Source organism: Notolepis coatsorum (assembly GCF_963971535.1).
Source record: "Notolepis coatsorum genome assembly, chromosome: 2".
NCBI lineage: Eukaryota > Metazoa > Chordata > Actinopteri > Aulopiformes > Paralepididae > Notolepis > Notolepis coatsorum.
In genome coordinates this window covers 185,877,421-185,938,368 of record NC_140166.1, presented here as the reverse complement: position 1 = coordinate 185,938,368, position 60,948 = coordinate 185,877,421, and the positions used below count along the sequence as shown (strand labels likewise).

The following is a 60,948-nucleotide window of genomic DNA, read 5'->3' as shown; positions in this document are numbered from 1 at the left end:
AGAATGGGTACTGTGGAATAATATAATGATTCATTCCCCAACTATCTCATTTAGACATTCCCCTCCCCCCTCTCTCCATCCTGTATCCCCCCCCTGTGAACTATATGACTCTAAGACTCCTCCCAACAACATTCCAGTTCACAGGGGGGGGGGGGGGGGGGGGGTACAGGATTGGGGAGAGGGGGAGGGGTCACAGGATTTGGGAGAAGGGGGAGGGGAATGTCTAAATGAGATAGTTGGGTAATCATTATATTATTCCACAGTACAGTACAGTACAGCTCAACAATACATACAATTGTTAAGGGGATGCAGGCCCCTACAAATGTCCTAACCCAGTTGTACAATAAAGACCAAGCATGGCTTTGTCAGTATTCCAATGTACAGTGCCCCCCTACCCAACCCCCCCCCCCACCTCCAATGTACAGCCCCACCCAACCCCACCTCCTCCAATGTACAGTTTCTATGTCAAATGTATGTCAGTATTCCAATGTACAGCCCCACCCCACCTACCCAACCTCCTCCAATGCACAGTTTCTATGTCAAATGTATATACACTCTTGTATGTCTGTATGTCTCTGTATGTCATGTATGTCATATATGTTATGATTAATTGAAAATGGGGGACCCTGATGGAAACAAGATGAAAGTCTTTCTCTGGTCTGCATCCCCTTAACAATTGTGTGTATTGAGCTGTACTGTACTGTACCCATTCTGCAATCTGTTAATAAACAAATGTAACAGTACTGCATGGTCTGCATCCCCTTAACAATTGTGTGTATTGAGCTGTACTGCATTCTGCAATCTGTTAATAAAGTTTTCAATCAATCAATCAATAAATCAATAAATCAATCAATCAATCAATCAATCAATCGGTCACTGTACCCATTCTGCAATCTGTTAATAAAGTTTTCAATCAATCAATCAATCAATCAATCAATCAATCGGTCAGGTCACATGTACCCATTCTACAATCTGTTAATAAAGTTTTCAATCAATCAATCAGGGCCTGTGGTCACGTGTACCCATTCGGCAATCTGTTAATAAAGTTTTCAATCAATCAATCAATCTGTTAATAAAGTTTTCAATCAATCAATCAATCAATCAATCAATCAATGAATCAATCAATCCCGCAGTGCAACGTGACCCAAATCATACGGCAATATGTTAATAAAGTTTTCAATCAATCAATCAATCAATCCCGCAGTGCAACGTGCAACGTGACCCAAAATCACGTGACCAAAATCAGCCAATGGAAGCGAGGGGTTGCTATGTGCGGGGCTTGTATGTGCGGGGCTTGTAAGCGCTGGTCTGAACGGCTGCAGCTGGAGCGTTTACCCCGCGCAGTGACGTAGAGTAATATAAGCCCCTCCCGTCCTGGGGCAGGGATGAGAGGCGTGGCCCCGGCTGCACGGTGCCACGTCAAATGTGACGAACCAGGAGGTGTCCTTGGGTGGGCGGAGGCACCGTAATACCGTGTCCTGTAGTACAAGAATATCCACATTCTCTGAATAAACGATAGACTTAATGTTCAGACACGCACACAAGACTGTAGAAGAAGGTGAGCTCTCATTTATTTTGAAGACATATTACATTTTAAATAAATATTTAGCGAACTACATGCAGGAGAATAAATGTAATTTGGCCATGTACCGTTACTGTTGACACTCGTGTGCTACTGCACTGCTGTACTACTAGACCGCAGCTATATCTGCATTGGATTGATAGACTGGGACGTAAGTAACGTAACTTAATTTAGATGATAAGCAAATGTATTCCGAATCGATACGACAGTTTAGTAATAGCAGAGTAGCTAGCCTATATTTTGCAACTTGTGGATGTTAATGGCTTACGTCTTATAGCAGGCATCTCTTGACATGAGGATGACAACACTTGTCAAGAGACTTCAAACAAACCAGGGCTCAGCCAGTGGTTATAGGAATTTATCGTTTGCTAAGTGGTTGGTCTTTATTAGCTACGGATCAGATATAGAATGACAGCTTGACAGCCATCTGATGTTGCTAAATCTAGGTTGATGGGCGTAGGTTACAGCAGCTATGTGTGTAGAGACCGACTACTAAAGCATCCCATTCAAATGCTATGAGGTCACCCATGATTTCCTTGTTAAGTTGCTCAACCTTCAGGGTGTAACAAAGACATTATCCAGCCAAGCATTTACATTTCAATGGACTCTGCCTGCCAATAATTTGCCTGATATTTCCAGTGTCGTTGGGAGTTTCATCATGTGAAACTCTTACAGAAACCAGTTGCGCTGCTACCAGTCCTACTGTTTTTTCTCATCTGTGTGTCTTTGTGGATTTATATTTCATTTGGACAGAGGTAACCGAATGCCTAGCACTGTGACCATGGACGCAAGCAACAGTAGTCTTACCCAACGGTTGGCTGAAGCAGGCCAGTCTCACCTCCTGCAGTACTGGAATGAGCTGAACCCAGAGGGGCAAGCCGACATGACCCTTGACCTGGAACCAATGAACTTCCTGGAGATCAATGGATTCTTCAAGAACGCCATGGAGACGTCTGACAGCAGCAAGCAGGAGAAGATGGATGCCCGCATGGAGCCTGTGCCCAGGGAGGTGCTGGGCAGCGTGACGCGGGACAGAGATTGTCTGAAAGACTGGGAGGCAGAAGGTGAGTTCTGTCTGTGGTTCTGCTCAGGACAGGACACTACTGTCTCGCTGCCAATACACATTCTGACTCCTCAAATTCTTTGAATCTGTACTGATCTAATCCATTCCTCTTACTGAGACTTTATAGATTTAGACCATTCGTTTGGGATCACGGTATACAATCTAATGAGAGAGCTCTGTTTCTGGGTAAAAAAATGCCAAAAAAGACAAGTTGCTTTTGAATTCTAGGACAGTGTTACATATGGCTCTCCTAACCCTAACCCAGTGTTACATGACTCCTGTCTTGGTATCATATTTTAGTATTGGGGGGGGGGGGGGGGGGGGGGTCCGACATGATGCCCTTTTCTTCCTGGTTGTTATTGGCCCCAAGCTACTGTAAAAGCAATTTCCTCCAGACGTGCTGAAACTAAACCCAAGTAACCCTTATGCCTGTTAGTTGATCCACTGAAAACATGTTAGCGATGGCCTACAGCTGGGGTGAGAGAGATTTACTGGGATCAGATAAGAGGCAACTGGTGGCAACCCATGGTCAGCAGCCCAGAGGTTGAGAGTCCAAAACTATTATTGTTATTATAGTATATAATTTTTCTTTTCTTTTTAGATACATTACAATCAGTTGACCCATACCAACATGGTTTAGCTTGCAGCCTGAAGAGAATGCTTAGCATACACAGACTAAATGATGGCTTATTTAGAGTTGCCTATTTGCCTGTACATGCCAAATAATTCTTTCCAGGCCTTGCATGGATCCATTATTTGAGCAGCTTAACAACAGGCATTTCTCATTATACTTTGCAAAATCCCCCTTGCAGCGGACGCTCTGTCCATTTGGCGGGTGTGTTTATGAAGTTCCTCCCCGAGGGAAGATGTCAGGGGAGGGGGGGGGGGGGGGGGGGGGCAGAGAGCATCTGGTTTTAGTTTGGGCCTGACGCAAATAGTGGTACTGCTTCACCCTCATCGATGAGGTCACTTGGCTGTGTGTGTGTGTGGGGAAATGAGTAAATGTGTATGCGTGTGTGGAAATGACAAATGTGTGTGTGTGTGTGTGGTGGGGACAGTCAAAGTCTAGCAGCGCCACCCAATCCTGTGACGCATAGGCTACATTGCATCCCCTGTCTGAACGAATATTATGTTCACATGGCAACCGTTTATCTCAGATAAACTACAGCGAGACTTCATTCAGCTTTAATGAAGTAATCAAACTAAACAAAGGGTCAGTGGGTTGGGGCTATTTGATGTACATCTAAGTAGATCACTCGTACTTCTACTAACTGTGTTGTGTCATGTTGCCAAAGTCCTGTGGGTCTTAAGCAATAAAAGGTTCAGCAAGGGCTTAATAATTTTCAGCAATGTGGAGATTTTGTTGTTGTTTATCATAGGCTACTTTGCAAGGGCAATCAGAATGCACTATGCCCATCCTAACCGATTAGATAACATGCTACCACCATGTCTACATAATTGTGCCATCATTTAGAATGTAAGCTCACGTTAGCTACAGTTTGTTAGATCATGTATTATAAACCATCTAATTCTACCCTCCTACTCTTTGTGACGATTCAGACTCTGTTGCTGCTGTGTTCCCCCCCTAGGTCTGCTCTGCATTGCCCAGAATAAAGTGGCAGTGCTGCTGCTGGCAGGAGGCCAGGGAACCAGGCTGGGGGTCTCCTACCCCAAAGGCATGTACAACGTGGGCCTGCCTTCCCACAAAACCCTCTTTCACATCCAGGCCGAACGGATTCTGAAGCTGCAACAGCTGGCAGAGCAGCAGCACAAGACCAAGTGCTGTATTCCCTGGTAAGGTTTTCCTTGACAAAGAAAATATTGCACCATGGAGGTTATTTAGCAAGCGTACACTAATGTTAGTGTCCATTTACAACACCAGTTTTGTATTACTTGAAGGAAGTAAATACATCTAAGTCACCAAAACTATTCATTTTTATTTGATTTTATTAACAACATGAACTGAACGATAAAAAACATATGCCTCAGTTCTGATGATTAACTAGATTTAAAATCACTGTCATTACAAAATAACTTCAGAGAAGGAAGTTGTTTTCATGGAAGGAGATTAAGGTTCCCTGTGGGGCAGATCCAAGGGGGCTATTATGAACATTTTAGATTGCAGATGCCAGGAAGGCAGTGAAGTGAGCAGGTATTGAGGGCAAGGACCTTACAGCTGTCATTTGCCATGTCACATTGGCATATGAAGACCGGTAACAAGGACATCCTTGTGTTTTTATTGGCTGTCATATACATTTTACTTTCTGTTTCTTGGTTGAGGCTTAGGTAAGAGGCTAAAGGTATGTTATGTTGTCAGTTTAGTTCTTGTCTCTAATTATGAGGTAGGCACTTTGACACAAATGCATATTTGCTGAGAAGACAAACCTAGTATGTAGTGAAACAACGCTATAACAACACTATCTCTCTCTGTGACTTAATGGGGACTTTGAACTATATCTTGTCTTATGAATACTGAAAACTCATCGTGCCCTTGAAACATACTTATCTGTGTTTCAATGATAGCATGGTGTTCAGTGGCATTCAGTGGTACCCAGGAATACTGGGTGTTTAATCTACAATTCTTCCTGCCGTTTAAACTGTCTGCATGTCATGTGAATATTATTGTGATGCCAGAGATGTGTTTATTATTTTCCAATGAAGAAGTTGTTCAGTGTGAAAACCTCCTGATTTAAAAACAAACAAACAAAAAGGAACTAGACCACTGCGTTGTCAGTGACCAACAGTGGATATATGCCTGAATTACTTGAATTCTCAATCCACCTTTTCACCATGCCCCTAATCCGAGCTGTTTATTTTTGTTCAAGATTCAAGATTGTTTATTGTCATGTGCACAGTTAAACAGACAGTTTGCCATACAATGAAAATCTTACTTTGCGAGTCCGCCCTTCACACAAAATCACACAGTACTTAACTTAAACATATTTAAAGGAGTAGTTTATGTTTTTAGTTTTATGAGATTAGCGCCACCATGAGGCAAGATGACTCCGAAGTTCACAGGCCTCCTTGCTATTGAAAGGCAATCACATTTGTCAAGTTTGGTGGAACTCGACAGGAATTCGACAATGCATTCACAAGTAACAAATAATTTCCTGTTTATAATGCGGTTTTCTGAAATTTGATTGGATGTGGCAGTCATATGATTTGACCTATCAATTATCTAAATGAGATATTTGAAAATGTTAGTCCCCAGATTCCATACAGCCAGGTTGGTGAGAATCAGGTGAACAGGCTAAGGGGAGTAGGGGAAAAAGTGTTTTTCCAATATTTCAAGATGGCTGAAATACCAATATGGTGGACTTCATAGGTCGTTATGGCAAAGTTGTTGTGCATGAGTAGACACATCTCTGGATACCAGCTTTATGACTGTAGGACTAGCGGATCAGGAGATAAACCTATTTGAAAACTGAAAGTTCTGCCTGATAGTGGTGCTAGAGGAAAGGTCATGGGGTAACCAAAATCAATAGAGTTCATCATCTAGGGGTCATAAATCGCAAATTTGAAAAGATTAGAATGAAAGCTATTTGAGCATTGACATAAAATCTGTGGTGGCAGTTCAGGGTAAATCCACAAATGATCCCCGGCGATGGCATTTGGGGATATCATTTTCGGCAGGTTATCATCCATTCACACTGATAATAGCTGATGGGTGAAACATCTGTCAAATAAATAAGACTTTGTTATTAACACTTTGTAAGAATGTAATGTTCTCTGGCACCACAAACCAAGATAAGACTTCATTCAAATGAAAATGAATTTAATAACGACATGCAAACAAATGATAAATGAGACAAATGAAGTAACAAACTACCCCTGAACTCTCCATAGGTACATCATGACGAGTGGCAGGACGATGGACTCTACCAAGGAGTTCTTCTCGTGCAATGACTACTTTGGCTTGAACAAGAACAACGTCATCTTCTTTCAGCAGGGAATGCTACCAGCCATGGACTACAATGGCAAGATCATCCTGGAGAGTAAAGGCAAGCTCGCCATGGCACCAGGTAAACTTGCTCCCAGTTTGTGAGTTTTGTATTACACTCTGCTTACAGGGTTTAGCAGGTGGAATAACTGGAAAGTTAAGACTAGATTGAATTATTATGGAAAACAGAACTGGCTACATTCTGGAGGTTATAGGGAGGTGTAGTCTGACGTCACTTTAATACCCTGAAGACTCTGGCAGGAGCACTCATTCAAGGGTACTACGACTATGCTTGCACCTCATGGTACAAAAGCACCTCAAATGCGCTAAAAACAAGATTACAAACATCACAAAACAAACTAGTCAGACTACTACTTGACCTTACCCCTAGAACCCACCTCACCCCTGCACACTCTGACAACCTAGGATGGCTTAGAGTAGACGACAGAATACAGCAACTTGCAATGGGCCTGGTCTACAAGATACACTATACGACTAAGGTACCCATGTACATGTCAAAATACTTCCCAAAGGTCAGTGAATACCACGACCACAACACCAGAGGAAGCTCAACAAATCATGTCAAACCCAGATTCGGCTCAAACAAGGGACTAAACACGTTTCGCAATTATGCCACATCAATGTGGAACGCCCTACCCAAAGCTGTAAAGGAATGTGAATCCCTACCCACATTCAAAACCGCTCTTAAAGAGCACCTACGGGAGGCTGCAATTCGAAACTGGACACCGTAAATGTCCAAACCCCCCACCCCCTCCTAATAGACAGTCTCCTCCCCACCGCATGTATATATTCTCTCCCCGCCGTATATGTATATTTCTCTCCCACCCACCCACCCCCTCCTAATGTACAGTCCCCTCCCCATCATATGTATATACTCTGTCAGGATCTATGAGTAACAGTACTGTATATTTGAATACCGTATATGTCACAAATGTATCAGTACTAAATACCTATATGTCCCTATGCCATAAATGTCATGTATGTTGAGTATGTCTTAAATGTCAATATGAAATGAAAATCGGGGACCCTGATGTAAACAAGACAAACGTCTTTCTCTGGTCTGCATCCCCTTAACAATTGTGTGTATTGAGCCGTACTGTATTGTACCCATTCTGCAATCTGTTAAATAAAGTTTTCATTCATTCATTCATTCATTCCTGCACGGTCCATCCGTATAGGGATTCATCATTGGGAAAATTTATTATTGGCTATTGTAATAATTCTGCCTCATGGACATTGGCAAGCTTTCCATTTTTGCACAAAATGAGTTCCCTGCTATCACTAACATTATTGTTTAAGCATTTTTGGTTGAAATAAAGTTAGTTATACGGTTTTAAATTTGTTGTTAAAAAAGAACTACACTTACCACACTTACTACACGTCACGGCCATCGTGTAGTTCCTCAGTGAACGAAAACATAAACGTTATTTTGCTACCTTTACGAATTGTGAATTTTTTCATGTTGAGCTATAGATTGTGGATGAATACACACAGAAAGGTACACCATGCCAATGTGCATGCTTTATTTCATCCCATTTCTGCTTTGCACTATATAGTACTGTACATTAGTACACTGCATAGTATTGTATATTATATGGTAACTCAGAACATTGTACATATGTCTATACCGAACACTGTGACCTCATTTTCTTCTTCTAAATTACATGCTATACTATGTTATTTGATACTATCTTGTCTAGCACAGTCTCTGGAGCGTAACAGTAAGAAGCATTTTGTATGAAAGTATTCTGTACTTCTGTATGACAACTATTAAAGAAACTTAAACTTTATATCATGCTTTATTTATTTATTTAGAAATGGGTCCATTGGAAATACATTGCGATTTCAAGAGGGGTGGACCGCGCGCGAAACAGCAATGACATAACCACTACGCCTCCCTATAGGCCCTTCTCTCAAAAAACGATAGAAATTAACAGTTCTGGGCGGCTAGGTGGTGCAGTGGGCAAGGCGCTCACCACCAATGCAGGAGACGCTGGGTTCGAGCCCAGCTCTCCGCATTGCTATCAGCTTGGCTGGTCGTTCATACTAATACAATTGGCAGTATTGGGGGGTGGGAAGCTGATGGGTGGGGATCGGACATTGTGGACAGCGACTCCTACAGGTCGGTTGGTGCGCCTGCGCAGCAGAATCAGGAAGCGACGGGGGCGGCGTGTCCCTCCCATGCAGACCCCCGACGCTGAGAGATCGCGCTGTGCAGGTGAAAAGATGCGACGGCTGCTTCCTCGAGTACCGGAGGGGACACGTGATGTAAGGCTTCGTCCACATTGCAGCCGGCTTGTGGGAGGCATGGCCTAACAACGTTCGAGACAGGGGAGGGTAGAATTGGACGATACGAAATTGGGATGGGAGAAAAATAGAAAATGGGAGAAAAAGTAGATAAAAAAAATTAACAGCTCCCCAAGGGAGAATACTACTTCACTTCTCCACATTGATCTGTGGTTGTAAAATGAAAACACAGCTCTCCACCCACATTTAAAAATAATATTAGAACAATAATAGCCCCATATGGAAGCCTTGATTTAGCCTTTTGTGCTATGGGGTTTATGTATCTCAAGTGTGTGTGTGTGTGTGTGTGTGCATGCTCAAAAGCATATTGAACCTCTGTAATATTCTATCCTATGTATGTGTGATGTGATCTGCGGATTCTAATAAAGCATTGACTGTGTGTGTCTTTCTCAGACGGTAATGGGGGTCTTTACAGATCACTGGGGAACCAGGGTATTGTGGATGACATGGAGCGGAGGGGCATCGGGTGCATCCATGTGTACTGCGTGGACAACATCCTGGTCAAGGTGGCCGACCCAGCCTTCGTTGGTTTCTGTGTGCTGAAGGGTGCGGAATGTGGGGCTAAGGTCAGTCAAGCCTCTCAGCTTTACTTTCTATGTCTCTCTCCATTCCTCTGTCCTCTTTCTATGTCTCTCCATTCCTCTGTCCTCTTTCTATGTCTCTCCTTTCCTCTGTCCTCTTTCTATGTCTCTCTCCATTCCTCTGTCCTCTTTCTACGTCTCTCTCCATTCCTCTGTCCTCTTTCTATGTCTCTCCTTTCCTCTGTCCTCTTTCTATGTCTCTCCTTTCCTCTGTCCTCTTTCTATGTCTCTCTCCATTCCTCTGTCCTCTTTCTACGTCTCTCCATTCCTCTGTCCTCTTTCTAAGTCTCCATTCCTCTGTCCTCTTTCTATGTCTCTCCATTCTTCTGTCCTCTTTCTACATCTCTCCATTCCTCTGTCCTCTTTCTATGTCTCTCCATTCTTCTGTCCTCTTTCTACGTCTCTCCATTCTTCTGTCCTCTTTCTACATCTCTCCATTCCTCTGTCCTCTTTCTATGTCTCTCCATTCCTCTGTCCTCTTTCTAAGTCTCTCCATTCCTCTGTCCTCTCTCTCCATTCCTCTGTCCTCTTTCTATGTCTCTCCATTCCTCTGTCCTCTTTCTACATCTCTCCATTCCTCTGTCCTCTTTCTATGTCTCCATTCCTCTGTCCTCTTTCTGTCTCTCCATTCCTCTGTCCTCTTTCTATGTCTCTCCATTCCTCTGTCCTCTTTCTGTCTCTCCATTCCTCTGTCCTCTTTCTACGTCTCTCCATTCCTCTGTCCTCTTTCTATGTCTCTCCATTCCTCTGTCCTCTTTCTATGTCTCTCTCCATTCCTCTGTCCTCTTTCTATGTCTCTCCATTCTTCTGTCCTCTTTCTATGTCTCTCCATTCTTCTGTCCTCTTTCTACGTCTCTCCATTCCTCCGTCCTCTTTCTATGTCTCTCCATTCCTCTGTCCTCTTTCCACATCTCTCTCCATTCTTCTGTCCTCTTTCTATGTCTCTCCATTCCTCTGTCCTCTTTCTATGTCTCTCCATTCCTCTGTCCTCTTTCTATGTCTCTCTCCATTCCTCTGTCCTCTTTCTATGTATCTCTCCATTCCTCTGTCCTCTTTCTATGTCTCTCCATTCCTCTGTCCTCTTTCTACGTCTCTCCATTCCTCTGTCCTCTCTCCATTCCTCTGTCCTCTTTCTATGTCTCCATTCCTCTGTCCTCTTTCTATGTCTCTCCATTCCTCTCTCCTCTTTCTGTCTCTCCATTCCTCTGTCCTCTTTCTACGTCTCTCTCCATTCCTCTGTCCTCTTTCTACGTCTCTCCATTCCTCTGTCCTCTTTCTACGTCTCTCTCCATTCCTCTGTCCTCTTTCTATGTCTCTCCATTCCTCTGTCCTCTTTCTATGTCTCTCCATTCCTCTGTCCTCTTTCCACGTCTCTCTCCATTCTTCTGTCCTCTTTCTACGTCTCTCCATTCCTCTGTCCTCTTTCTATGTCTCCATTCCTCTGTCCTCTTTCCACGTCTCTCTCCATTCCTCTGTCCTCTTTCTATGTCTCTCCATTCCTCTGTCCTCTTTCTACGTGTCTCTCCATTCCTCTGTCCTCTTTCTATGTCTCTCCATTCCTCTGTCCTCTTTCTACGTCTCTCTCCATTCTTCTGTCCTCTTTCTATGTCTCTCCATTCTTCTGTTCTCTTTCTAAGTCTCTCCTTTCCTCTGTCCTCTTTCTACGCCTCTCCATTCCTCTGTCCTCTTTCTATGTCTCCATTCCTCTGTCCTCTTTCTGTCTCTCCATTCCTCTGTCCTCTTTCCACGTCTCTCCATTCCTCTGTCCTCTTTCTATGTCTCTCCATTCCTCTGTCCTCTTTCTACGTCTCTCTCCATTCCTCTGTCCTCTTTCTATGTCTCTCCATTCCTCTGTCCTCTTTCTACGTCTCTCTCCATTCTTCTGTCCTCTTTCTATGTCTCTCCATTCTTCTGTTCTCTTTCTAAGCCTCCTTTCCTCTGTCCTCTTTCTATGTCTCCATTAAATCAAATCAAATTTATTTATAGGGCCCGACAACACACGTTAATGTCCCCATGGGCCGTACAGGTCTTCTTTAAACAAGTCAAGAAGACAACATAACAATAAGTCAAGAACAGAACAAGAACACCATAGGGTCCAAACATTTTTTAGATGAATGCAAATAAATGAAAGAATGCAAGCACTCCCAGACATACCCCACGCGAAGGTAAGGAAAAACTCACTAAAACCTAACAATAGGGAAAAAAGCTCCACAGGCAATGTGGAGGAGAGAAACCTTAGAAGGGCCGTTCAAGGGGGGATCTCCCTTCTTAGATGTCGGTGATAGTAGTGTTGCAGACGGACAGTTGGTAAGCATGCACTCATGTGTGTGGTGAAACACAGATGAGTGCATGCAATAGCAACTGTACATTTTGAAAAATTAAAGATAGAGTTGATAGCGGATCTATTTGAAGCACAGGGGCGGCGCAAGAGGGTCACGTCCTCCCCGTCTTAGTCACGGGACATTCAACACTCCGGTCGTTGCTCAGGGACAGCCGGAGACAGGGGGAAGGGGGGTGGCACAGAGAGGGTCGCGAACTCCCCGACATCATCGCGGGACATCCGGCACTCCGGTCACCACTACGAAACCTCCGAAGACAGGGGGGCACGCAGAGGGGGTCGCAATCTCCCGGCCTTCGTCACGGGACGTCCAACACTCCGGTCAACACTCCAGGACAGCAAGTCATAGGAAGACAGGGAGACGGGACAGGCGTTAGACAGCTCATGAGATTGTAGTAGGCGGACATAGCAATAGATACAAGTGGTAGGCATATATGTGAATGGAGTAGATATATGAAGTAAGCGTATTATGTGAATAGAATAGAAGTACTTAACCCAGCAATGAAACCGCGTTGACTGTTAATCTGTTAACAGTCTGTTAATCAGTTGACAGGACCACGGACAGACGGCGGTGAATAACTGATCCAATGCCTCGGAGGTGCATGTAGAGCAGTCACTACAAGCTTGGCCAAGACCCCGAGGCATCCATCACCTTGGTCAGCGCCAGGAGACGGGTACTCAGAGAGAAGGGGGAGGGAGAGGGGGGGGGGGGGGGGGGGAAGAGTTAGAGAGTTCCCATGTTTGTGGTGCTGCAAAGGAGCAGACATGTAGTACCCTGTAGTGCCATGTAGTACCCCGTAGTGCCATGTAGTACCCTATAGTACCCCATAGTGCCATGTAGTACCCCGTAGTATCCTGTAGTACCCTGTAGTGCCATGTAGTACCCTGTGGTGCCATGTAGTACCCTGTAGTGCCATGTAGAGCTGTGTAAGCCATGTAGTACCCTGTAATGCCATGCAGTACCAAGTAGTACTCTGTGGTACCATGTAGTACCCTGTATTCTTCTGTTCTCTTTCTATGTCTCTCCTTTCCTCTGTCCTCTTTCTAAGTCTCTCCATTCCTCTGTCCTCTTTCTATGTCTCTCTCCATTCCTCTGTCCTCTTTCTATGTCTCTCCTTTCCTCTGTCCTCTTTCTAAGTCTCTCCATTCCTCTGTCCTCTTTCTATGTCTCTCCTTTCCTCTGTCCTCTTTCTAAGTCTCTCCATTCCTCTGTCCTCTTTCTATGTCTCTCTCCATTCCTCTGTCCTCTTTCTATGTCTCTCCTTTCCTCTGTCCTCTTTCTATGTCCCTCCATTCCTCTGTCCTCTTTCTACGTCTCTCCATTCTTCTGTCCTCTTTCTACGTCTCTCTCCATTCTTCCGTTCTCTTTCTACATCTCTCCATTCCTCTGTCCTCTTTCTATGTCTCTCTCCATTCTTCTGTCCTCTTTCTACGTCTCTCCATTCTTCTGTTCTCTTTCTACATCTCTCCATTCCTCGGTCCTCTTTCTACGTCTCTCTCCATTCCTCTGTCCTCTTTCTATGTCTCTCCATTCCTCTGTCATTTTTTTTTTTTTTTTAATCTTTCCCCTAGGGGTGGACGGTATAAACGGTATACGGTATAAACGGTATGAATTTGCTCTACGGTATGGATTTTGCCTATACCGTGTAACCGGTAGTGCAGCTCTAAAATAGCAATGACGTCATGTAACCACAGCGCGACTATTTCACTCGCATTTGCCCCTAAAAATAGATAGAATTAGTCATAGATAATAGATATGTGCGAACTGGAAAAAGTTATTTAGGAGGCTTCGCGCAGTGCCAGCCCCTCCTGCACGCATGTAAACACGGGTCTACTAGTAGTCTAGTGGGACGGGACGTCTCCCTGAGCTAACGTTAGCTTAGCTACCGTTACAAAATGACCCAGTCAACTATTCACTTTTAGTTTAATACATGATGAGGCATTGTCTAACCGAACGGTATCTAGTCGGCCAGCTACCGATAGCTCCTGACATCAACAAACGCTCCATCAAGTCTAGTAGAGAGTAGACGTGTATGATAGCTCCGTTAGCCGTTAGCTCACGTTAACGCAAGGTAGTTCACCGTTCAAAACGAAATGTCCCATTGAACTAAATAATTCACTGAGGCGTTGTATTAACGTTATATATCCGGCTAGCAGTAGCTACAGATAGCTCCTGATATCAATGTCTTATAACACTGATTCGATGCGTATTCGAGCTGAGGGCTTGCTGAGCACAGTTAAGTAACGTTATGCCAATAGGGTCCAGGTGCAGCGCCGGAGAATCCTGGCCGTAGCTCTGCTCGAGGCTACTCGAGTATAGGTCCAGATGCAGCTCTGGAGAATCCTGGCCGTAGCTGGAGGCTACTAGAGTACACACAGACAGTGGAGCTTGTTGCGTGGTGGCGATGTCTCGCAGATAATACAAGTACAAGTCTAATTATATAATATATATATTTTATAAAAAAAATAAAAAAAATTATATAAAATAAAAATTTTTTTTTATCAAAAACGATGATACCGTGATATATACCGTTACCGTCTATGCTTCAGATTATACCGTGATATAAATTTTAGACCATACCGTCCACCCCTACTTTCCCCCCCCCTCCTCTTTCCTCCGTTTTTCTCCCATCCCAATGCTAGTCGTTATGCCAATTCCCAATCCCCTTCCTGGTCGCTGCGCACTCTACCCCCTACAGTCGGTCTGGGAGAGTGGAGGCTATCACATGCTTCCTCCGACACACGTCTAGCCAATCAACCGCTTCTTTTCACCTGGCAGCGTGGACTCTCACTGAGAGGGTGTAACGTGTGGAAGGATCACACTACCCCCCCTTAGATCCTTTCCTCGCTGAGCAGGCGCCCCGACCGAACTGTAGGAGTCGCTGTTTACAACGACCAGGACCCACCCACCGGCTTTCCCACCCTCTAACACTGCCAATTGTGTTAGTACGACGGCCGGCCAAGCCGGAAGCAACGCAGAGAGCTGGGCTCGATACCAGTATCTCCTGCGTTGGTGGTGAGCGCCTTGCCCACTGCGCCACCCGGCCGCCCCCTCTGTCCTCTTTCTATGTCTCTCCATTCCTCTGTCCTCTTTCTACGTCTCTCCATTCCTCTGTCCTCTTTCTATGTCTCTCTCCATTCCTCTGTCCTCTTTCTACGTCTCTCCATTCCTCTGTCCTCTTTCTATGTCTCTCCATTCCTCTGTCCTCTTTCTATGTCTCTCTCCATTCCTCTGTCCTCTTTCTACGTCTCTCCTTTCCTCTGTCCTCTTTCTATGTCTCTCCATTCCTCTGTCCTCTTTCTGTCTCTCCATTCCTCTGTCCTCTTTCTACGTCTCTCCATTCCTCTGTCCTCTTTCTAAGTCTCTCCATTCCTCTGTCCTCTTTCTACGTCTCTCTCCATTCCTCTGTCCTCTTTCTACGTCTCTCTCCATTCCTCTGTCCTCTTTCTATGTCTCTCCATTCCTCTGTCCTCTTTCTATGTCTCTCTCCATTCCTCTGTCCTCTTTCTATGTCTCTCTCCATTCCTCTGTCCTCTTTCTACGTCTCTCCATTCCTCTGTCCTCTTTCTACGTCTCCATTCCTCTGTCCTCTTTCTATGTCTCTCTCCATTCCTCTGTCCTCTTTCTATGTCTCTCTCCATTCCTCTGTCCTCTTTCTACATCTCTCTCCATTCCTCTGTCCTCCTTCTAAGTCTCTCCATTCCTCTGTCCTCTTTCTATGTCTCTCTCCATTCCTCTGTCCTCTGTCTATGTCTCTCTCCATTTGTCTGTCCTCTTTCTAAGTCTCTCCATTCCTCTGTCCTCTTTCTATGTCTCTCTCCATGTGGTACAGTGATGCGTTATATAGTCAGAATGAAGGACTTCCTGTGCCGTCCAGTGTTGCATCTTGGGAGTCTTAGTCTAACACTGAACGTGCTCCTTCTATCAGCCAAGGCCGTGTATAGTGGGTGGGAGGGGTTGTCCATGATGGCGTGGAGCAGGGCTGGGCGATATAACGATAACGATAATTATCGCGATATGTAAGGGATAATGTATAGCTACAAGGTCATTGTCGCAAAATAATTGACCGACACAGAGTTTAGAATACCGAGGCGCCTCGCCGAGGTGTTCTAAACGTCAGTGAAGGTCAATTATTTTGCGACAATGACCGAGTATAGGCTATACATTATCCCGCTTATTACATGGCTAACTTACTAACAATATACCTAATTCATTTTACACCATCGACAAGACGAGATCAAATGCAGATGCAGTTCTGTTCTGTCGCTCCGCGCTGTCATCGCTGGTAGCCGGCAGGTGTGTCTGATTGGCTGCACTGATGCAGTGTGTGTCAGTGGGCTTGATTGCTACAGCTGCGAACAGCGGTCATTATTGCTCGGCAGAGGTCCGTTATCGAGTAATAACGGACCTCTGATGAGCGCTATTGACCAATCACAATTAAGCATTTCGGCGAATGTTAAAAACGCCATGTAATACATTTTAATAATCGATATAGCAAAAAAACGACAGAAAAAAATAAATATCTATTTTTTTATTTTTTTTTGTGACCTGCAAGTTCAAGTTCAAGTTTCAAGTTTCTTTAATAGTTGTCATACAGAAGTACAGAATACTTTTATACAAAATGCTTCTTACTGTTACGCTCCAGAGACTGTGCTAGACAAGATAAGTATGAAATAAAATAGTATAGCATGTAAATTAGAAGTAAAAAATGAGGTCACAGTGTTCAGTATAGACATATGTACAATGTTCGATGCAGAATAGAAGTAACTGAGTTACCATATAATATACAATATACTATGCAGTGTACTAATTAATATACAATACTATATATAGTGCAAAGCAGAAATGGGATGAGGTACAATTTAGGTACAATTTACAGTAAGGTGTACGAGTTGTAGTGCAAATCCTTTATCAATAAATATAAAGTGTGTTTAGGTGATCTAAAGTGTGGAGAGTGGGTGCTGCAGTGTGTTGTTTGTTTAAAGTGAGTGTGTGCGTGTGGATGTGTGTGCTGTGTGCATTTGATGGTTGTTGTATAGTGTTTATTGTTCGTTGAGCAGCCTGATGGCCTGGGGATAGAAGCTTCTTCTGAGTCTTTCTGTGCTCGCCTTGAGACTCCGGTATCGCTTGCCTGACCGCAGCAGTTCAAAGAGGCAGTTGTTCGGGTGGCTGGAGTCCTTGATGATTCTCTTAGCCTTACCCCTGCACCGCTTGTTGTAAATGTTCTGGAGGGTGGGGAGCCCCCCTCCAATTGTGCGTTCGGCTGAACGTGTCACTCTTTGTTGTCTGCTTCGGTCTTGTGCAGTGCTATTCCCAAACCAGGAGGTGATGTTGCCAGTCAGGATGCTCTCTATTGTACATGAGTAGAAGTTCTTAAGGATCTTCTGACTGACTTGGAACTTCCTTAGGCGCCTGAGGAAGTTGAGGCGTTGTCGTGCCTTCTTCACAACACTGTCAATGTGTGTGGTCCATGTCAAGTCCTCGGATATGTGGGCTTAAAACTGTTCACTCTCTCAACCGGTGCCCCGTCGATGCTGAGGGGGCTGTAGTCCTTGACCCCCGACCTCCTGAAGTCCACAATCATCTCCTTTGTTTTGCTGACGTTCAGGGAGAGGCTGTTCTCCTGGCACCATCCCGCCAGGACCTTGACCTCTTCCAGGTAGGCCCTCTCGTCGTTTGCAGAGATCAGGCCCACCACTACTGTGTCGTCAGCAAATTTGATGATTGTGTTGTTACTCCGCTGAGCCACACAGTTGTGTGTGTACAGGGAGTAGAGGAGGGGACTCAGAACACAGCCCTGGGGGGCCCCTATGTTGAGGGTGATGGATGAGGAGGTGCAGTTGCCTGCTCTCACCACCTGGGGTCTGCCCGTCAGGAAGTCCAAGACCCACTGGCAGAGGTCATAGTTCAAGCCCAGGTCCCTGAGCTTGGCTATGAGTTTGGAGGGGACTATGGTATTGAATGCAGAGCTGTAGTCGATGAATAGCATTCTCACATAGTTCCCCTTCCTCTTGCCCAGGTGTGATGCTGCTGTGTGCAGCACATGGGCTATGGCGTCCTCCGTGGACCTGTTGGGGCGGTATGCAAATTGCAGGGGGTCCAGGTTGATGGGGAGGGAGGAGCAGATGTAGCCCTTTACTAGCTTCTCAAAGCACTTCATGGCTATAGAGGTGAGAGCTACAGGGCGGTAGTCGTTGAGGCAAGCAGGCTTGGATTTTTTAGGTACAGGGATGATAGTGGACTTCTTCAGGCAGGTGGGGATGTTTTAAAACCAGAGACGGTGGACAGACTTGTCTTTCTTGCCTGCAACTTAAAGTAATGGCTTTGCTTGTCCAAATGACAATACTGACCAAATTGAGATATATTTTTCTCTTGTCCATTTATTTTGTTTGCGTTCTAATTTAAAATACAGTTTGAAACCATCTGTACACAGTAGGCTATGTGTGCTAGCAGAGCTAGTCTCCAGTCACGAGTCACGGTGCACATGTGTGGTGGTTTGTCCACCAAAAAAGCGCCAAAAGATAGAAAAGAAACTAGCAGAGCCAGTCAGCCAGAACTGTTCAACTCCCCTGGAGCCACAGCCAGCAGAGATGCCGGTTTACTTTCGTTTTCAAACCAGCTGCAGCCTGAGAACTGGAGTGTGAGGGGATGTAACACTAAAGATGGCGGCAACGACAAAGAATTGCTGCAAAATAAACATACATCTGTTGTTGAAAAAAAATATATATATACTTATAATAATATCGAGTGATATGATATTGTTATCGATATCATTTTTGGCCATATCGCCCAGCCCTAGCGTGGAGCTTAGCAAGGCTCCTCCTCTCTGACACCATCGCCAGAGGGGGATGGGACGACGACGACGACAACAGAGACTAGCGGGGGGCGGGGGCCGATGTGTTTTGATTGATTGATTGAAAACTTTATTAACAGATTGCAGAATGGGTACAATACAGTACAGCTCAAAACACACAATTGTTAAGGGGATGCAGACCAGAGAAAGACTTTCGTCTTGTTTACATCAGGGTCCCCCATTTTCAATTCATCAGGACATATATGACATACATGACATACAGATAGACGGTACTGCTACATCTATACATTTATGACATACCAGATTTGCAAATACAGTACTGTTTGTGATACAAAAAGAGTCCAGAAAAGGGAGTATATACATTTGACGTCAAAACTGTACATTGGAGGAGGTTGGGTGGGGGGGGGGGGGGTTGGGTAGGAGGGGTTGGGGGGGGGGGGGGGGGACACTGTACATCTGTACAAGTAAGACTGTACATTGGAATATTGACAACCATACTAGGTAATTTACTGTACATTAGAGGGGGTTGGGGGTGGGGGGGAAACACTGTACAAACAAGCATAACTGTACATTGGAATATTGACAACCATACTAGGTAAATTACTGTACATTGGAGGGGGTTGGGTTAGGATATTTACAGGGGCCAGTTTCGAATTGCAGTCTCCCGTAGGTGTTCTTTGAGAGTGGTTTTGAAAGTGGGTAGTGATTCACATTCCTTTACAGCTTTAGGTAGGGCATTCCACATTGATGTGGCATAATTGCGAAACGTGTCAAACCTGTTGTAAATACATACAATGTCAGCTTAGTATTCATACAAATTCCAGGATGTCCTCAAGAGTGACGGATCTTACTCTATGTTTAGGTATCTTGTGTACTGTGAATAGAGTGCTTGAATAAATAGGTGTGGCTGTAAGGCCCCCACTCCCACAACTACACTTCCTATAACTCACCACTAGATGGGGATGCAGACCATTTAGTTTCCTACCTATGTTCAGTTCCACAATGGGCATTTTTACATCTGACAGTGTAGAGTTGTGGTCTGAGTTTCCAAAATGGCTTTTTAAGGAAAAATGTGTTTATTTTTCCTACTAGCAGGCTAAGCGCTCAGTCATTTATGCCTAAATGTATCTGGATCCACGTTGATGGTGTTGAGAGACAAAGACATGGCTCTTTTATGATGGACGATCTCTAGGTTTGGTGTGTCTGTTCCCAGCCCAGAATATCTCCTCAGGCTGAGAACCACACATCCACCAGAGAATGTTGGCCCACTCTCCCTGGTGGTGTCAGATAGCAGTATGATGTATGGATCTCACCATTTCGCCCCCAAACAATTGCTTTGGACAGAGTGTACTATTTTTCAGGGAGTACAAAAATAAATAAATGCCAAAACACTTTACAGGGCACAGTGGTTAAATAGGAAACTTAACTGGTTTCTTCTCAGCAAATAAACTGGCTTTATGGTGCATCTTAAAACTACTGTGGCAGCTCAAGGCAGTTATTTGTTCAAAATAATAAAACTGTCCATAACCCCTCCCGTAAAACCTCTAATTTCACATTAATACAACACAAATGTCATTGAATTGATTTTCATCAGCACAGTAAAGTACTGATTCTTTAAAGTTTAGAAGGATGTTTGAAGGATTTGTTTTTTCAAGACCATATATATATACTATATATATACATTGTTTTAATAGATTAGCCTATTTATTTAGAGATTGACTGAAGATTGATATTGGAGGATGTTTTGCCATCCAGTGAGGCTATGTTTTTAAATATGAGGCTTTTTGACAATGAAACACTGTTCTTAACTTTATATAAGCTTACATATCTATTTAAGTCAATCGAATAATGGATTTGGAAAGTGAATCCTAACAGTTTCATGAGGTTGAGACTGTGTTTAGACTAGAGAAGACTGGAGGTGGACTGAACAATAGTTTTAAAGTGTAATTTCACAATCAATCATAATTCACATTTAGTTCCCCTGCTCTTACATTTTGTCCATATTTGCATACATGAGCAACTCTCTCCCAAAGCTGGAAACAAGCCAGTGAAGATTGTATTCTATTAGGTTATCAAGTGATGGTTTTTGGAGCAACACCATCAACAGTAAATAGCAGATGAGTTTAAAGGGGAATACCACCCAAATGAAGAATTCATGATGTTCTATCCGTAGCAAAGGAAAGTTACCATTATTTGTGAACGTGTGCTACTCTCTCCCAAAGCCAGAGACCCAGAGAAGTAAGATGCAAACTGTCATCAGGTATAAAGTCTAGAGATGAGATGCTCAATTTACAATGAATGTGCGACTGGTAGTTAGTTTGAGATTTATACCCAAATGAGCTTAATTCTTTTGTAGTATTCTATATAGGGGGTGACAGTGGCTCAGGAGGTAGACTTTTTAGACTATAACTTTTTTATATTTTATATTTGTTTCCACTACTGCACCTTAAGTTTGAGTCTCAAATCTTGTTGTATGTCTGAAACAGAACATGCACCTGTATACTGGGAACATTCCCCTGGTCAGTGTCACCTTTACCATCTCTCTCAATGCATTGTCTATGGAGCAGATTCTGGCTTTTTACCTGATGACATCACAAGGTTGGGTTTTAGCACTCATTTATTGTTTGGACAGTCTTAGACCATAGTAATCACATGTATGACTTCTTAAATTGGGTGGCATTCCACTTTTAATAGATGCTGTGACAGCAGTACCCAAGTAAACTTTTCCAGGGATATGGATACCATCTTATGGTTCAAAACGGTGAGCATTGCTATGAAATAAACGTTATTCGTGTGTAAAAGACAAAAAAAAACAAAGTGCACTAGAGTCGGCTTCCATTACATTGTTAACGATCTCGCTCCAGGAAGTATTGATTGATAACATTACATGGTTCTCTCTGGATTCTAGCTTTCTGAGAGTTGCTCTCGATCACAAATAACTGCTTTAACTCTAGGCATTTGTGGGAATGTGAATTTCCTTCAAGGGTGGACTTTTTCCTTTTTTAAATATGGTAACTATGAGCCACAACAGTCCGCACTCTATATCAGTGACTTTTGGCAGGGACAGGGCAGTGGATGAAAATGCTGGTTTTCTCGGCTCTGAAGCTTAACATTCATTTCCTTGCTCTGATAACAACTCTTTGTACTTTCAAAACACCCTTTGACCACAGCCTTAAAGCCTGAGTCTCTGCTGTGTTTAGGCATGTGCACACACACACAGACACCCTTGCACACACACACACACACACACACACACACACACACACACACACACACTGTACTCGCATGTCTTGGGGTCAGTGATTTTGTATGACTATCTAAGAGATAGTTGTGTAACTGTTTGGGTGTGGGAATGGAAAGGTGTTTGTTTGTCTTCACCAGACAAGATAAGAGGACGTGTCTGTGTTCTTTTATCATCTCCAGGAGGTTGAACTCATTCTTGGTATCAGGGAAGGCCACAGTTGCCAAAACTGAATTACTATAGTTATTGATGATATAATGTTTGTTTGCAATGTTTGCTGGAGCCACTTCATCCAGAACGGCACACCCCGGTCAGAGAGCGGACACAGACACAGAGAACAGTCCTTTGTAGTTTAATTAGGATCACATGATGGAAGGAGAGTGATATCTCAGAGTGCTTTCCATCCAGGTTGTAAGGTTATTTCATGAACGCACTCACTGGGAAAGCAGACAGCAATGGAACACATGGGCGGCAAGATGGCCGCTGTATTTAAACCCATTAGGACCCCTGGGCTCTCCAGAGAGATGCCCAACTATAAATAATAGGACCCCTGGGCCATCAAAGAAGTGCCTGAATGGAAATAACAATACACAGCATAACAAATAGTGGGGAATTTACAACAGCCGTCCCCAGAATAGCATAGCTATTATGTAAACAGTCAAATTCCCTAGGTGGCTATGGAGGTCTCTGGATTGTCATCGTCTGCGACAGTCGGGTCCGGAGTGTAGGACACTTGTGGCAGGGAGGCGTCCCGCCGCCCCATCAGTAACCTGTTGTCACAGGGTCCGGATCCGTGATGTCTGATGACACATAATGGCGGCTTAAGGGGCCCCAAACGGGCAGGAGGTATTTCTGCCATTGTTGGAACCACCGGCTTCCACCTCCACTTCCTACATCCTGTGCAGGTCCTCTGGTGATGCTTGATGGCCCGTCTTCCCCACAGGACCCAATACTGGTGCCTGATCTCTGCGAAGGCGCTATCGGGCCCTGGGTGAAGTAGGCGTGCATCCACATCCTTGATGAGGAGTTTTGTCACTGCATGGCCAGGATCGAGGACTATGGGGTGGATGTCAGTGGAACAGGAGGTGTCCAGGTGACGAGAGCGTTCACCAGCTCGGAGGCACTTAAGTTCCTCTGGGAAGCAATCCGCCTGGCTGGTCTTCAGCAGGACGACTTCGGTGTCATGCAGGTTAGGTTGAGGTAAAGAGGAGTCGGCCGCCGCCCCGTGATGGGTGAATCATGACTCAGACCTATTCACCTCTTCTTCACCCAGCTTGGGAACACATCCTCCATTGATGAGGTGTTGGATCTCTGCTCCATTGATTTTAACGATTGGCACCACCTTAAGGTACACATTTCCTCCTTGTCTGGAGTTGGAGAGCGAGGCACCATCCTTTGGTGTGATGAGGTAGGCGCGGGGACCCGGCTTGGCGATTGCATTGAAAACTCTGAGGTGGACCTCCTGGCACTCACTGCATGCTTTCCTCAAGGTGCAGGCATCTTGTTCGTGGCTGGTACGACCGCAATTACGACAACATTTGCTATCCACTTCTCAACCTTTCCCGGCGAGCATTGGACAATGTCTGGACACTGCGATAAGTAGTGCTCGGCACTCCTACAGAAGAGACCCATCCTCTTGAACTTCTGCTTCTTGGCTTCTGATCGAGATGTCTCAGCAGGCTGACGGCTGTCTTGTTTAGGCTTGACGGAGCCATAATAAACTGAGAAAGGCTGGTTGCAAGGTCTGGGTGGGGGAACTTGCTTGTGTCTGTTAGAGAACTGTATCCCTTCCATCCGATGGCGCTGTGCCATTCTCTCTGACAGTCTTTGAGCTTATGCCTTTACCCTGAGCCAGTCGGCGAGGTCTCGAAGGTTGTACAGGTTTAGGCTAGTCGTGTTGAGGTGACCTTGAGCCAGTAGGTGCTCCACAAAGCCGTCCCTCACTTGCATAGGGAGCTTACACAGGAGCCGATCCACATGGCCGGTCGACATGACTTCCATCCCGTTAGGTCCTTCCAGCGATGTCAGCATTTCCACTAGCAAGTCGATGCTAAGGGCGAAGCTCTGGAAGGCTTTGGTATCTCCTGCTTTGAGATCAGGAGCGTTCAGTATTGCTGCAATCTCGCTTTGTGCAAGTTGATGTGGCTGTCCATATTGCCGCTGCAAGGCCTGCATGGCGGCGGTGTAGGGTTGCGCATAATGCCTGCAGGACTGGGCTATTAGCTTAGCCTCATCCAGAACCAGCTGCTCCATAAGTACACGGTACTTGTAGTGCTCAGAAAGTTCAGGGTGGGCATCGAGTAGGTGGTCCAGCGCCATCTTAAGGTCAGTGAATTCTTTCTCGCTGTCATGGACCAGGTTAGGCAGTTTAGGTTCAGGGACTGGCTGCCTGGGAGGCTGGAGAGCGTATGAATCCTGTAGTGATGTATACTGGGGCTGACAGACATACTGGACCGGTGGAACTGGTACAGAATAATAGGGTGCTGGATAGGGCTGTCTTAAATACTTCGAAGCTTCGAAGCTTCGTTCGATGGCACAAGCTTCGAACATTAAAAAAAAAAACGAAGTTAAATTTTTTTTTTCTTTTTTTTTTTTCAAAAAAATTATTTTTATTTTTACTTCTGTGTGTGTGTGTGCATGGGGCCATTGGGTGGGGCCGGGGGACAAATACACTGGAGGAAAGGAACCCAGCTCGGCACTGCCCAAATTATATCATCACTATTGCCTGTTTGAAGGATATCATCCTCAAACACATATACACCACCTACACGCCTATTCTCAGTCCTTGGCCCACAATGGTGGAATGAACTACCCACCCCAGTTAGGACAGCCGAATCCCGTCCAATCTTTCGCCGTCAACTAAAGACGCACTTCTTCAACCATTATCTGAAATAAAATAAAAAAAATCTAACCCTAACTAACCTTACTGTCATGCATTTGTCCTAATAAACGAACCTACACTGTAACACGCAACACTTTGATGAATATTGTTACTCAGCTGATAGAGTTGTATCCTTCCTGATGACCTGTCGTACAAAACTTGTAAGTCGCTTTGGATAAAAGCGTCAGCTAAATGACTAAATGTAAATGTGAATGTAAATGCCTTGTAGAATTCCACACATAAGAAAGAAAGATACTGGGATGAATAAACAAAATAGGAAATAAAATGTAGAAATGCATGCAATACATAAATAAATATGAATCTCCATATATGAAATAGAACATTTAGATAAGGTGCTACTGAGATGTTTTGGTGAGTTCTTTGTTTTTTTGTGGAAGTAGCCCTTCTTAAAAATGCATGAACATTCACTGATAATTGGTCTGTAGTGGAGTCTACAAGGTCTACATTGCCGGACCATGTAGAATCCGGACCTTGTAGACTGACATAATTCTGTGCATAGTTTAGTGACTTTAGTCTACACAGGCCATATTTCAAACAATCAAAATCTTACTTCATTCATCTTAAACATTCTTGATTTGGGGGATTGGTAGTTCCCATGAAATCTGAAGTTGTTCAAACGACAACAGCGATCCACCTTGAATTAAATCACACAGCCGTGTTGGCTGCGTCACAGTCACGAAAGGGGCTACTTAATTCATTAATCCAATCCACTTTATTTATAGAGCACATTTAAAAACAACAAAGTTTACCAAGTGCTGTACAAGTCCCACAACATAAGATAAAAAAAAAAAAATATATATACATATAAAAATAAAATAAATAATGAATTAATTTTTTTTTAATTCGAAGCTTCGAATTAAAATCGAAGCTCGGCCCCGAAGCTTCTATTCACAAAAAAAAATTCGAAGGTCAGCCCTAGTGCTGGACCAGGTGTTGGATGCACCAGCTGATAGGCTGGCTGAGTCAATGGAGCAGGCTGAGGCTGATACACTGGTTGTGAATGGTGGCTCAGTTGGTGTGGCAGCGATTGATGGATTTGCTGAGCAGGGATGACTAGTGGAGGCTGATATGCTGGTGTTTGATGGTGGCTCAGTTGGTGTGGCAGCGATTGATACACTTGCTGAGCAGGGATGACTTGTGGAGGCTGATATGCCCTCGCTGCTCCGACAGCGGTTGTGAATGGTGAAGGCGCCACTGTCCAGGAGGGTAGTTGATTGGTAGACTGCTGAGGTTCACCTGCTGTATGTTGGCCCACTGGCTGGAGAGCAGCAGTGGGTAACCGTCGCGCAGGGTAGAGTGCTGTTGCAGTCTGGGGTTGATAATTAGGCTGTGCAGGCGTAGCTGTAGTGTATTGATATGCTGGATATGCAGATCTCATTGGCGTAAGCTCATACCGGGTCTGTGTTGCCGCTGGTGTGCTGCCATGCATGCTCGCCACAGTCGATGACACAGGCTGGTTTGACTGGTAGGTAGGCTGGTAACTTGGTACCGTTGGCATTTGCTGGCCCACGTGACCCACTGCTTGCATCGCCTGGAAGTCAGACTGGCATGACCAGACTCATCGTGGTGGGGGCTGGGGGCTTAGGAGCTGCTCCGAACAGCGGAGGTTACTGTCGGCGGTAGAGACTGAGTCGACATGTAGGCTGGCTTCCTTTGGCCCGGTGTACAGGTTGTGGCTTGAGACTGTAACGTTGCAGTTGATGGGCACAGCAGAGGTATTAGTGGCAGCGAGTTCGACCATGGTGAGCGGTCGGGTGGGACGCCCAGACTATGACGTGAAAATTGTGGTGGAAGACGTAGGGGCATGGTAGAACAAAGTCCTCTTGCGTTGGAGCTGCCACCTGTTAGGCTCCGACTGTGGTGGCTCTGCTCTGATGGGGATGGCGATGTGAGCCCCACACACACGTCCCGCTGGTCAGGCCGGGTGTTAGCATACAGTGATGGGTCCCATAGTCTCGCCTGATCGACTGGTCCTGGCAATGAGAGGCAGGGAGGGGGCCCGAGCGCAGTGTGGAGCTGGTCACCTGTAGTTGCAAACTCGGTCTGCAGGCTGAGTGACCGCAGCTGCTGTGCGCTGGCACCTTTGCTGTCATCTTGTAGAGGAGCAGTATTAGGCATGAGGGACTGTGGTAAGCTAACCAGATAGCCTTGCAGGTGTGCTGGAAGCTGTCGCAGCCTTCCTCCTCCTTGTCTTCCATTATCATCTGCTGCTGTTCTGTGTGTCCATGGCGCCGTCGTGGGTGAAGTACTCCGGCTCGAAGGACCAATATTGAAGATATAATGTTTGTTTGCAATGTTTGCTGGAGCCACTTCATCCAGAACGGCACACCCCGGTCAGAGAGCGGACACAGACACAGAGAACAGTCCTTTGTAGTTTAATTAGGATAACATGATGGAAGGAGAGTGATATCTCAGAGTGCTTTCCATCCAGGTTGTAAGGTTATTTCATGAACGCACTCTCACTGGGAAAGCAGACCGCAATGGAACACATGGGCGGCAAGATGGCCGCTGTATTTAAACCCATTAGGACCCCTGGGCTCTCCAGAGAGATGCCCAACTATACATAATAGGACCCCTGGGTCATCAAAGAAGTACCTGAATGGAAATAACAATACACAGCATAACAAATAGTGGGGAATTTACAACAATAGTGCTATTTGATGATGTTGAGATTTATATGATGTACCTATCAATTATTGTATCCAAAACTAGAAGGGTTGGTTTACGAAAAATGTATGCTTTTTTTTTTGTTGTTCGAATTTTGCTCCAAACCATATCTTAACTCATTCAGCGCCGGCCATTATCTTTATCCCGTTCTAGCTAGGCCATGCTTTAAAGATAGGGGTGCGTCACCTTGTTTGTAGAGCTATATCTATATTCTATATTATAGCTATGGAGACAATACTATGGTCATTTGACAGTCAGTATCTTCCGTTGAACATGCAAAAAATTATAAAAATGTTCATGTATACGTTCGTGCGGTGAATATTGTATAATTTCAGAGTGATCCGGGCTAATTCCTGAAAAGCTGAGTTATAGGGCGCTACGTGAATTCTGCTAAAAGCATTGGCGTTTCATCCCTGGACACGCTACTATTTCCAAATCAAATGTATATAATAGGTATTATGTTTCATCATGAATGCATGAAAGGGGGGGGGGGGGGTAGTTTCTGATGCTTTGATTGCCAGTAACGGCATTTGTTTTGAACACCACACACGCTGATCAGCTGGATCGATATGAAATCATTGCAGGATCAAGGTGGAATTGACGTCAGATAGTCCTTACCTTTGATCGGGGCTATTCCAAAAAGAATATTCTAATTGTTTGATCATGATTTCCAGTATTGATGTCCATCTGGTCCACGACATAATCCTAATGTCCTGGACACGTTTCAATGTGATCGAGTGAACCTCTAGGCTTCCCTGGACTAAAATGCTCCGTGCGGAGGGGTTTAAATGTAACACACGGTCTGGAACAGGGTTTACTGCACTCTCTATACTGTCACCTAGCAGGATCTGGCCGGTACTGCACCCTCAGGGTCCCAGTATGCCTTTTAATGGCAACATACAGGTCCGTGACATTGAATAGAATATTAAAAAGGAAAAACGATCCAAAAACTTTTTTTTGGCGCTGAACGGTTGGCGAGCAAACACGTTTATATACGTGGTTGGCCGTGAATGAGTTAACGTGGACATACTGACTCACAGTCTACCATGAGAATGTTTCATTGATCATTGTAACCAATCGGAGAAGCTCAAAGGGAGTTTAGTTGAAATAAGCACGAAATCTAGAGGGTATTTTAGTGATTAGTCTACGTGGTGTGCTGTAGTAACCTTGAATTCCACTTTGGACTAATGGGCATAAAACTGTGGGCTAGATCCACAAAGAATGGATTGCACGGTGCAAGTTGCACCCTTACTTGCACCTAATAAAATGGTCATTCAATCAATCAATCTGCACTGTGATTGATTGAATGAAAATGTTATTAACAGATTGCAGAATGGGTACAATACAGTACGGCTCAATACACACAATTGTTAAGGGGATGCAGACCAGAGAAAGACTTTCGTCTTGTTTACATCAGGGTCCCCCATTTTCAATTCATAATGAATTGTAAATAAGGGTGCAACTAGCACCGTGCAATGATCCATTCTTTGTGGATCTAGCCGTGTGTGTGTGTGTGTGTGTGTGTGTCCATAAGCAACGGTACGAGTGGAGGCGAAGGGAAGATGAGACGAGATACAAATATTCTACCAAACTATATTTGTTTATTTTCAGTAGGTGTTCGTTTTATTTGCAGAATATGGACATCGATGTTTGAGACAATATCAAAACAAAATAAAACAATGACATACCTAAGATGTATAACAAACAAAATTATACAGGAAAGAAAAATAATCCTGTAAATTTTCAGTAAAAACAAAACAAAAACTAAGACGTCTCACATATTTCTAGTGCATGTCTGTCCATTATCTAATCTTTGGCTTGTTCTTGGTCCAAAATCACATTTATAAACAGTCCTAAACTAAATATTAAGCAAGGTAATCCTTCTTCCATGTAGAGTCTAAGGTCCTAGTGTTGCCAAGCAGGGATTTCTGAATAACTAAGACCACTAACCAACAACATGGAGACTATGGATAAAGATGATAAAACAGTACCTTTTAAAATAATAAATGATTAAAGGTGGCGTAGCGGAGATTGCGCTCGTCACCAATGCAGGAGATGCTGGGTTCGAGCCCAGCTCTCGGCGTTGCCACCAGCTTGGCTGGCCGTTCACACTAATACAATTGGCAGTATTAGGGGGTGGGGAAGCTGGCGGGTGGGAATCTGGCGTTGTGGACAGCGGGTCCCTACAGGTCAGGTCTCGGCGCTTGCTAAGCAGGGCAGGACTTGGTGGAGAATAGCGTGCCCTCCCACGCGTTACACTTCACCAATGAGAGTCCTCGCTGCCAAGTGAAAAGACGTCACTGGCTGTCGGTGCACGTCTCGGAGGAAGCGTGCGATCGACTCGGGATGCCCTTGTACCGACTCGTAGGAGAACATGCATACAGTAGCCAGGTAGGGGAGGGGGGGGGGGGGCTTGGCAGAACGACTAATTGGGACAGGGAGAAAACCAGAGAAAAATCAGAAACAGAAAAAGTAAATTATTATAATAAATTATTATAATAAAAGCCCTTTTTTGGAAGGGTATTACATTGAACTTTATGAAACAGACTATCTGTATTTATATCATCATTTCCATGGACACTGAATAAGCATGACTGGAATGACGCAGTAAAATTAAATGATTTCACTTTTTCCAACTCATTTTCGGTTCTTCTTCAGAGTATAGTTGCACTGGTTTGTTTACTTCCTATTTTGAGATGTTTGAGAGTGGAACCTGAGACAAGCTTGTTGTGTTGTCCAACTCTCTGTGTAGGAGTGTGAGCCTCTCTGTGCAACTTTAGAATGGAATATCTCTACACTGCTGCATCACTGGTAAAAGAAAAGATGTATGTATGGCCACGTTAAGACTTTTAACATTGTTTTGGAGCGAAGTTCAAATGAAAATAATAAGTCTGTGACAGAAATTTGTACACATTGTGGAACTCACATCAGTTCTTGTCGCTCAAGATGCAGAACTTGTTCTCTGCACACAAAAAGGCTACGTAGGCCTGATGTTCCGGCTGGCTGGGCTCCGTCTCGGTCTCGGTCCCCTTCTGAGTGGCTACCATTAACCCTCATTAGTGCTAACTATCTTCACATGAGTACACACTTCTCTGCCCCCTGTCTCTCCCAGTTAGTCATTACTGTCCAACCTGCCCTGCTGAAAACACACACACACACACACACACACACACACACACACACACACACACACACACACACACACACACACACACACACACACACACACACACACACACACACACACACACACACACACACACACACACACACACACACACACGCACACCAAAATCATATTGCCCTGTATGACTTTGAACTGATCCATCAACTTGAGTAGATTTCTATGAATGTTGGTCCTGCGTTGTTACTACAGTAGCTTGGGTTTCTGTCTGGTCAGTCTTCTGCCATTTGCTGCTCCAGTGATCATAAATTGTCACTAGGAGCAGTCTGTATTTATCCAGCCTCTCTCACATGGCTCTGCTAGATATTCAGAGAATGCCGTTGTCTGGCCTGACCAGATGTTTCTATATGCTACTTCGCAGTCAAGACAACCCAGTGAGAGAGTCGGCGATGGGTGGAGAATGGAGATGTAGTCGGCAACGCTGTTTGAACATCATCCAGAGAGAATAAAATGTGCTCCGAATGTGTTGCGGCTTTTATTTATTTATTGAGTTTTTTTTCCACTCTCGTCAAACCAACTCCGTGACCTATTACTAGCCCCACTACTCGTTATTCTCACTACCACAGTGAAACACATTTCAGTATACGGAGTAGTACTGTGTATACTTAATTTTCCAGCTGCCATCGAATCAAAGTGAAGTGAAATATTTGGAACTGCGCGGAACCGAAGATCACCCGGAGAACGTTCCCGCCTGCCTCGCCTGCGCCGTGTGGTGGAGCAGGCCTGGTAGGATCAGAGAGGAGAGCAGGGACCCACCCTCACGTCATAAATTACTGAGTTCTGCTGCAGTTCATGTGGCTTCTTCCCTTTACCCCCCCACCCCACCCCCACCCCCACCTCCCCGGCTGCACAAACCCCCTCATCACCACTTCACTCTATCATTAGCAACCAACAGATGGGGAGAGGGTGTTTTTTTCCTTCTTTTTCTTCAATTTCAGTGCAGGCTGCTGGCCTAAAAAAATGATTTTTGTGTGTATGTTGTCAGTAACACAGTACACACAGTAACACACTGGAACAGTAAAACTCTGATCTTAGGAGTCCATGTGTACTAAAATGTATACATATCGTTCCAGCTGCCGCCACCTTTCAGTTCACTTCCTGTTTCTTACGCAAGTCATTCAAGCCTTTCTTTGGCTCCCCCCACACGTCATACATCCCTGGTTTTATTTAGTATCTCACTTGTTGGAATCACTTTGTGCTATGATGTACAAGCATGTGTTGTGACATTAAGTCTTCTGGTGCAGGTGGTAGAGAAAACCAATCCGACGGAGGCGGTGGGCGTGGTCTGTAAGGTGGACGGCCATTACCAGGTGGTAGAATACAGCGAGATCACTCTGACGACGGCCGAGAAGCGCACCTCCGACGGCAGACTGATGTTCAACGCGGGCAACGTAGCCAATCACTTCTTTACCCTGTCCTTTCTCAAAGACATCGTCCAGTAAGTCTGACTGCACACCGTACATACGTAGGCACCTTTTATCCTTTCATACAAGCCTCTGTCAGCTTATATGGGGGCGACAGTGGCTCGGGAGGAGTCGTCTGGCAATCCGGAGGTTCCCGGTTCGATTCCCGCTCCTCCCGGGCAGCGTGTCGATGTGTCCTTCAGCAAGACACTTAACCCCTAATTGCTCCCGATGAGCAGGTTGGCACCTTGCATGGTTGCCTCCGCCGTCGGTGTGTGAATGCGTGAGTGAATGGGTCAAATGTGAGTAACTAATTGTAAAGCGCTTTGGATAAAAAGCGATATATAAAAAAGCAGCCATTTACCATATGTCACGTTGGGTTCTGCTAGCCCGTAATTTACATTTACATTTAGTAATTTAGCTGACTCTTTTATCCAAAGTGACTTACAAGTTCTGTACGACAATTCATCAGGAATGAGAGTGGTGTTTCTGTAAATGTGGAGCAGCCGCTCAGTGACCATTTTCCATTCTCTGCCTCTCTTTTTTTCTTTTTTTTCCCTTCTCTTTCTTTTTCTTTCTTTCTTTCTTTCCGTCCTTCAGGAAGTATGAGCCTCAGCTGCAGCACCACGTGGCCCAGAAGAAGATCCCGTATGTGGACACACAGGGGCAGCTGATCACGCCAGACAAACCCAACGGGATTAAAATGGAAAAGTTTGTCTTTGACATCTTCCAGTTTGCCAAGTGAGTTGCAGTGATTTTCCACATGGGGCTCGAGCATGTGTGCTCACACGGGCATAGAACTAAGAGGAATAGAATGGGGTTTTCACCTTTTTATTTTTATTTTCTTTATGTTCTCCTAGATTGAAGAGGGCAGCAGGACTGCTTACTGTAGATCTGCCATGGTGTCCCTGTGGACAGACCTCCCTCACTTCTAGTGTTGTTCAAAGACCATTACATATTAGTGAAAACTCTTGCGATACCAGAGAAGTGGCAAGTATTTTCAACAAATTAAGTAATACGAGACCAACATCATCCAGAACCGATCGTGGACTAAACATGTCTTGAACCAAGCAATCAAGTCCCCAACTAATGGACTATAAAAGGAAAGCCATCATCCTCAAATCCTAGCCTTCAGGTCCAGCCTTGCTCTAGCCATCCCCAGGCCCTAGTATGGCCTCCAGGCCCAGCCTTGCTCTAGCCAGCCCCAGGCCCTAGTATGGCCTCCAGACCCAGCCTTGCTCTAGCCATCCCCAGGCCCTAGTATGGCCTCCAGGCCCAGGAGACCCGGCCTGCCAAGCTCCTTCAGAATGGAGGTTAATACGCAGCTCCTTCATTCCTCCACTGTTGCATGACATCAGCTCTGAGTCATGTTGCTACTAATAGAACTTTGCATCTAATGAAAGGATTCCTGTCCTGATTGACCGGTGGCAGAGCTGCAGTGGGACATGGTTGGTCTGCTCTCCTCTGGAACTCATTAGGTTTATTCAGTATATTCTATATTAGGAAGAATAATGAATGTGTGTATTGTTAACACTTTGGTTGCCAGGCTTATGTACATCATTATACCCTTCTCTGCCAGCTCTATTTGTCTATGGATAAGTTCCCCTTCTTTGCAGGGCTATAACTTTTTAAATTGTATTGCTAAATTGACATTACTATGGACCATTCAGGACGTAGGAACGTTATACTTTTTCATTCACATATTCATACTAAAATACGGTCTAAAGTATAAGTATGTTTTTATCGTTTTCTGCAGCTTTCTCCAGAACGTGATTTATAGCCCTAAATGCATTATATTGATGATCAAATACAGTTTGATAGCGATCTGCGCGAGATAAAAAATTTCAAATGGACGTGCTTCTAGAAGTTACTACTTATCACCGGATGGGGGGGGGGGGTCGTTTATAATTCCGTGGCCAACGTTAGATGATTCATCTAGTGTGGGTGATATGATCATTATAGCAGTTAGTATCGAACACGTTAAAAAAAAACGTTAAAACTCACCGTAGCTTCCTCGTAGCGTTGGCCGATGAGCGTGGAGCAGAAATATTCCTATTATGGGATGTTGAAATATGCGATCCATCTCCAGGTTGTATAATAGTATATACGTCCAAATCATGTTGTTTATCGAGTTATTGGTAACGGATTGCTATCCATTGTGTCTAGCTCGGGTCCCGGGACTATTAGCGAGTGATCGGACCGAATTGGAATGAGCACCAGCTTCCGTTTCCTGTTTCCGGTTTGGGCGATCCGCCGATCGGCCACCAGATGGCGCTCTTGAACCGTTGGAGAGTTGAGAGGGGATCAACAGTAGATCTCAAGTCTCCGGGGGAGAAATATGATTGCGATCACAGATTTTTGAAATATTGATATCAATGACGTGGTACGGCGTCTTTGGCATAATGAGCATGGCGGGGAATGACGTGTTAAGGCGTTTTTGGCAATCAAAGTGTTAAGGAATCGGATTATAGTGAAAACAACGCTGTAATACAAACTGCTCTACCAGTGTCAGTCTTTTGCCAGCAGACCCTGTGTGTGTACACTATGTACAGTGTGTGTGTGTGTACACTATGCACAGTATGTGTGTACACAATGTACAGTATGTGTGTGTGTATATGTGTACACTGTACAGTGTGTGTGTACACTATGTACAGTGTGTGTACACTGCACAGTGTGTGTACACTATGTACAGTGTATGTGTATACACTATGTACAGTGTGTACACAATGTACAGTGTCTGTGTGTACACTATGCACAGTATGTATGTACAGTGTGTGTGTGTGTGTCTAATACATGCACGTTGATGTGTGTGTCTCCATCAGGACATTTGTTGTGTTTGAGGTGCTGAGGGAGGATGAGTTCTCTCCCCTTAAGAACGCGGACAGCCAAGACGGTAAGGATACGCCCACAACCGCCAGACACGCCCTCATGTCCCTCCACCATCGCTGGGTCCTCAACGCGGGGGGCCACTTCATCGACGAGAACGGCACACGTGTGCCTGCTATTCCCAGGTGAGTCCCCGCGAAGCCAAGACGTTGAACACAATCTCTTGTGTGATATATATATATATTTCTATCAAGCACGCAAGGCATACAGGTCAGGTACATACAAACGATATGTACACAAACACGCACCATGTATGCTGAGTGGAGTGGTTATGTTGCTTTTTGCTGGTTCCGTGCAACTCTGCTCTTTTACCCAAAGCACTTCGCATTTCACACTTCTGTATTCATGCATATTTATTGGCTTTATTTGTTAATATTATAAACATATCGTTTTTTTTTTTTTGCCTCACACTATCTCACTCCCCCCTCCCTCACTGTGGTGTCACTCCTGTGTGTCCCCTATGTAATGTTTCCAGAGCCGGAGCAGCAGGCAGTGTCACAGATGGTGTCAACATGAAGTAATTATCCCCTGTGGTTCCTGGCGTGCATGGTGACGGGGCTTTAGCTTTCTCTCACTTGGCGCTCACTCTCCCGACACACCTGCGCTCCAAAATAATCTCCAACTTAACATGCCGTTTTAATCTTGCATCGGGTCTTTATCCTGTTTTCTTAAAATTAAGTGTAAAAATCGGCCGGTTGTTTTCTCAAAACAAGCCAAATGGCCTTGGACGAGAAGGGGTGACTTGACGTAATCTCACCTGTTTCAAGACATTTCTTAAAGGAACACATCAACATTATGGGAAATGCATCTTCTCCAGAGTCATACAAGAAGGTAGATACCGATTTTCTCTCTGTGCGTTCAGTAGAAAGCTATGGGGCTACAAGCTAGCCTATCTTAGCACAAATTAATTGAAGCGGATACTAGCCTAGCCTAGCTTAAAACTCCGGGAGAGGTGTTTTTGGCCAACAGCTAGGCTAGCTGGTCCATATCTGCTTCCATTAATTTGTGCTAAGCTAGGCTAGCTTGCAGCCTGATCGTTTTCTACTGAATGCACAGGAAAGTGGTATCTATGTTATTTTCTGACTGGAGAAGACAGTAAGCGCATTCCCCATAATGTTGACATGTTCCTTTTAAATCCAATTAAGTTGGAGTGGAACAAGTAAGATTCTCTGGTCCCATTGGCAGTTGTTTTCACCTGTTTTCTGAAAATATGATTTTAAGACTCAATACAAGCTTAAAACACTTAAAGGAAAACTCCAACATTTTGGGAAATTAGCTTATTTAACATCTTCCCTGGAGTTAGACAAGAAGATACATACCTTTTTTGTCTCTGTGCGTGCATTTAGCTTAGGGAACAGTCGCTCCGTCAGCGTAGCTTAGCTTCATCACTGGAAGTGGGGGGGTTTTAGAGCCTGACGTTCCCTACAGTCACCAAATACACTCCAAATACAACTCCAAAACGTTCCTGTAAACATGTTGTGACCTGTGTATTTACCACGTGGAGAAATAAAAAATAATTGAATTCGACAATTACGTTTTCTAAGCAGATATACTCGGATTTTTTTTTGCCGAACGACTCCTCTCTGAGCGCAGTCAGTGATTTCTACGTGGAAGCCGTGTTTGTTTACATTCTCATTAATTCAAAGGATCCGAACCGATTGAAGTTTAAGGATACCATGACTTAAAATCCTCTTACCTTGACGATTAAAAGCCTCCCCAATTTAGAAAACAGTAATCCAATGGCTGGTATTGATAATATACTACTAACTACTGCACGCTCGGAGCTAACCGGAGCTAACACTAAAGCTAATATAATGACTTCCTTTCTGGGGGGTTTCAAAATAAAAGAGCGACGTCTATAGCAGCGGAATACGTTTATTTTGTACATTATCTACTTCAATCGGTTCGGATCCTTTGAATTAATGAGAATGTAAACATGTTCCGAGTATATCTGCTTAGAAAACGTAATTGTCGAATTCAATTATTTTTTATTTCTCCACGTGGTAAATACACAGGTCACAACATGTTTACAGGAACGTTTTGGAGTTGTATTTGGAGTGTATTTGGTGACTGTAGGGCACTGTAGAGAACGTCAGGCTCTAAAAACCCCCCACTTTCAGTGATGAAGCTAAGCTACGCTAACGGAGCGACTGTTCCCTAAGCTAAATGCACACACATAGACAAAAAAGGTATGTATCTTTTTGTCTAACTCCAGGGAAGATGTTAAATAAGCGAATTTCCCAAAATGTTGGCGTTTTCCTTTAAGTTTTATTTTTATTTTTTTACGTGTGGGAATTGTGTCAAATAGGGCTTGGGAAGTGGGTGGGAAGTTAGACAGTTGCTATGGATGCCGGTCGCCATCTTTGGAGGATCACTTACATCAATTTGCATTGAGAAAACTGCTAAATGGAAGGGATGTAGAAAAAGAAGGATTTTAACCCAGAAATCAGCCTCTCGACACAGTCAATGGGAGTGATCCTCTACAAATGGCGGCTCCCAAAAATATGACGTCATCTTCACATTCCCTATAGTGTGCCATCACTTCTTTTCCTCTCTTCCCCTTTCTGCCGTGGCCACTGCTCCAAGGAGCCATGATGGGTGAATGCAAAATGGCGGGGCACCTTTCCCAGTTTCATTATGATCAGTGTGGATGAAGGGAATGAGTACGGATCTCACTTTCAGATTATTGGGGAGACACAGCCCTGACGACTGTCTCTATGGTAGAGTCCAGCGGCAGAGGTCATATGGTGCTGAGCGGTCATTTTATCGGTCAGATCATTGTTACTAATCCCTGGAATGTGATGCATGCTGGGTAGTGGGCACTGGGCACGCTTTCTTTTACGTTCAATGATTACTCTGCATTTGACGATGTTCCTGTCATTTATTTTGTCTGTCCAATGGTGAAGGCAAGTTGAATGGATAGCCGAAACACCACAGATCGATGGTTTGCTGGTTTGCTTGATTGTACCTGACAGTCCGGTATTAAGACTTGCTTATGGATGGGTTCGTGAGATTACGGTACATTAACATTCATGGTATACTGTAAATGTTTCAAGTGTTGGGTGGAGCTACGGTTCAACCACGTTGTCTCTGATCTGTTTGTTTTCTTTTAGAGAAAGTCTCTGTGGGTCAAATGACAGGAGATAATCACTGACTAGTCATGTGTGGGAATGATTATGCCCTAATGCTTTGCCTTGGAACTCTAATCACTAGCCACAGTAGAGCAGCAGCTGGTTCTGGGAGACACAGCTGCTTCTTTCAACCATCGTCCCTTTGTGTGCCGATTACTCATCCACCTCCTTCTGTGTTCTTCTCTTCCTCCCTCACCTCGTTCGTCTTCAACACAGCCTGAAGGATGGAACCGACCTGCCAATCAAATGTGAAATCTCCCCACTGGTGTCTTATGGAGGAGAGGTAAGGGGGCGGAGCTTAACCGTTTGTGTTTTCTGTTCCTCTATTCATCCCTTTCTTTTAATGTTCACTCTGTCCCTATAGGAGCTATTGGGGGGGGGGGGGGGGGGGGTGCTAATTAACTGATTGCCAAACAATAATGTCCTGATGATGTCATATCCTGTTTTTGTTTCAGGGTCTGGAAGGGCTGGTGAAAGGACACGAGTTCCGCCCCTCTCTGGTGATCGATGAGAACGGAGCTCACGAGTTGGTGAAGAATGGATTGTAGAAACGGGAGATGGAAAGAGAGAGAGAGAGAGAGAGAGAGAGAGAGAGAGAGACAGCCCAAAGATCACTCCCATTGTCTCTCTCCCTTTGAGGGGAGAAAATGTGATGTCGTTGCTGTGCAATAATGTTGCGTCCATGTGCTCTCAAGATGCTGCTGGGGGAGGGAAGAAAACATGTGTCCAAGATGAGCGAATGGCCTGAAGTATATCATCTTACCATGTAGCACCACGCACTGGATGTCAGCCATGTGATGGTGGGAACGACTCTTGAAGAGCACTTGAACCCGGCGTGATATGAAGGACGAAATCCCTGTTGAACTGGATGAGGCAGTCTGAAGACGCAGCTATTTATTTTGCTTATGAGACTTATTTTTATATGGATGGAGAGATACTGTATAGGTGTTGGTGGTGATGACGGCCACATACTCATTTTACCTAGTGATTTCTTTTGTACATAGATATACTATAGGTGCAATAATAAGACCGAAATCACATGATCAAAAGGATGATTTTTACTAACGTGTAAACAACGTTACATGGTACAGGGTGGTGGGGTTATTTATGATATCCGCTTGACTTCGGCTTGTCATATGGAATGAAAATAAGATGCTGTCCAGCTTTAAGGGACATCACTCTTTCTTTTCCATTAACTTTATTAAAGAAATGTCCTACATGGAAAACGCTACTGTGTGAGTCATCTGTGTATTTATGTTTTTTGTTATGATTGCTGTGTGTCTACACACAATTTTGCACATATACATTTACAATAGGCATTTGTATTTTTCCTGATGGTTGTGTGTATGTGTGTGCAAGTACTTTGAGTGCACATCAGTGTGGCCTGTGCCTGTAGTGGTGTTTTTTCCAATCATAGTTTCCAGCACATGGTTTGTGTTTAGACACTGGGCAAGAGAGCTCGATGCTATACCACTGGGCCAGAGAGCTCGATGCTATACCACTGAGCCAGAGAGCATGATGCTATACCACTGAGCCAGAGAGCTTGATGCTATACCACTGAGCCAGAGAGCTTGATGCTATAACACTGGGCCAGAGAGCATGATGCTATACCACTGAGCCAGAGAGCATGATGCTATACCACTGAGCCAGAGAGCTCGATGCTATACCACTGAGCCAGAGAGCTTGATGCTATACTACTGAGCCAGAGAGCTCGATGCTATACCACTGAGCCAGAGAGCATGATGCTATACCACTGAGCCAGAGAGCTCGATGCTATACCACTGAGCCAGAGAGCATGATGCTATACCACTGAGCCAGAGAGCATGATGCTATACCACTGAGCCAGAGAGCTTGATGCTATACCACTGAGCCAGAGAGCATGATGCTATACCACTGAGCCAGAGAGCTCGATGCTATACCACTGAGCCAGAGAGCTCGATGCTATACTACTGAGCCAGAGAGCTTGATGCTATACCACTGAGCCAGAGAGCTCGATGCTATAACACTGAGCCAGAGAGCATGATGCTATAACACTGGGCCAGAGAGCTCGATGCTATAACACTGGGCCAGAGAGCTTGATGCTATACCACTGGGCCAGAGAGCTCGATGCTATACCACTGGGCCAGAGAGCTCGATGCTATACCACTGAGCCAGAGAGCATGATGCTATACCACTGAGCCAGAGAGCTTGATGCTATACCACTGGGCCAGAGAGCTCGATGCTATACCACTGAGCCAGAGAGCATGATGCTATACCACTGGGCCAGAGAGCATGATGCTATACCACTGGGCCAGAGAGCTTGATGCTATACCACTGGGCCAGAGAGCTCGATGCTATACCACTGAGCCAGAGAGCATGATGCTATACCACTGAGCCCAGAGAGCATGATGCTATACCACTGGGCCAGAGAGCATGATGCTCCGCCCCCTGGTTCACACAGGAACTGCAGAAAATTAAAAGAGCCGGCCGCGCCCTGGAACATCGACTCAGACACTCTGGACTCACTGTCCACAAACTGGCTTTCCGTGACCATCAAAAGGCGTACTGCAAGTCCCTGAAAGATGCTTGGTCAAACTTCTACTCCAACCTCATCAATAAAAACACTGGCAACTCTAAGCAGCTTTTTTCCACCATAAATCACCTACTGAAGCCACAACCATCCTCATCCACTGAAGCTACAGAAGAGCGATGTAATAACTTTATAGATTTCTTCAGATCTAAAGTAAACAACATCCGCTCTCTGATGCCCAGCTCTTCCTCTCTGTTTCCCCCTGCCTCTAACCCGCCACCTGAGAGCTTGCCATCTCTCCCATGTTTCACTGAGGTTCAGCAGAGCCACATTGAAAAAACCCTCAGAGGAATGAAACCATCCACCTGCACCCTGGATCCCATTCCAACTGCCCTGCTCAAGTCAAACATCCCCAGCATCAGCCCAATCATCACCCAGGCTGTTAACCTCTCCCTTCAAACTGGCCATATCCCATCTGCCCTCAAAGTTGCCATCCTCCGCCCCCTCCTAAAGAAGCCCACCCTGGACCCGGAGGTTCTTGCCAACTACAGGCCAATTTCGAACCTTGCCTTCCTATCCAAGGTTTTGGAAAAGGTAGTTGCCTCCCAGCTCCAGGACTACCTTAAAAATAACACCTTGTTCGAGAACTTCCAGTCAGGCTTTCGCTCATCCCACAGCACGGAAACAGCTCTGCTCAGGGTGACGAATGACCTTCTAATGACCGCTGATGCAGGATCACCATCATTCCTCATTCTCCTCGATCTGACAGCGGCGTTTGACACTGTCGACCACACCATCCTCCTGGAGCGCCTCCACAACACTGTTGGACTGTCGGACCATGCACTGCAGTGGTTCCAGTCCTACCTCTTAGGCAGGACTGAATATGTCTCACTGGGAGGACACAAGTCCAGGCTGCTCAATGTCACCTGTGGTGTTCCGCAGGGGTCGGTTCTTGGTCCCATTCTATTCATCACCTACATGCTCCCCCTCGGTCGTGTCATCGGCAGACATGGAATGTCCTTCCACTGTTATGCCGATGACACACAACTCTACATAAAAACGGCCCCTAACCCCTCTGCAGCTCTGTCATGCCTCACCACCTGTCTTGGGGAGATAAAGGCATGGATGAACAGCAACTTCCTCCAACTAAACAGCAAAAAAAACCGAGGCACTTCTAATTGGCACCCCCCACCAGGTTCAGTCTTCATCCATATCACATCTCACCTTTGACGGCCAGGTAATCCCCCTCTCCCCATCAGTCACAAATCTGGGGGTTTGATTTGACCCCCACCTGACCTTCAACATCCACATAAAATACCTCTGCAAGACCTCATTCTATCACCTAAAAAATATATCAAAATTCCGTCCCATTCTAACCCTGTCAGATGCAGAGAAGCTTGTCCATGCCTTTATCTCCTCAAGACTGGACTACTGTAACGGACTCTTCATCGGGATTCCTGGCAAGAGCATCCAAAAGCTGCAATACATCCAGAACAGTGCTGCCAGGATCCTGATGAGAGTCCGTAAACACGATCACATAACCCCCATCCTCCACTCACTACACTGGCTCCCCATCTCATCCCGGATCAATTACAAAATCCTGATGCTCACCCATAACTGCATAAACGGACACACACCCCTCTACCTTCAGGAACTCATCACTACACAATCCTCCACCCGCACCCTCAGATCTGCAGGTAGCCTGCTCTTTCAGGTCCCCAATACCCGGCTCTGCACCATGGGTGACCGAGCCTTCTGCACGGCTGCACCATGCCTGTGGAACAGCCTCCCCATCCAGCTGAGGGCACCACAGAGCCTGGACTCTTTTAAAGCAGGCCTGAAAACCTATCTGTTCAAAAAGGCCTTTGACTGTTAGCTTTTTATTTTTATTTTCTTGTGCTGGCTGCGGACGTTGTTTTTAAATTTTCTGTTTATACTATGTTTTTAATTAATGTTCTATTTTTATCTTATTTTTATTCTGTATTTTATTTGTTTTACTAATAACTATTTAATTTTTTTAACTGTTTTAACCCTGTAGTGTAGTGATCCCAGCGAACAAAAAGTGCATTACAAATTCAATCTATTATTATTATTATTATTATTATTATTATTATTATTATTTATTATGCTATAACACTGGGCCAGAGAGCATGATGCTATACCACTGGGCCAGAGAGCTCGATGCTATACCACTGAGCCAGAGAGCATGATGCTATACCACTGGACCAGAGAGCTCGATGCTATACCACTGAGCCAGAGAGCATGATGCTATACCACTGGGCCAGAGAGCTCGATGCTATACCGCTGGGCCAGAGAGCTCGATGCTATACCGCTGGACCAGAGAGCTCAATGCTATAACACTGCGCCAGAGAGCTCGATGCTACACAGCAGGGCCAGAGAGCTCGATGTTATACCGCTGGACCAGAGAGCTCAATGCTATACCACTGCGCCAGAGAGCTCGATGCTACACAGCAGGGCCAGAGAGCTCGATGTTATACCACTGGGCCAGAGAGTAATCCTATGTTCCCCGGTCCCGAAAAAGGCTTCTAGATCCCTGTTTTGATAACATTTTCAAGAAAATGTACTACTAAATCGAAGTAAATTTTAGTGATATTAGAATCATCCAAATGGTTTTCCATAAACTAATGTTAAACTTCTATTCCTAAAAGAACACCAGTGGCAGATTTGTGTGAGGGTGTGGCAGCTATAGGGGCTATATAATATAGTAAATACAGAAAACATGCAAGAATCTATTTCTTTAATGATATATATAGCCACCACTGGTGGTGATTGAAGGGGCGCTACGTAATGACCCAATGGCTCTGCCCATATTTGGGCGTCCACTTCCAGGCACACCTGCAGCTAGAAGGCCATCAAGACCAGCTAGCCAATCACGACGCGATGCGTGTGTTGAGAGTGAGCAATAGGGGCCAAGGACACACGCTCACTCTCTCATATCAGGGGCGAGGAGACCGACCGGTAAGCTGAGAAGCCGCCCGGCAGACAGTCAGAGTATAAATTGAAGTCAGTGAGAGTAAGGAGAACAGTGAAATGTTTGGTTTGATTTGAAAATAACTATTATTTTGGGAAACAACTCGTCTGTCTGTTGTTTTATTCTGCACCCCCTACACATGGGCCCTATTCCCCATACCTGGTTCAACTAAGTCGATCAAAAGTCCCATTATCCAGATTCAATTAACGGGATGTTTGAATCCGGGCTTTCCCTGTTCCTCGAAGGTGGATTCAGTCTCGTTAATTCGAACCAGACTTGATACTCAGGATAAGTGTGCGCGGCCACCTCACCTGAAAAGACAGCAGATGTCGATTGCAGAAATCCTGATTTTCTAACGGCATTGATTGATTGATTGATTTAAAACTTTATTAACAGATTGTAGAATGGGTACAATACAGTACGGCTCAATAGCCTCGCCGACAAGTTAAATGCATATCTATAGGCAAATGTTAAGTCCCTCATTACCCCAATCAATCGGATTATATTTATTTAAATGCCTGCTGGCAGTAGGCTTAATGGAATGAATAATCGAATGAGATCTATTGCTAGCGAAAATAATTAGTTAAACTCGTTCAGAATAAGTAGATACAAACAAGCCCAAAGAGTATGTAATTGATACGAATTAATAGATGCTTATGAGGATATCTGTACTGTATGCGCTCGGCTTAGGTATCATGTACTTTATATATAAATACATGGTTCCCAAGTTTCAAGGCGCGACCCGAAATAACGTGTCAGAGAGGCTTGGAGGCTATACAGTTTCACTATTAATCATGTTTTAATCTGTTTCGGACATCCATACATGCATTGAATTGATTAACCTTTGGTTTATACCAGTGACACATGTTCATCATCAGATAACAGTGCTTGAACAGATAAATGCATTTTCTCAAATGCATTAATGTCAACGGCTCATTCAATTTCTCAAATCCGTCAAACAGCGCATCTCATCAGACATTTTAATCCCAGTTACAATATCACAATAACGTGTGAGTGACAGTGATACAATTCAACAATCCACAGATTCAGATTCCTCATAATTCATATCCACAGTCCACGCATAGACACTTCAATTTATGCTTGAATGAAACACAATCCGGGCGCTCCGTTAAGCAAATACATCACAGCCGAGAATATGAAACGAATCAGAGCCAAACGGCCGATAGGTTTCATTAATTAAAAATATCCCAGCGGGATTCACATTTGCAATGCACCGTTATTAAAATAACCACATGCAGTGTGTATCGCGACTCAGAGCGCCGTATCCGTATAAATATGACGTGCATTATTTAGGACAAAGTAAATCTATAGGCTGAATACGATTTATTATCAGCATTTTAGGTCTATTATTTTACATTTCAAAAGCCCCCTCTAGGAAAACGAAGCACAAAAACATAATTCAGAATGGTATAATGCAGATCTACACTGTGATCATTATTTCAGGAAGCGAGCTGGCATTTCTTTGCAAGGGTGTGGCCATGGTTCATCCAGCTAACTGAACTAAACCCTGCTCCGGACCAGGTTCAAACTTTTCGATCTGTTGCCATAGCGACTTAGAAAATCCGACGTCGGGGAATGGAAATGTCTGGCTTAAGTCAAGCTATGCTGAAAATTATCCGGCTAACTCAGTTAGCCAGGTACGGGGAATAGGGCCCTGGAATTGCCACAATATATACACAGTATATAAATACTGAATAATATATTTATATTATTCAGTATTTATATACTGTATATATATAATTCAGTATTTATATACTGTGTATATATATAATTCAGTATTTATATACTGTGTGTATATATACTGTGGCAGATCTCACCCCCCCTCTCATGGATATGTGAAGGATGGGAGATATTATTGCCACGGAAGGATTAGAGACAATTAGGTAGCTGATTAGTACTAATAGAACACACCTGCGCATCATTAGTTCACCCACATCTCATGTGCACACGCCCAGACACACACACAGCCACTAGGTTAGTCAGGAGTAAGTTGAGCGGAGGTGCGGTTGTAGTTGTATTGAGAGAGAGAGATTGAGTTAGTCGTAGTTGTGTAAGGTGAGAGGTAGTGAGAGGAGAGGTGAAGGCAAGAAGGTGTTCATTGTGTACAGACCCTGGACTGGCTGAGAAACCCCCTTGTGTACTGACCCTGGACCGGACGACTACCCTGAGTATTGAACAATCCCTTTTTCTGTCGGCGAGCCTGTTTTGTGATTTTGACCCTTGGATTGTATTACGACCATTCTCTTGCCTATAAAACTCGATTCTGCCTTATTTCAATACATATTCTTATTGATTAATATTGCTCTTGTGTGGACATTCGAATTTGTTTGTATTTGCACCGTGGCGAGACTGGACCCCACCAGGCTTGTCACAATACACACATTCTGTATTTTTTTCAAATGAAATCAAAGAAATACAGTAGAGACAATTAAATTCAATACCATAGTCTCCTCCAAACTCATAGCCAAGCTCAGGGACCTGGGCTTGAACTATGACCTCTGTCAGTGGGTCTTGGACTTCCTGACGGGCAGACCCCAGGTGGTGAGAGCAGGCAACTGCACCTCCTCATCCATCACTCTCAACATAGGGGCCCCCCAGGGCTGTGTTCTGAGTCCCCTCCTCTACTCGCTGTACACACACGACTGTGTGGCACAGCGGAACAACAACATAATCATCAAATTTGCTGACGACACAGTAGTGGTGGGCCTGATCTCTGCAAACGACGAGAGGGCCTACCTGGAAGAGGTAGAGGTTCTGGCGGGATGGTGCCAAGAGAACAGCCTCTCCCTGAACGTCAGCAAAACAAAAGAGATGATTGTGGACTTTAGGAGGTCGGGGGTCAGGGACTACAGCCCCCTCAGCATCGACGGGGCACCGGTCGAGAGAGTGAACAGTTTTAAGTACCTCGGAGTCCACATATCCGAGGACTTGACATGGACCACACACATTGACAGTGTAGTGAAGAAAGCACTACAACGCCTCTACTTCCTTAGGCGCCTAAGGAGGTTCAACGTGAGTCAGAAGAGCCTTAAGAACTTCTACTCATGCACAATAGAAAGCATCCTGACAGGCAATATCACCTCCTGGTGATAGCACTGCACTGGGAATAGCACTGCACAAGACCATAGCAGACTACAGAGAGTGGCCCGTTCAGCCGAACGCACAATTGGAGGTGGGCTTCCCACTCTCCAGAACATTTACAACAAGGGTTGCATAGGTAAGGCTAAGAGAATAATCAAAGACTCCAGTCACCCAAACAACTGCCTCTTTGAACTGCTGCGGTCAGGCAAGCGATACCGGAGTCTCATGGCAAGCACAGAGAGACTCAGAAGAAGCTTCTATCCCCAGGCCATCAGGATGCTAAATGAACAATAACACTGAACAATAACACATCCACACGCACACTCTCACTTTAAACAAACAACTCACTGCAGCACCCACTTTACCCACTTTAGACACTCAACACACTTTATATTTATTGGTAAAGAATTTGCACTACAACTCATACCTCATTACACCTTACTGTAAATTGTACCTCATCCCATTTCTGCATTGTACTGTATATTGTATTGTAACTCAGTTACTTTTCTACTCTGCATTGAATATTGTATGTATATTGAACACTTTTGTCTACGTACTTGACTTCTATTTTATACTTATTGTACTTTTTTTTTAATCCACTTTCTCTCCTCACTTTTCTATTCTTTCTCCCATCCCAATTTCGTGTTTCCAATTCTCCCCTCCCCTGTCTTGAACGTTGCTCGCATATGCCCCCCACTGGTCGGTTGTAGGGAGGATAGAAAAAAAAAAAAAAAAAAAACTAACCCTAACTAACCGTACTGTCATGCACTTGTCCTAATAAACTAACCTACACTGTAGCACTCAACACTTTGATGAACATTGTTGCTCAGCTGATAGAGTTGTGCCCTTCCTGATGGCTTGTCGTACAGAACTTGTAAGTCGCTTTGGATAAAAGCGTCAGCTAAATGACTAAATGTAAATGTAAATAGAAGCCTTGCATCACGTGTCCCCTCCGGTACACAATGAGGCAGCCTGTCACATCTTTTCACCTGCCAGCGCGGACTCACACTACCCCCGCTATTTCCTGTCTCTGCTGTGCAGGCGTCCCCCAACCGACCTGTAGGAGTCGCTGTCCACAACGTCCAGATTACCAACCATCGACTTCCACCCACTGACTCTGCCAATTGAGCCAGTATGACGGCCGGCCCAAGCCGGAGGCAATGCTGACACCCGGATTCGAGACCGGAGTCTTGCATTGGTGACGAGCGCAATCTCCGCTGCGCCACCCAGACGCCCCTTATTATACTTATTTTATACTTATCTATTTTTATCTAGCACAATCTCTGGAGCAAAACAGAAAGAAGCATTTTATATAAAAGTATTCTGTATTTTTATAATAAAGAAACTTGAAACTAGAGATATCTGTCAATAATCCAAAATATAGGCTTTTATTGCAACCTCTCAGTCTTTCTCTGACTCACTTCTCTCTCCTCTCCATCTCGCTCTTTCTCTCTCTCCAACTCCATGACTATATAATGCTAGATATGATTGGCTTTATAGTCAATTCAGCGTAAATAACTTAAGAGTTGTGCGCCGAAAAAGAATAAGCTCTCTTAACTCATTCAGCGCCAGCTATTAGTCGCAGCCCGTCGTAGCAAGGCCATGCTTTAAAAGATGGGAGTGAGTCACCTTGTTTGTAGAGCTATAACTATATTCTATATTATAACTATGGATACAATACTATGGCCCATTTGACATCACCTATCTATCGTTCAATATGTGAAAAATAATGAATTTTTCCATCCATACATTCCTGTGTTATACCATGGTGAATATAAGTATTGTTGTGAAGGATCAGATTAAACCGAATATGTATATTTATTTATATATATATATTTAATTGTATTTGTATATCGTTTGATATCCCCTGTATATTCCTTGCACAATATGCATTGAATATCCCCGTTTCTACTAAACAGCCCATAATAGTTTCATTCTACCATTGGACGAGAACCTGGCGCCAGGTTGCCATACCCCTAGGTCCAAGTTCAATCGTGCCGCCTAACATGTCGAGGCAAACCCCCGGTTCCGCGCAGTAATATGTCGGGCGAAATACGTGTGGTACTATTTGTTCATAGCGCATATATATATGGCGCTCGTAAAGTAGAACTTTCTTTTAGTCCAGTTCTTTACCCTCCAACAGAGTGACAGACGCAAAAGCCTCCCCACGAAGCACGTGCGGTGTAGTAGGGCCTACTTGGCCCAGAATAGGCATTGAGATATCGTGTAGATTAATAGTTGAATGGTCATAGTTTGGCACCATACCGTCGAGTTGGACGTATTCTATTAAGCTAATAATAGTCTATTTATGTATGGTGCATCGTTCGGTTCGAGTTCTACAGTTATCAGTACCCCCATCGTTCCTGACGTTATCTGGACGCTTATCCAGGCTGGTCAGACCCCTAGTGGTGATTGCATCCGAGGAGCTCCGGGTCAAGAGCGACTGGACCTGTATATTGGATTACTCTACCCGACGACGGCGAGCCTTCCACGGCTCTTGGATTATGCTTTGTGTGCTTTGATTATTCCATGGATAAAGGCCAACACTGTCGAGTGTTGGAATTACCCCCCGGAGAGGACTCCAGGTGAGGCGGTGCTCTACACGTGAGGTCGCACCACGTCTCTCCGTTGTGGACCGGCAGATACCGTTCCACAGAGGGTCCAGCTGTATTCGTCTGCTGCCCGAGGTTCTGTGGGCACTGTGTCTAAGACTTTGGATTCTCCCAAGACACCGTCGGCCAGATGGGATACCGCCAGCGGCTTCTCTAACCCCCCCCTCCTACTGTCTTACAACCAGCGGGACCCCCCCCCCCCCTTAGTGTATCCAGCTATAATCATTTAAGTACCATCGCTATCGTTTCCTAAATATTCCAGGTTGTATACTTACTCCCTGCGCAACCAGAGATTGGACATTCAATGTTGATTTACCTACGAATACTCATTTGCCATAAAAGTGCATATTCAATATTTCAAATCATAAATGTAATTAAGTGAATGTTGTATACACCCTTTGCTGTATTAAATATTCGATTTGGTACATTTGTGTTGGTTCGTTTCATCAGGTGGGAAAGTGTTCATCATACTTATATCTTGTACTGGGTGGCCAGAAGTTAAAGTACATGAGGTAGTGGTATTAAATATCATATCTAACAATACAGTCAGGGAATTGTACCCCTCAGCTACAATTGGTCCTTCGAGCCGGATGGTAACTAGTGTAATATTAATATAGTGTTATTAATATCGAAATGGCCTATGATGAACACTCCACGAAACGATCCTCCTAACCTAGAACGCCCGCGGCGCAGACGACAGACACCTCAGTACTTAGAGGCTTACACTGTCAGTCAACTACCTAGCCTTCGACAAACGGTAAACGTGGTAAAAGTAGAAAGTAAAATTATGTCTGACCTTAACGACCAGGTTTCCCCGACCACAGAGGCCCTAGTAGGTCCTAATGTAACTGACCAAGCCCACGGTGGGGACCAGGAGGGAATTGACATGCCTTTACCCCCCGCCACTACTAAAGAAGTAGTCCCCGACACGCCCCGGGAGGAAGACAACCCTACAGAGAGAGAACTCTGCACGGAAGAAGAAGAGGAGAGCGCCGAGGAACTAGAGCTCCAGGACTCCCCAACGAGTACCCCCAGGAGCGGTTCACGCAGGAGCGGCTCACCTCCACTACCGCCTTCCCCCAGCGAAGCGGAGAGGATACTACAACAGGCGTTCCTCGTCAGCCTGACAGCCTCTACCGAACGCGATCGGCTCCAAGCACAGACGCTTAGCGAGCGCGAACGTCTCCAAGCCCAGGCGACCAGCGAGCGCGAACACCTCCAAGCACAGCAACGGAGCGAAGAACAGCGCACAAGTCTGGAGATGAGACGCTTCCAGATGGAAGAGAATATGGCAAGAGACCGGGCCGATGCCCAGCGCGCCGCTGCCGGTGCCCAAAGAGACGCAGAGCGCGACAGACTACAAGCGCAACTAATAGAGCAGCTGATCAAAAGGACAACTCCCTCTCCCTCCGCCAGGGGCTCAAGGAACTCGTCGAGACAGCAGTCAAGAGCAGCGTCACCGCAACGAGCAAGCGACCCTGAACTTGACCAACAGACCGAGTCTAGACCCCCCGCAGACCCCCTTCCCATACCGGTCCAAGCGAGACCCAGCTACAAGGAAGGAGCGGCCTACACTGCGGAGAAGCTAAATAAACGATTACAAGATCTGGAAGATTTGATAGAAGAAGAAGAGGGAGAAGAGGAGAACCAAGCCCGACGACAGCACAGTACTCTACCGGACCAGGAGGTCCCATACAGTCCAGGCTATACCCCCGCGGCGCTGCGCTACAGACCCCCGACTCTATTTACGGGTGAGCACGACGCACAACCAGCCCCGAGGAACAGTACCTGGACCAGCGGGCCATGGTACCCTGCCAGTACCAGCCCACAGCGAGGCGCAAGAGGGGACTCGCCCAGGAGGTCTCTCCCCCAACGCTCGCCGATGTATCCGCCATCCACGGCGTCATACAACGCCACGCCGTCATTCCCCGACTTCGCCTATGAGAGTCGAGCACAGTACACGGAGCTCCGGATGTGCTTAGAGACAATGATGGTGGATGTCGCTGATGAACGCCACAAGTATGCAATATTATTGAAGCACCTGAAAGTACCGCGAGCGCACAATATAGCGCTAGCCTATGCTACCTCCTCGACCCCATACACAGCGGCCCTTGCAGCGCTGGATCAAAGATATGGACGTATATGGGATTACGTAATCCAGGAGATAAGGCATATTGACCGCCTACCCCCAGCCACAGACAATCGCTCACTAGACGACCTGTCAATCAAAGTGCAGTCCCTGGTGGGGATGCTGGGAGCTCAACGGGAGAAGGGCAGGCATGAGCTGTACGCCAACTCTAACGTTGAGAGGATTTTGGAGAAGCTGCCACCCGCAAGACAGGAGCGCTTTCGGCGGCAGAGGGACTACCGAGATCCCGACGGCCCCGAGCCATCCCTCCTTGATCTGGCCGACTTCCTGGCGAGAGAGGTCAGCAGCTTACGACTGGACACCTTCGGGCGGAGCACGCCAGGCTCCAGAGAGGGACCCAGGAGAATAAGTGATGGAAGAAGATCGGTGACTGTCATGCACCAATCAGAGTCAGTACCGAGCAGTAAGAGTCACAGCACCCCCTCGAGAAAGGAGAAGTGGAAGATAGCGTGTCCCTACTGTGAGAAAGAACACTGGCTGTCACAATGTGACTCATTCACAAAGATGAATGCAGAAGAAGTGAGCCAATGGATAAAGTCCAACCGGCGCTGTTATCGATGTGCGCGGCCCCACATGGCAGCCGAATGCCGCCTAAAGAAAAGGTGCAGCCGGTGCGATGGAGCCCATCTAGATATACTACACGATAGTAACGGAAGACGGCCTATACCTGCACCACGGAGCGGCACCAAGGCAAGTGTCATGTACATTGACCCCGCCAGCAGCAACGGAGCTCAAGTGCTCTTAAAGGTAGTCCGTGTGACATTGAGCTACCAGGATAAAGTCATGGACACTTACGCCGTCCTTGATGACGGGTCAGAGAAGACCCTTCTGCTCGCCTCCGCTGCGACTCAACTGGGACTGCGGGGGAGCAAGAACGAAATGACGACTCGGACAATAAGAAGAGATTTAAAGACGATAAAGGGCGAGAATGTCTCCTTCACTATCGCAGCCAACGGGCAGCCAGAGCGACGGTACGAGATCACAAATGCTTTCACCAGCCAAGAAATAGGACTCTCGCAGTACACCTACCCTGTCACCAAGTTGATGGATAAATATGTGCACCTGCGCCAATTACCTATCCCGCTCATAGACGGCGCTACCCCGACCCTGTTGATAGGCTCCGACCATGCAGAACTCATAGTCCCGATTGACCGGGTCCATACAGGTCCCCGAGGCTGTCCTGCAGCAGTCGAGACCCGCCTAGGATGGACATTACAAGGCCCCCTCGCTAAATCTCTCAACCGAACCGCAGCCACTAGCTGCTTCCACTCCAGAACGACAGAAGAAGACACCACTCTCCTGCAGCATGTCGAGAGGCTATGGACCCTAGAGACAATGCCCTTTAAGAACGAAAAGAAAGACATTCGCTCTAAAGAAGACATTTACGCCATCCACCTACTCGAGCAGGGGACAAAGAGAGTCACAGTCGGCGGAGTGATGAGATACGCAACTCCACTCCTGAGGCGAGAGGGAATGCCCCCCTTTCACGCAAAGAAAGACGCCACGGAGCGCTATCTACTGAACACAGAGCGGCGCCTAGCCAAAGACCCCGCTCAACAGAGTGTGTACCGAGCTGAGATTGAGAAGCTAATCACAGCGGGACACGTAACAAAGATTGACATTAAAGAGGCCGATCAGACGACCGAATCATGGTACGTGCCGCATCACAAGGTCCATCACAATGGCAAGGATCGCATTGTGTTTAACTGCAGCTACCAGATCGGATCCCAAAATCTGAATAAAGAGCTCTTGCCCGGCCCCACACTCGGCCCCTCCCTACTAGGCGTGCTACTGCGCTTCCGCCAGGACAAGGTGGCTATAAGCGGGGATATCAAAGGGATGTTCTTGCAAGTGAGACTAGTAGAGGAGGACAAGCCTCTGCTACGGTTCCTATGGAGAGAGAAGATCGGAGATGAGAACCCATCCATCTACCAGTGGGAAGTACTCCCCTTCGGAACCACATGCAGCCCGTGCTGTGCTACATTTGCACTACAGAAACACGTCACAGAGGACCCAGCAGCAGATGAAGAGGTCCAACACAGTGTGAAGAACAGTTTCTACGTAGACAACTGTCTACAAAGCGTCTCGACTCAAGAAGAAGCCGAGGCTCTCCTAATCAAGTTACGCGCCTCCCTAATCAAAGGAGGCTTTGATCTCAGGCAGTGGGCCAGCAGTGACCCGCACGTATTGCGCAGCCTCTCCTCCGCAGACAAGGCTGCCAGCAGCGAGACCTGGATGGCGACAATCCCAGGAGAAGCCCAAGAAATGACACTAGGATTAGTCTGGCGCTTCAAAACAGACTCGCTCCACTATAGACACAAACCCTTGGCTCCAGAGCAAGGAAGGTCGGCGGCGATACCGACCACCAGACGGAGTGTGTACAGAACACTCGCCAGACAATATGACCCGCTGGGATGTATTCTACCCTACACCACCAGGGCAAAGATGATTGTACGAGCACTATGGGACAAGGACCAGGGCTGGGACGACCCAATACCCGCACACCTTGCCTCAACATGGAGAGAGTGGGAGACGGAACTCCGCTCACTCCCAGGTGTCAATATACGCCGCAGCTACTTCCCATCCACAGTGAGGCCAGAGACATGCGAGATTGAGCTACACGTCTTCAGCGATGCCTCCGAAGTAGCCTACGGATCGGTTGCTTATTTGCGTGCCCAAGAGATGGGAGGAGAGATACACACTGCTTTCATACTGGCCCGCTCAAGGATAGCCCCACGTAAGCAACAATCTATCCCACGTCTAGAGCTCTGCGCAGCCCTCGCAGGAGCGCATCTAGCCACGTTAATCCAACGTGAACTCACCATTCCGGTGCATAGAACAATCTTGTGGTCAGATTCCACGACAGTACTCACATGGATTAAGTCTGATTCATGCAGATACAAAGTCTTCGTGGGAGTCAGAGTCACCGAGATTCAAGAATTAACGGAAGAAGCAAGCTGGAGGTATGTGGATACCAAACACAACCCAGCTGACGTCATCACCCGGGGAATGTCCCTGGATGACCTAACCCATCGCAACATCTACAGTGACGGACCAGCATTCCTCCAGCTCCCGGAAGGAGATTGGCCTACGCCCACCCCGAGGGAAGCAAGTAGCGAGGAGGCTGAGAACAAGAAGCCTATGTTCTGTGGACTGAGCACTGTCGCCTCCACAGACCCGAACATAGATGACTGCATTACCCTAGAGAGTGCGCAACAAAGAACATTCCTGCGGCACCACCCAGAGATTCAGTCCACCACTGACATGTCAGCAGCTGACTACGAAGAAGCAGAACTTCTTCTACTACAACGAGCCCAGAGAGACTCGTTCCCCGATGAGCTAGACTGTCTACAGGGAGGAAACCCCGTCCCATCAGACAGCAGACTGATTCACCTGGCACCAGAGAGTGACGCACATAATCTCATCAGAGTGGGTGGTCGCCTGCGGAGAGCCCCCGATCTACCAGATGACATTAAGCACCCGATCGTCTTGAACAGCCGACACAAGGTCACAGAGCTGATCATAAAGAAATACGACGAGGATGTGCACCACGCCGGAGCAGAGAGAGTCTTCGCGGAGATCAGACGTCGTTATTGGATATTGCAAGGCAGAGAAGCAGTACGGCGCTTCCAGCGAACCTGTCTAGACTGCCGTAAGTGGCGCGCGCAGCCCAGCATACCACGGATGGCTGACCTACCCCCCTGTCGCCTCCGAATCGGCGACAAGCCATTCCACTCCACAGGCATGGACTGTTTTGGCCCGTTGTATATAAAGAGAGGAAGAGGCACCGAGAAGCGGTGGGGTATTGTATTCAAATGCATGACCACCAGAGCGATACATATCGAGCTCCTTCCGACCATGAGCACAGACTCATTCCTTATGGCCTTCCGGAGATTCATATCACGGAAAGGACAACCGTCTACATTGTTGTCTGATCACGGGACCAACTTCAAAGGCGGAGAAAGAGAGCTGAGAGAGAGCTTCCAAGCTATGGGCCCAGAACTTAAGACCCACCTCGCTCCAGCCCAGGTTGACTTCCAGTTTAATCCCCCGAACGCACCCCACTTCGGTGGAACCTGGGAACGAGAAGTACGTTCTATAAAGACAGCCCTGTATGCCGTACTCGGAGCCCAGACTGTGGCAGAGGAAGTCCTAATGACAGTCCTCACGGAGATCGAGGGAGTATTGAACTCAAAGCCCCTCGGTTACGTCTCCAGTGATGTAGCAGATGTCGACCCAGTCACCCCCAACACACTCCTAATGGGGCGGCTGGACCCCGCGCTACCCCAGACAATGTACAGGCCCGAAGAAGCGAACGGCCGAAGACTGTGGAGGTACAGCCAAGTACTAGCTGACAAGTTTTGGAGCAGCTTCCTACTTCACTACCTACCGTCTCTACAGACCCGCCAGAAGTGGGTAAAAGAGAGAGACAACTTGACAGAAGGAACAGTCGTCATGATAGTTGACCAGTCACTCCCCAGAGCTATGTGGCCGGCTGGCCGCGTAAGCAAAGTGATCACCGGTGCCGATGGCAAGGTCCGAGCAGCTGAAGTACTCGTCCAAGGGCGCACCTACACACGGCCCGTGGCGAGGCTCATAGAACTGCCCCGACTCCCAGATACTATCGATGATGACCATGACCCTATGACTTTGTGAGTTGACTGACCTTACAGCGGACCTTGAGTGGAAGACAGTGCGGTTAATCTGTCTCTGCTTAGCTAATTAGGTGGGACTAATTAGGGGGCGGCTGTTGTGAAGGATCAGATTAAACCGAATATGTATATTTATTTATATATATATATTTAATTGTATTTGTATATCGTTTGATATCCCCTGTATATTCCTTGCACAATATGCATTGAATATCCCCGTTTCTACTAAACAGCCCATAATAGTTTCATTCTACCATTGGACGAGAACCTGGCGCCAGGTTGCCATACCCCTAGGTCCAAGTTCAATCGTGCCGCCTAACATGTCGAGGCAAACCCCCGGTTCCGCGCAGTAATATGTCGGGCGAAATACGTGTGGTACTATTTGTTCATAGCGCATATATATATGGCGCTCGTAAAGTAGAACTTTCTTTTAGTCCAGTTCTTTACCCTCCAACAGAGTGACAGACGCAAAAGCCTCCCCACGAAGCACGTGCGGTGTAGTAGGGCCTACTTGGCCCAGAATAGGCATTGAGATATCGTGTAGATTAATAGTTGAATGGTCATAGTTTGGCACCATACCGTCGAGTTGGACGTATTCTATTAAGCTAATAATAGTCTATTTATGTATGGTGCATCGTTCGGTTCGAGTTCTACAGTTATCAGTACCCCCATCGTTCCTGACGTTATCTGGACGCTTATCCAGGCTGGTCAGACCCCTAGTGGTGATTGCATCCGAGGAGCTCCGGGTCAAGAGCGACTGGACCTGTATATTGGATTACTCTACCCGACGACGGCGAGCCTTCCACGGCTCTTGGATTATGCTTTGTGTGCTTTGATTATTCCATGGATAAAGGCCAACACTGTCGAGTGTTGGAATTACCCCCCGGAGAGGACTCCAGGTGAGGCGGCGCTCTACACGTGAGGTCGCACCACGTCTCTCCGTTGTGGACCGGCAGATACCGTTCCACAGAGGGTCCAGCTGTATTCGTCTGCTGCCCGAGGTTCTGTGGGCACTGTGTCTAAGACTTTGGATTCTCCCAAGACACCGTCGGCCAGATGGGATACCGCCAGCGGCTTCTCTAACCCCCCCCTCCTACTGTCTTACAACCAGCGGGACCCCCCCCCCCCCCTTAGTGTATCCAGCTATAATCATTTAAGTACCATCGCTATCGTTTCCTAAATATTCCAGGTTGTATACTTACTCCCTGCGCAACCAGAGATTGGACATTCAATGTTGATTTACCTACGAATACTCATTTGCCATAAAAGTGCATATTCAATATTTCAAATCATAAATGTAATTAAGTGAATGTTGTATACACCCTTTGCTGTATTAAATATTCGATTTGGTACATTTGTGTTGGTTCGTTTCATCAGGTGGGAAAGTGTTCATCATACTTATATCTTGTACTGGGTGGCCAGAAGTTAAAGTACATGAGGTAGTGGTATTAAATATCATATCTAACAATACAGTCAGGGAATTGTACCCCTCAGCTACAAGTATAGTTATAGCGTGGTCTGGGGTAATTCCTGAAATGCGTACGTTATTATCATTACACACAAAGTGAAATATTTCAAGCCTTTATTTGTTTTAGTTTAGATGATTATGGCTTACAGCCCAAAATTCAGTATCTGAGATTACATAAGACCAATAATAAAAAAAAAATGTAATATAGAAATGTCGGCCTTCTGAGTGGCGCAGTGGGCAAGACGCTCGCCACTAACGCAGGCGATGCTGGTATCGAGCCCAGCTCTCTGCGTTGCTACCGGCTTGGCCGGTCGTTCATACTAACACAATTGGCAGTGTTAGAGGGTGGGAAAGCCGGTGGGTGGGGATTGGACGTTGTGGACAGCGACTCCTACAGGTCGGTTGGTGCGCCTGTACAGCAGAATCAGGAAGTATCGGGGGCAGCGTGAGCCTCCCACGCGTTACTCCTCGCCACTGAGAGATCGCGCTGTTCAGGTGAAAAGATGCGACAGCTGCCTCCTCGTGTACCGGAGGGGACACGTGATGCAAGGCTTGGTCGTCACTGCAGCCGACCAGTGGGAGGCATAGTCTAGCAACGTTCGAGACAGGGGAGGGGAGAATTGAAGGGAGAATTGGCGAGGCGAAATTGGGATGGGAGAAAAATAGAAAATAAGGAGAAAAAGTGGATAAAAAAAAAGAAATGTCGGCCTTCTGAAAAGTATGTTCATGTAAGTTCACTCAGTACTTGGTTGTGGCTCCTTTTGCACAAATTACTGCATCAATACATTGAAATATATTGACTTTTACACGATATTCTAATTTATTGAGCTGCACCTGTATATATCGAATTAAAGCCCTATTTGTTGCCTGTCGATAGCCGTTTCAGGTGACACTCCGTTCAGCGGTTCTCGAGTTACATGACGATATGTGAGGCGTGCACCGAAGTACATGGCAGACTTTTAATTTTTTCAAATACCACTCTCGAGCCTCTACCTCCGTCAATCATTTAGCGATCTCGAACATGGTTGTAAAGGGTTGTAACCAATGAGTAGGGCTTTCCAATGGTACCCCACATGGGAATGAGCGAATCAGGGATCTAGGTGAAGTCACAAGCCAAAACAGGAAGAGAATTCTCTGTTGAATGCATTGAAGTCTATGAGAAAATCGTTTTCTGAGCCCTCTCACCTTTTACCAAAACCGCTACTAATCACTCATTTCTGAACGGATTTTTATGAAATTTGGACATGTACTACTAGTTTATAGTTTTTTCAATACGTTGCTGCTAGCTATTATTTGTCAAAAGTATTGCCACAACCCATATAGAACCACAGACAGCAATCCGAATACTGGCATTTCCATCACACTGTGATTATTTATCAGTTTCCCCTACCATTGCCTTGAAGGTATGGCCCGCGTCGCAGGTAACAAGTCTCTCTCTCGTGTGTGTGTGTGTGTGTGTGTGTGTGTGTGTGCGCCCATGCGCCCATCCCAAATCTGGCACACTTTTGAACAAAGTTATACTGTGATAGAGTGCAGAGAATGTACGCGTTCACAATTACATTCATCTAGCGGAAATACTATATAATAAAATATGAACACGTTTATGAGCGTTCATTGAATGCGTTCAAGTACATCACTGCTTGTAGGAATTCACCATCTCTACCTCCTCCCCTCCGAGGATTATGGGAGAAGGAGGACCCTTCCTGTCCGACCAGCGACGACCCTACGAAGCTCTCCACCAGAGCCCTGTACTCAGCCTCATCGTCATCCATGATGTAGCTGACGATGGAGGAGTCATCGGAGAACTTCTGCAGGTGGCACGTTCTTGTGTTGTAGCAGAAGGTGTAGAGGGTAAACAGGAAGGGTGACAGCACGGTACCCTGGGGAGCGCCAGTACCTCTGATTGGCTGCCCTGTAGCCTAATGTACTGTGGTCTGCTGGTGAGGTAATCGGTGATCCAGGCCACCATTCCCCGATCCAGCTGCATCCCAGTGAGTTTCTCCTCTAGCCGCAGCGGCTGGATGGTGTTAAAAGCACTGGAGAAGTCGAAGAACATGATCCTCACTGAGCTGCGTGGCCTCTCCAGGTGTGTATAGGCCCTGTGGAGCATGTAGGTGATGGCATCCTCCAGGCTTGCATGTGTGTGTGTGTGTGTGTGTGTGTGTGTGTGTGTGTGTGTGTGTGTGTGTGTGTGTTTGTCTGTCAGGTGTCCAGTATCTCTCAGTGAGGAGAGACGGTAGCCTCCATATGAGAGTGATCTGCAATCTGCTTAGGTTGGGGGTGAAATTCCTCAACAGGCAATACAGGCTCAACCATATGGATAAAAGTACCCATATTATGTGCATTACACAAACTAAAAACAGATATTGTCGGAAATACTAGAAGAAAGAAACGTCACCACCTTTGGCTGATAGTAATTTATTCATTTCTTCTTCTTCTTCTTCTATTTTGGACTAATAAATGTTTAAAGGGGAGATGTTGCATAGCGATATAAACATAGTCATAGCATCAAATTAGTATTTAGATAAACCACAGAAAAAATCACGTTATAAAAATAAGCCGTTTCTAAGAAAAAACGATTTGTTATGTCCATTTATGTAGCATTTATCAACATGTGCGCCGCCATTTTGTTCACGCTAAATGCTGACGTCACGGAGATGGTTTCGCCCGCAGCCTCCCACGTACCTAGCTACTACTACTACTACCTGCAGCATGCTGTAGCAATATTATTAGGCTACTCAAATATCGTTATTCATAAAAAAACATTTATGTAATATTTTACAGCATTGAGCAACCCCAACAGGGGGATGCTGCATATGTATGCTCTGTCATCTTTGAGATGGCGAGACCTGCAGTTGGCACCTGAGATGGCAAGACCTGCAGTTGGCACTGTGTGAGGCCACAACATTTGAGCAAATTAATAATACTGCATGTTCTGAAGGTCCAGATTAATAATTAGAATTAGTTCAACAGAAAGGTATAGTCTGTTGGTTGCTATATGAGTTCAGCCTCAACCGAACTCAGTCTAAAGGTCTATTCTGTCTCCGTTATCCTCTGCCCGTTGCCGTCGGCAGATCGATGCAGAAGTATGGTATTCCTCCTCTCCCTTGGCAACACCACAACACCGTTTCCAACTAATAACGGCACTAACGTTACCACCACAGCGCTGTAGCAAAACACCTCTCTCTCCTCACTTTTATTCTCCAACTAACGGTTATCTTTTTCTCCGTTCAATATGTGTTGAGTGGCTCGGCTGTATACAAAACTAACGGTATAACTTTGTCTCCGTTGTAAGCAGCGGCGATACAAGGAGCATATACGGGCGAACAATAAAACAATAAAACACTATCAGGTCAACAGTAAATATATATCTTACAAATAAAACAATATATATATATATATA

The 60,948-nt window shown here is 45.7% G+C and overlaps 1 protein-coding gene across 2 annotated transcripts; it reads left to right on the top strand.

The window, feature by feature from the left end:
* The first annotated feature begins 1,451 nt into the window (after positions 1 to 1,451).
* On the top strand, positions 1,452 to 39,281 carry uap1 (UDP-N-acetylglucosamine pyrophosphorylase 1). Of its 2 annotated transcripts, XM_084337760.1 has the most exons (11): positions 1,452 to 1,558; positions 2,336 to 2,646; positions 4,235 to 4,439; positions 6,492 to 6,667; positions 9,307 to 9,479; positions 31,886 to 32,079; positions 32,645 to 32,785; positions 34,867 to 35,055; positions 35,406 to 35,447; positions 38,278 to 38,344; positions 38,517 to 39,281. In XM_084337760.1, exons 2-11 carry the CDS (start codon positions 2,346 to 2,348, stop codon positions 38,607 to 38,609), a joined length of 1,581 nt encoding a protein of 526 aa, XP_084193886.1. In that variant the 5' UTR covers positions 1,452 to 1,558; positions 2,336 to 2,345; the 3' UTR covers positions 38,610 to 39,281. The 2 variants fall into 2 exon arrangements, with proteins under 2 accessions (XP_084193886.1, XP_084193887.1); XM_084337761.1 differs by lacking the exon at positions 35,406 to 35,447.
* The last annotated feature ends 21,667 nt before the right edge of the window (positions 39,282 to 60,948 follow it).

Coding starts and splice junctions, on each gene's coding strand:
- uap1 (XM_084337760.1), top strand. CDS start 2,346: ATGCCTAGCACTGTGACCATGGACGCAAGCAACAGTAGTCTTACCCAA. Junction 9,480..31,885: donor GTGCGGAATGTGGGGCTAAG/GTCAGTCAAGCC, acceptor CTTCTGGTGCAG/GTGGTAGAGAAAACCAATCC. Junction 35,056..35,405: donor CGTGTGCCTGCTATTCCCAG/GTGAGTCCCCGC, acceptor TAATGTTTCCAG/AGCCGGAGCAGCAGGCAGTG.